Below are 60,948 nucleotides of genomic sequence, written 5' to 3' on the forward strand. Positions count from 1 at the left end.
GTGGATCAGAGGTGTTCTCAACGCCAGCTTTGGCCCTCCTTCCTGGGAGGACATTTTAATTACTACTGGAAATTTAATATGCAGGTAGATAGCCAGCAGCGAATGACTTGGAAAACAACGTAGCGATGTGCCAATCAACAGTATTATTACTGTTGTAATATTTGATAGTGCTATATATTTATGTTAATTTTTTAAATATTTAAGGTATTTTCAGCTTTTAATGTTTGTCCCTTAAGACTTCTACAAAAACGTTCACTCCGGACACATGTGTCTATGATCTTGAATTCTTTTCCTTATCTTTCTCAAAGGAAAAATAGTTTTATCAAATGCACTGCAAGAGGCCAGCAGGCTGGGTAGAATACCACCCCCGACGCACACCGTGTGTGTGTGTGTGTGTGTGTGTGTGTGTGTGTGTGTGTGTGTGTGTGTCTGTGTCTGTGTGTGAGTGTGTGTGTGTGTGTGTGTGTGTGTGTGTCTATGGTAGAACAGAGGAAAACATGGGTGCCTTCCTCTATTACATCCTGCTTCACTCCTGAGAGTGTTTCTGAGCCTGAAGTTAGCCAGTCTGGCCTGTCAGGGAGTTCCAGAAATCCACCTCTTTCTGCTTCCCAACACTGGGGTGACAGGCACGCATGCCCAGCTCATATGTGGGCGCTTGGGATTGAAACTCAAGTCCTTCTGTGTGCACAGCCTGTGCTCTCACTGCCGGGCTGTCTCCCCAGGTCCTCTCCCCAGGCCCTCTCCCCAGGACTTCTCCCCAGGTCCCAGGTCCTCTCCCCAGGTCCTGTCCCCAGGTCCTCTCCCCAGGTCCTCTCCTCAGGTCCTCTCCCCAGGTCCTCTCCCCAGGTCCTCTCCCCAGGCCCTCTCCCCAGGCCCTCTCCCCAGGCCCTCTCCCCAGGTTCCAGGCCCTCTCCCCTTGTGGAAAATAGCAACTTCCCAGTCAGTGGAGATGGTCACAGCCAGACTGACTTTGAACTTCCTCTACCTCTGTGAATCACCTTTTCCACTGAGCTACAACCCAGCCTGGGTTCCCCGGGGGGCAGTAAGTCTGTGGTACTCAAGATGCTGTCCATCTGTCCTAGTTAGCTTCAACTGTCAGTTTGACACAGCCTAGAGCGCTTGTCCAGATCAGATTGGCCAGTGGACAAGTCTATAGGGAATTGTCTTGTGTAGCCTCTTAACTGCCGGGCCGTCCCTCTAGACATCTGTTTCAATGAGTTCTCTTCCTTTCTTCCTTTTTCTTTTTCTTTTGTTCTCTTTCTTTCTTTCTTTTCTTCCTACCTTCCTTCCCTTCTTTCTTTTTTTGTTCTGTAGACCATGCTGGCTTTGCACTCATGGAGATCCATCTGCCTCTGCCTCCAGAGTTCTGGGATTAAAGGCGTGCGCCACCACTGCCTAGCTAATTGAGTAATGAGGTGTTTTGTTTTGTTAAGATTTAATTGTTTTTATGAGCATTGGTGTTTTGCCTGCATGTGTGTCTATGTGAGGGTGTCAGATCCCCTGGATCTTAGAGTTTTGAGCTGCCGTGTGGGTGCTAGGACTTGAACCCAGGTCCTCTGGAAGAGCACCCTGTACCCTTAGCCACTGAGTGGTCTCTCCAGCCCTCACTTAGCTTTCTATTGCTGTGATAAAACACTATGACTAGAACAACTTGGGAAGGACAGTTTCCCGGACCCAAAGCGGAGGTCATGCTGCCGACCGGCTTGCTCCCCAGGACTTGCTCAGCTGCCTTTTTCCACGTAACTCAGGACGACCTGCCCAGGGGCACTGCCCTCCTACATCAATTATCAGTCAAGAAAATGTCCCCACAAACTTGCCCACAGGCAGTCTGATGAGGCATTTTCTCAATTAGAGTTCCCGCTACCCAGATGACTCCAGCTTGTGTCAATTTGACAAAAACAAAACAAAACTGCCTACCAGCACACCCCTTGACTAGTCATTTTAAATCCGTGAGTTAATCACGGGCTAAATCTATTATACACAGTCATGGTGCCGGGGAGAGAACCCAGGGTCTTGTCCACACTGAGCACACACCCTGCCCCTGACCCACGACTACTCCTTCAGTTTACATTGTTAAAAAAGATTTGTAATTTTATGTGTGGGGGTGTTTTGCCTGCATGTGTCTGTGCACGGTGTGTGTGCTGGTGCCCATGGAGGACCGAAGAGGGCATCAGATCCCCTGGAACAGGAGTTACAGATGGCTTGAGCTGCCATAGGTGTTGACCATCAAACCTGGGTCTTCTGAAAGAGCAGCCAGCGTTCTTAACCACTGAACCATCTCTCTGGCCCAGGGTGGTTTGTTTTCCTTTCCCTCCCTCCCTCCTTCCTCCTTCCCTCTTCCCTTCCTCCTCCCTCCCTACCTCCCTCCTTCCTCCTTCCCTCCCCCTTCCTTCCTCCCCCTTTCTCCCTCCCTCTCCCCTTCCTCCCTCCCCCTCCCTCCCCCTTCCTCCCTCCCCCTTTCTCCCTCCCTCTCCCCTTTCTCTCTCCCTCCTTCCTCCCTCCTTTCCTCCTTTCTCCCCCCCTTTCTGCCGCCCCCCCTTCTCCCCCCTCTCTCTTTCTCTCTAGATGTGACTTCTCTGAGTAACCCATGTTGCCCTCATATGCATAGACACAGCTTGGTGACTATCTAGATACATTCTCCCTCTCCACGGATCAAAAGAAGCATTTCCGGTATCAGAATGCATTCATGAATTCCCTTTTTCAGAGGGTTATCATCTGTCACTCATCATTGATTCATTCTTTATTCATTTATTTATTTTGAAGTATGAGGGATGGAAGTCAGGGCCTCATACGTGCTAGGTAAGTGCTCTACCACTGAGGACCACCCCCAAACCACAGTCAAGTATCTGATGTTTAGGCTGTCCCAGATCTATCCAGTGTGGACCACCTTCAGACTGGTTCCCGGGTCTTGTGACGTGTCCTCGTCTTCCTTTGATCTTTCTTTTGCTTCCTGCCACTTCAAGTGGTCAGGATTTCTGATGATGTAATATGGGAACCAGATTTGGGATGATGTGTACACACAGGAGGCACAGATCTCCACAGCATCCCTCACCTGACACAGGCCTGTGAACGGGAGGGGCTCTGAAGCTGTAAGCAGGAGGAAACCCGGCAACAGCTGTAAGAAGTCAGCATGTGCTTGGCACACAGCCAGCCAGCCTGAGATGGGCACTGTTATGTTTTACAGGGTGTGACCGGTCCTGTGAGCCATTCTTGTGTGGTTAGAGCTGGAGTTCATTCTCAGGAATGTGCTGTTAACGAGTTAGCCAGAGGTTTCTGCCCCGGGTAGAGGGTGGGAATGGACAGACAGAACCAAACCTGGTCTCAGTGTGCTGAGAAGGAAGCAGAGGGGAAGTCCAGAGGGAGTGGGAGGCTGGACTTGATGTGGAGGACCTGCAGGGAGGAGGGAGGCTGGACTTGATGTGGAGGGAGGACCTGCAGGGAGGTGGGAGGCTGGACTTGATGTGGAGGGAGGACCTGCAGGGAGGAGGGAGGCAGCAGCAGTCATTCAGGCTGACTTCCTAAAGATGGAGAGAAGTTGCACACACAGCAGAGGAGCCCAGGTTTTCCTGGTTGTTGATTCTTTTTTTTTTTTTTTTTTTTGGTGATTCAAGACAAGGTTTCTCTGTACAGCTCTGGCTCCCCTGGAATTTGCTCTGTAGACCAGGCTGGCCTCGAACTCAGAGGCTGGCCTCGAACTCAAAGATCCACCTGCCTCTGCCCCCCCACTGCTGGAATGGAAGACAGCTTCAGTTGAGGCTCATATAAAAGACATAGAACCTACCACATGGGGCCTCCTTGTCTCAAGGGAGACCATGAATCTGCCATCAGAGAACCTTCAGATGGGGAGACACAGATCTTTTGGCCCATCTGATCCCCTGACCTTTTAGCCATTAGCCTTGCCCCCTCATTCCTCTCCCTGACCCCCTCCAAACCTGGTGGACCCTTTAGACTCCGGGCATGTCCCCAATCGATGCAGGAAGTCTTGTGACTTTGGAGCAAGGCTTCTGGGGGTTTCTTGGAATTGGGGGTGGTGAGAGTCTGCTTCAGAGTGGCCACCACTCTTTCCTCAGAAGCTATTTAGGGAGGTGACATCTTCCCTTGGCCTACCACAACCCTCTCAAAGATTCCCCACCTTGCTGCTCCCCCAGCCGCTCTAAGAGCTGAGGGAAACCACAGACCAGAAGCCGAACTTGCCTGCTCAGGAGAAGCTTGTGGTGGAGGGCTGGGGAATTAGGGTCCCTGCTCTACAGGCCCGAGTGGGCCCAGAGCCAGGTGGAGGTCGGAGGCTGTGATTGGCCCCTGCCCAGCAGGCTGTCTCTAAGAGGATCCTGAAGAGTAGGTCTCCTTTCCCTTGTACCTATTTGTAGCACGAATTGTTAGGAGGTCTTAATAATAAATCAAACCTGAAGCCAGGTATTAGGGTGAAGGCTGGAAGATCAGAGAAGCAGAACAAGCCACGGCCACCTCGCCTCACCGGTTCCTCAGCTGATCCTGTTTCCTCAGACTGGAAGCCTCTGAGTCCTCATCCAGATGGGTCTCAGCTGAACTGCTGCTCAAAAGCCTAAAAGCTTAACCAGCTCTAGTTCCTGGTCCTCACACCTTATATACCTTTCTGCTTCCTGCCATCACTTCCTGGGATTAAAGGTGTGCATCACCCTGCCTGGTTATTTCCAGTGTGGCTTTGAACTCACAGAAATCCGGATGGATCTCTGCCTCCAGAAGGCTAGGATTAAAGGTGTGTGTGCCACCATTTTCTGGCCTCTATGTCTGTCTAGTGGTTGTTCTGCTCTCTGACCCCAGATAAATTTATTAGGGTTCACGATATATTGAGGAACACAATATCACCACACCTATTACTTTTTTCAAACATTTATTTAGTGTGTAAGCATGTGAGGAATGTGTGTGCACACACATGCATTTGAGTGTGCCACAGAACTAGTAGAGAGGTCAGAGGACAATTTGAAGGAATTGGTTCTCGCCTTCTATCTTACAGTTCTGGGGATCGAACTCAGATCTTCAAGCTTGACTGCAAGCATCTTGTCAGCCTCTCTTGCACCCATTTGAAGATGTGGAAACCAAGCAAGTCATTTCAAGACACCCCAATGGCTCATTAAGGTCAGAGAGAGGCTAGAACCAGGATGTACCTGCTCTGTCTTGTTCCCTGTATCTACACCCCCAGTTGCCCCTCAACCGGGAATCCATGGAATTTATAATTTTCCAAAATGTTCCCAAGAACTTCATTCATGAAATTGGGTGCATCTCTGTCTCTTTCCTCCCGATCCACCCCTCCCCCTCTCTTATCCTTTTTTTGTAGTTTTGCTTTATTTTACGTGTATGAGTGTATGAGTTTTGTCTCACGGATGTCTGTGGACCATGGGCATACTTGGTGCCCATGGATGTCTGTAGGAGAAAATGCAGGTATAACCTAGTGGCCAGCCTACCTGGCACACTGCACCTCTAAATAAGAAGCATGGCACAGAACACTGAATTCTGAAGTAGCCTGAGTAGCTGGTAGCTGGCCTGTAGTCTCCAGGTCTGTCTGTCTGTCTGTCATCTGTCTCTCTCTCTCTCTTTGGTTTTTCTTTTTTCTTTTTGGATTTTCGAGACAGCGTTTCTCTGTGTAGCTTTGGTGGCTGTCCTGGAACTCACTCTGTAGACCAGGCTGGCCGCGAACTCACAGAGATCCGCCTACCTCTGCCTCCCAAGTGCTGGGATTAAAGGCATGCACCACCACTGCCCAGCTCTCTTTGGTTTTTCAAGATGGGGTTTCTCTGTATAGTTTTGGAGCCTGTTCTAGAACTTGCTTTGTAGACGAGGCTGGCCTTTGTGGTGATGTTATGTCCCCCAATATATTGTGCACCTTAATAAACTTACCTGGGGTCAGAGAACAGAACAGCCACAAAATTAAACATAGAGGTTAGGCAATGGTAGCACACATGCCTTTAATCCTAGCATTCCAGAGGCAGAGATCCATCCGGATCTCTGTGAGTTCAAGGCCACATTGGAAACAGTCAGGCACGGTGACACATGCCTTTAATCCCAGGGAGTGATGGCAGGAAGCAGAAAGGTATATAAGGTATGAGGACCAGGAACTAGAGCCTGGTTAAGCTTTTAGGCTTTTAGCAGCAGTTTAGGTGAGATCCATTCGGATGAGGACACAGAGGTTTCCAGTCTGAGGAAACAGAATCAGCTGAGGAATTGGCAAGGTGAGGTAGCTGTGGCTTGTTCTGTCTCTCTGATCTTCCAGAATTTACCCTAATACCTGGATTTGTTTTTGTTAATAAGACCTTTATTGAGATAGGGTATTTCAGCTCTCACATTTGCAGAAGGGCATGCAGCCTCTTACATCCTTCCCCTGGTCTACATAGTTCCAGGACAGCCAGAGCAACACAGTGAGACCCTGTCTTTTTCTGTTTTGTTTTGAGACAGAGTTTCTCTGTGTCACAGTCCTTGCTGAGACCCTGTCTTAAAAACGCAAAACAAAGTAGGACTGTGGTGGCTCAGGCCTTAATCCCAGCACTTGGGAGGCAGAGGCAGGTAGATCCCTGTGAGTTCAAGGCCAGCCTGATCTACAGAGCAAGTTCTAGCACAACCAAGGCTACAGAGAGAAACCTTGTCTCAACCCCCCCAAAAAAAAACCAAAACAAAACAGCACAAATAAATAAATGAATGAATAAATAAATAAATAAATAAATAAAACAAAAATTGAGAGACTTCCCCATAAAAACTGTGATCTTCCTATCTTCCAGAACAGTGAAGACTGGTCTCTAATTACGGTACAGCATGGCAGTTCCAAGATCGGCCCCTGCTCCATCGGCACTGTGCCTCAGTTCTGTGCCTCCCTGGTGCAGCCTTGACACCACCCAGACTGAATGCCAAGTGCTGTTTCATCTGTTTCTCCTGGGCTGCTTCACCACTCCTGGGCTTGAAGCTGTCTGCTGGACCCCCAGTCTTTGGCTGCTCAGCTGTAAAACGGGAACACTAATAGTTGTTACCGTCAACTCTTTGGGGGCTGTGGGGAGATGGCTCAGTGGATAAAGCACGTGTATGCCAGAGTGAGGGTCAGCGTTAGACCCCCGGTTAGGTAATCCCAACTCTGGGAAGGTGGAGATAGGGGATTCCCTGGAGTGAGCTGCCTAGTGAGACTAGCCATATCCAAAAGCTCTGGGTTTGATTGAGAAAACCTGCCTAAAGGAATAGAGAGCAATGAGGAAGACTCCCTCAGTGTCAGCCTCAGACCTCCATGTATGCATTTGCACCTGCACACATAAGTGTGAGCATGTGTATGCATATGCATGCACACCACATACATTCCTGTGCATGCACACCACACACATTCCTGTGCATGCACACCACACACATTCCTGTGCATGCACACCACACACATTCCTGTGCATGCAAAGGAATAGGAGGAGGAGGATTCGAATCCCAGCAATGCAGCTTTTTGTTTCCAACCCTTGGTTGAAGTGAGAGGCTTGGTGGGATGGCCTTGGGTGTCACTTGAAGACATGGTTGGACTTTTCCATACCCAGAAGGAATGGAAAGTCAGGGAGGCTACAGGGGAAGGATGTAAGAGACTGCATGCCCTTCTGCAAATGTGAGAGCTGAAATACCCTATCTCAAGATCTCTTCCTCACCCTGGAGTGTGAAGTCAGGGCCCACACAGGGCATCTGACAGACTGACAGCTGGGCTGTCCTAGGAGATAAGAAAGAAGGTGTCAGGCAGAGGGAGGAAGGTGTCAACCACAGAACTGGTGGGGAGCCCCAGGAGCCCAGTCCTTTTTTTTTTTTTTTTTTTTTTGGGGGGGGGTGTTCAAGACAGGGTTTCTCTGTGTAGTTTTGGTGCCTGTTCTAGAACTCACTCTGTAGCCCAGGCTGACCTTGAACTCACAGAGATCTGCCTGGCTCTGCCTCCCAAGTACTGGGATCAAAGGCGTGTGCCACCACCGCCCAGCATAGCCCAGTCCTTAGCATCTTGTCCTACATACCTGCTCTCCCTCTGGGCCAGCCACAGTGGCAGGTCCTCTCCTGACCTGGAGTGCCATCATAGAACCCCTCAGAAATATCCACATGGCACAGCTCTTGGAGCCATGTGCAGAGCCAGCTGGCCCGAGGCTACTCAGCCTCGCCTCTGGGTGTCTGCAGTTGTGGGACAAAGGGCTGTGAGGGGGGAGTGGGGGAGGGGGATTTGCCTGTGCTGCCATGGCATCCTTTTTTTTTAATGTGCAACTTTGCTTGGCTTTGCACCCCAAACCCACGCCCTGACAGCCATCATGTCCTGATAGCTACACCAGTGTTGACTCCACGGCACCCAGCACGCCCTCTGTTAGTAAGTCTGCAGACGCCAAGGTCTGGGCCTTCTTCCTGTGGGAGATTGTCCCAGGAAGTAGTCCAATGCCTGGTACCCCATTGGCAATCAAGAAAAATGTGAGTGAGGGCTGGGTTGGCAGGGTGCCGGCCTAGTATGGACGAAGCCCTGGCTTGGGTCCCCAGCACCACAGAAAACCAGGCCTAGCGACACAGGCCTGTAATCCCAGCAGTTGGGTCTCAGAGGCAGGAGGATCAGGAATTCAAGGTCATCCTGGGCTAATAGAGAATTGGAGCACAGCCTGGGCTACATGAGACCGTGTCTTAAAGTATGTGAATAGGTGAGTGGCAGGTTCTTGAGGGATACCAGATGCTAATTCCACAGCTCTGTCCATCTTCATTTTTATGGGTGTTTTATGGTTGTTCTTACCCTAGCAAATCTCCTTACAGAGCCTACGTGTTCCTTCTCCTACAGGACTTTTCAACCCTAACTTAGACTTTTATATATATAAAGGTTTATAACAAGTTTCTTTTAAAAATATTTAATTTTGAGCCGGGTGGTGGTGGTGCACGCCTTTAATCCCAGCACTTGGGAGGCAGAGCCAGGCGGATCTCTGTGAGTTCGAGGCCAGCCTGGGCTACCAAGTGAGTCCCAGGAAAGGTGCAAAGCTACACAGAGAAACCTTGTCTCGAAAAAAACCAAAAAAAAAAAAAAAAAAAAAATTAATTTTTATTTTTATGTGCATTGGTATTTTGCCTACATGTCTGTGTGAGGGTGCTGAATCCCCTAGAACTGGAGTTACAGACAGTTGTGAGCTGCCATGTGGATGTTGGGAATTGAACCTGGGTCCTCTGGAAGAGCAGCCAGTGCTCTTAACCACTGAGCCATCTCTCTAGCCCCATATAATAAGTTTTTTATGTGTTTGTATATACCCAAATTCATACATTGAAATGGTTACTACAGTCAAATAATAGCCATCAACTCAACATTAACAGTAATCACCTCATAGTGACCTTCTGTGTATGAGTATGGTAAATGAACCTAAAATAGCCAGGTGTGGTGGCCACATCTGTAATCCCAGCTCTTGGGAGGTAGAGGAAAGAGGACCAGCTTGTCTTACACAGTGAGTTGAAGGCCAGGGTTACTTGAACCTGTGTCTCAAAACAAACACACACATAAAAATGTACTTAAAATAGATAAAAAGATGCTGGTTCAATCTCAAACACCACACACAAGAAGTAGCTAAAATCTAATACTAATAGCTAATTCCCAGTATATTCCATTCATTTTCTCTTTCTTATCTTTTTTTTTTTTTTTTAAGATTTATTTATTTATTATGTATACAGTGTTCTGACTGCACACACCCCTGCAGGCCAGAAGAGGGCACCAGATCTCACTACAGATGGTTGTGAGCCACCATGTGGTTGCTGGGAATTGAACTCAGGACCTTTGGAAGAACAAGCAGTGCTCTTAACCTCTGAGCCATCTCTCCAGCCCTTCTCTTTCTTATCTTAAAAAAAAAATTTTTGGGGGATACAATGGATCTCACAGTGCTGGTCAGGACTTTCTAGGTAGACCAGGGTGGTCTTGAACCCACAGAGATCTGCCTGACGCTGCCTCTCCAGTGCTGGGATTAAAGGCGTGCACCAGCAGGCCCCGCTAAGATTTTGTGAAGTTTATGTGCATGTGTCTGTGCACATGTGTGCAGGCTCTTCTGAGACCAGAAGAGGGGATTGGGGCATTTGGCGGTGGAACTACAGGGGTTTCCAGCTGCTGGCTGTGGGTGCCAGAACTCAACTCTGGTCCTCTGCCAGAGCACCAAGTGCTCCTAACTGCTCGGCCATCTCTCCAGCCTCTCTCCTGCCTCAGCCTTCCTTTCCTCCTTCCCTCCTCCCCCACCCTTTCTTTTTTCATTTAGAGTTCCCAGGCTGGCCTAGAACTTGCGATCCTCCTGCCTCAACTTCTGGATCATACCACTAGGCCCTGCTCTCTCCAATATTCTTAGCCATCCTTCTCATTCCACCTCTAGGTATAACTACATCTTTGTACCCTTTGGCTCGCCTCGAACCCCTGCCAAAGCACACACCTTTAATCTCCAGCACTCGGGAGGCAAAGGCAGGTGGATCTCTGTGAGTTCGAGGTCAGCCTGGTCTACAGAGCGAGATCCAGGACAGGCTCCAAAGCCACAGAGAAACCCTGTCTCGAAAAACCAAAACCAAAATAATAATAATAATAATAATAATAATAATAATAACAATAACAATAACAACAACCAACAAACTCCTTTCCACCCTTTGTTCTGCCTTCAAATTTGGAGTTCTGTGATGCTGAGTGCATCACTTTCTCTTGGTGAGTGTCAGTTTTCTAGCCTGTAAAATGGGAACAATAGCATCCATCTTGAAGGGTCATGGTACTGATGGGGTGGGCAAAGCTTGTAGAAATCTCGTACCCAGTTGCTGGCACACGGTGAGGGCTGCCATGCCATGAGGTGCAGTGCCGGCATTGTGCAGCCTGGACTGGGACAGACTGCATTGCATGAGGGCAGTGGCCCCTAGCCAGGAAGGGGTTAATGAGCAAAGCCATAAAACAGAACTCAGGCTACCCAAGTGCATGCAGCCCTGCCCATCTGAACCCTCTAGGAAGATGTCTTAGGCCCCTGCCTTGCAAAAGACAAAGGGTGATGTAAAACACCAACAGCTACTCCCTTGTTCCAAGTGCTTGCTGGGGGCCAGGCCCATCCTAAAGGCTTTACACTGATTGTTTTGAGTAATCCTGGACAAAGCTCCATGAGGCAGAGATTGACAGATGAAGAAACAAGAAAGATTGGGGATTTACGAACGTGGAGTCATCCAGCTGGATGAAATCTAGCACAGCTGGATTAACAACTCCACATGTTGACTCTGGGGGCACTTCCAGCTTCATCTCCATGCCTACCAACAGGGAACGCCATACAGGAATCTTCATCTCCGTGCCCACCAACAGGGAATGCCATATCCACCAATAAGGAATGCCATACAGGAAGCTTCATCTCTATATCCACCAATAAGGAATGCCATACAGGAAGCTTCATCTTCATGTCCGCCAATAGGGGAAGGCCATACAGGAAACACACACACTTCTGCAAAGTCATACCATGAATGTGTGTGGGAGACTAGTGTGCTGGGGCACAGCGTGAACCAAGAGAGGCAGTAACAGTGCTGGAGAGAGAAAGAGCAGCCGACATGCATCACATAATTACACACACACACAGATTAAAATCAAAATTTAGGGGCTGGAGAGAAGGCTCATGGGTTAAGAGCACTTCCTGTTCCCAGCGCCCATGTTGGGTGCCTCACAACCAGCTGTCAATCCAGCTCCAGGAGGGTGCTTACTTGTTCGTATGCACATATCTGCACACATACACACACAGTTAAAAATAAGTCTTAAAACAAAATCAACAATGTCTATTCATCTGTTTACTGGTTCATTTGCCCCAATTTCCGTTTAGAAATTGCAAGTTTCAGCAATGGCTGGGCCTCTGTTAAAAATGTTAATAATAGCTGGGCATTGGTGGCGCATGCCTTTAATCCCAGCACTTGGGAGGCAGAGGCAGGCAAATAGATCTCTGTGAGTTCGAGGCCAGCCTGGGCTACCAAGTGAGCTCCAGGAAAGGTGCAAAGCTACACAGAGAAACCCTGTCTCGGAAAACCAAAAAAAAAAAAAAGTTAATAAAAGTTTTGTTGCACAGTAATCAAGAAAAAGGCAGGGCAGTGGTGGTACAGGCCTTTAACCTCAGTGCTCGGGAGGCGGAGGCAGGCGGATCTCTATGAGTTCGAGGACAGAGTTCCAGGACAGCCAGGGCTACACAGAGGACACCTGTCTCGAGAAACCAAACCAAATAAAAATAAAAACAAGGCAAGAAAAAGAAGGGGGTGGTGACAGTTGGGGCTGGAGAGATGGCGCAGAGGTTAAGTGCACTGCCTGCTCTTCCAGAGGTCCTGAGTTCAATTCCCCACATCTACATGGGATCTGATGCCTTCGTCTGACTTTCCGTGAACACGGCACACACAAGGTTCACAGGCATCCATGCAGGCAGAACACTATACACATAAAATAATATAAAAAATATTTAAAGGGTGGGGAGGTTAAATGGCTTGGGAGGTCTGACCTGGACCCTGTTCCTTCATCTTCTAGTCAGAGTGAGTGTCACTTGGATTCCTGGTTGTCACAGCTGCAGTGGGAGAGCCTTGTGCCTCACCCTGCACAGAGGTCAAGTACTGCAGCAGACAGACAAACAGAAGGCCAGCTGTGGAAGTGCATGGCTGCAGTCTCAGAATTTAGGGGGTGAAGGCAGGAGGATTATCAGGGTTCAGAGCCAGCCCAGACTATAGAGGGGGTTTGAGGCCACCTGAGCTCCATGAAACTCTGTCCCAAAACAACAGTAGCAACATACTGTATCAGTAGAGGCTGGGGACAGTCGCAGCCAAACTTCATACCCCAATCCTGGTGTGGTGAGCATAGTGCACGTGCCCCTAATACCATTGCTCGGGAAACAGAGGAAGGAAGATTGGAAGTTCAGGGCCAGCCTCGACTGTGGGAGACCCTGGTTTCCTTCTTTCTTTCTCTCTCTCTCTTTCTTTCTTTCATTTCATTTCATTTCATTTCATTTCATTTATTTTGTTTTTTGAGACAGGGTTTCTCTGTCCTGGAGCTCGCTCTGTAGACCAGGCTGGCCTCAAACTCAGTGATCTGCCTGCCTCTGCCTCCCATGCTGAGTGCTGGGATTAAAGGCATGCACCACCACTGCCTGACTGAAACCCTGTTTCAAAAAGAGAGAAAATCCGAACAAGAAGACCATGCCCTAGAACCAAAGGGCCCTTGGCAGCCCCTCTGAACCCTCTCTTTCTTTCCTGGAGGCCTATTTAAGGCAACTTCAAACGCATTACGTCTTCCTGTCTTCTCTCGCACCCCCGGGCGCTCAGACACAGGCTCTGCTGCCCGCCTGCCCAACCTCCTTCCTTCCCAGCCGGAGAGGGCTGCTGCAGGACAGGTGAAGAGCTCACATGGCCAGCTGGTGCCTTCCAGGCCGTGGTATTTGAGACCTGAGGCAGGGTTGGGAGAGGGAAAGAGCAGGGGCTTGTGGGGCTGGGACCCTGGGTTGAGGGTTTTGGAGTCTGAGGGGCATTTGGGGCTACTTAGGACGGGAGGGGTGAGGTGCCAGTCGCCTGGCTAAGTTGACCTCTGTGTTGTGTGGCCTCAGAAGAAGATGGCAGAGCAGCAGGGTGCTGACTGGCAGCCAGCCGAGCACTGGGATATCGTCTTGTCAGGCTAGGCAGGCGGCACCTGGGGCCTCTCCTTTCTAGGGCCTCACCGCTGCTGAGGGAGTTGACCCGAAACAACTAAGGTTCACAAGACTCTGGTGTTTCCCAGAAAAGCTCCCTGGGTGAGCCTGGATGGTAGGAGCCTCTGGTTGCTGTGGTCCTGATCTCTATGGAAAAGGCAGGCTCCTCGATTCTCGATAACCTCGAGGAATCCGGAATGTTCCCTCAGAACCCCCATAAGGACTTTGCTCTTCATTTAATATCCTTTCTGTACCTTCCAGGGAAGTGTCATTGGCTTCCAGATGTCAGGACTAAGACAGCTGTCACACATTAGCTAGGGACATATCTATTTCTCTTTACTATTTTTGGGACAAGGTCTCACATAGCCTTGACCACTCTGTGTAGCCATGGATGACCTTACAGTCCCGACCCTTCCCCTTCTACCTCCCGAGTGCTGGGATTACAGTGTTCTCCACTATGCCCAGCTTAGGTGTTGCTGGAGATTGAACCCAAGGCCTCACACAGGCGAGGCATGCACAAAGGACTCCATCTCTCGTCCTTTGCCCTTCATTTCTCATAGAGAGACACTGAGGCCAGGAAGAGAGTGACCCGCACACAGCCTCATCTCAGTGAGTGTGCCTCACAGCTCACCTGACCCACCCGTTCTCCCCATCTGGGAGTGGGAACATGAAGGGAAAACCAACTGCCCAGTTGGGTGGTTACCACAAGACTTCTGGGTGGTTCGGGATACTCCCTGTCCCCCAGCCTGGGCTTCCAGCTCTGGCAAGATGACCAGCTAGGATGGGACATGCCCTTCTCCCTGAGCATGTCTGCCAAATTAAGAGGAAGGGTGGAAGCCTGAATGGGCCAAGCCCTTACCTTTCTGCTCCAGGCAGAGACTCCAGAGTGGACATGCTCTAGGGCTCAGATTGTCCTATCGGCAAGAAGAGGGAAAGACCACACAGAACGTGTGGATGACCATGGCCTTGAACTTTCGTGGGGGCTCAGAACCATTCTGTGGCCTTTGCAGTCTTGGATGAGGATTTTCTGCCCAAGTTCATTCTGGTCCCATTCAGAGCAACACCACAGACGAACACCAGGGCAATCAGGAGTGGGGGTGTGGAGGGAGAACGGGACAAGTTATGTAGGGAAGAGGGGACAGTCTGAGGTCAATGAAAAAAGAAGCCCTTGGATAAGGAAACCTTTGGAGGAGGGAGGGGAGCCATTTGAATGAAAGATATGGGTATCCATGGCTTAGCTTCTTCCCTTTAGAAACCAAACTGGGGTGTCTGTGCAAGAGACTCCCAAGTCCTGGGCTATTAGGCCTTTTCCCTGCTTCCCAGGTCTTCTCGCCTGATACTTCTCAGCCACTTCCAGACGCAATGGCTACTCACGACCTGTCCTGGGCCAACTGGATGTGTCCCTTGCCACTGGTACCAGCTCAATCTTCCTTGCCGGCCTGCCCACGAGGCTCAGACCTGTATTCTTATGCCCTGCAGAAGACACTCCTGAGTATGACCCCACAGGATCTCAGAGAGGATGCCTCAAACATAAGTGAGTCTGGGGCCTGGGGCTGGACCTCAGAGCTCTGTGGGCGGGTTGAAGGGAACATGGGTTTTGGGATGGGGATGAGGACAGAGCCTCAGGCACACTTTCCTGCCACATTTGGTGTTGGGGTTCTGGCCAGAGTTGCCTGTGGCCTTTCAAGACGGCAGCGTAGCAGCTGGTATAGTCAGGTGGGGATAACTGTTGGCCTAGAATGTTTGGGCTAGAGCAGGCTTTAATTCTTTTTGCATTTATTTAGTTAGTTATGTGTACAGGCATGCGCAGAGGACAGCTTGCAGAAGTCAGGTCTCTCCTTCTACCTTATGGATCCTGGGAATCAAAATCATGTTGTCAGACTGGGTAGCAAATACCTGAGCCTTTCTGTCTACGTTCTTCAATATAAATGTTCATTTTTGCCGATTAATTTTTGCATGTGCATGTGTATGTGGTGTGTGTGTGCACATGTGTATGTAATTGTAAGATACATATCCGTGTAGAGGCCAGAGGAGGCTGTCCACAATCCTACTCTCTCTCTCTCTGCCTTAGTCTCTTGAGACAGACAGGGTCTCTCACTGAACCTGAAGGTAGGCTGGCCAGCAAACCCCAGTGATCCTGCACACAGCCATGAAGGGACTTTTATATTGGTGCTGGGATTTTTTGGGGCGTGGGGTGGGCAGAAGTTGGGCTGAGGATTTGAATTTAATTCTTCATCTTGTGCAGGAGGTACTCTCACTCACTGCTCAAGTCTTCTGTTTGCTTGCTTGTTTGTTTTTCAAGACAAGGTTTTTCTGTGTAGCTCTGGCTGTTCTAGAACTCACTGTGTAGACCAGGCTGGCCTCGAACTCCTGAGATCCGCCTGCCTCTGCCTCCTGAGCGCTGGACTAAAGGCATGGGCCATCACGCCCAGCTGAGCAAGTCTTTTAAGATGGATGACAGGAGCACTGGATGGGGCGCACAGCTGGGCCTGAGTTCTGCCTCTACCCTTTCTAGTTCCCCAGCTTTAGGCACATCCACGGGTTTGCTTGTCTATAGAGGCAGGATCTTTTTAGACCTGTTCCAGGTTTGTTGTATGGGAATACTCTGAGGCCGCCTGGAGGACAGGGACTGACCTGCTCTGTCTTTTATTTCTGGGACCCCAGCAGGACCCTAGCACAGAACACAGAGTGAAACAGCACCTTAAAACTGATATAGGGGAGCAGGAGAGATAGCTCAGTGGTTAAGAGCACTGGCTGTTCTTCCAGAGGACCCAGGTTCAAATCCCAGCACCACAAGGCAGTTTACAACTGTCTGTAACTCCAGTTCCAGGGGAACCAACATCTTCACACCAATGAGTATAAAATAAAGTTAAATAAATTATTTAAAAAAAAAAAAAACTGATTGAGGGAGGCCAAGCCGTGGTGGTGCATGCCTTTAATCCCAGCACTCGGGAGGCAGATGCAGGTGGATCTCTGTGAGTTCGAGGCCAGCCTGGTCTATAGAGTGAGATTCAGGACAGGCTCCAAAGCGAGACAGAGAAACCCTGTCTCGAAAAACCAAAAACAACAACAACAACAAAACCTGATTGAGGGAGCCAGGTTTGGTGGCACACACTTTTAATCCCAGCACTCAGGAGGCAGATGCAGGTGGATCTCTGATCTGGAGGCCAGCCTGGGCTACACAAGTCCCAGTAAAGTCAGGGTTACATATCAGAGAGATCCTGTTTCAAAAAAGAGTTTTTGATCGAGGATGTAAATGGGGGTCCAAGCGGATAATCAGATCCCCCTTTTGGTGTTATTCCCCCCACCCCGTGCTGGGGATAGAACCCAGAGTCTCCCACATGCTGGGTAAGCACTCTGCCGCTGAGCTATGACCCAAGCTCCAGGCCTAGTATTTGAATATTTATCATCCTAGCCTTAACCCCCCACTCCCCCCACTTCCCCCTACTCCCCCCCACACCCCCCCACCCCCGCACTGCCCAGCCCCGGCTGACCTGTCTTTTCCATGCCTGCTCCTGTTCTTACCCTACACGTTTTCACAGCTCACGGTCAGTCTTCAACTGTCTCCTCTACCCCATGTCCTCTCTTTCTTGTCCCCAGTCTTCCCAATGTGTCCTCCATCCCTTCCTCCTCTTCCTTTTCCTCATCTCCTGTCTTCTTCACTCATGTCCTCTCCCTTTTCCAGTCCTGTTCTCTTTATCTGGAGTAGTACTGCTCAAAGGACATTCGTGCAACAACGTGAATATTCCATACCCTGCTGGTCAATGCCTGGTGGCTTTTTTTCCCTCACTGTATCACCCAGGCTGACTTTGAACTCATGTTCCTCCTGCCTCCTCCTCATGAGTGCTGGGGTCACAGGTGTGTGCTACCAGGCCAGCTGGGGTCACAGGTGTGTGCTACCAGGCCAGCTGGGTTCACAGGTGTGTGCTACCAGGCCAGCTGGGGTCACAGGTGTGTGCTACCAGAGCAGCTGGGGTCACAGGTGTGTGCTACCAGACCAGCTGTGTTCACAGGTGTGTGCTACCAGGCCAGCTGGGGTCACAGGTGTGTGCTACCAGGCCAGCTGGGGTCACAGGTGTGTGCTACCAGGCCAGCTGGGGTCACAGGTGTGTGCTACCAGAGGGGGGGGGGAACACGACACACACACAGGTGTGTGCTATCAGACCAGGTGTGTGCTACCAGGCCAGCTGGGGTCACAGGTGTGTGCTACCAGAGGGGGGGGGAACACGACACACACACAGGTGTGTGCTATCAGACCAGGTGTGTGCTACCAGGCCAGCTGGGGTCACAGGTGTGTGCTACCAGAGCAGCGGGGGGGGGGGGGGGGGAATGGGGGGGGAACAGGTATGTGCTACCAGGCCAGCTGGGGTCACAGGTGTGTGCTACCAGGCCAGCTGGGGTCACAGGTGTGTGCTACCAGAGGGGGGGGGGAACACGACACACACACAGGTGTGTGCTATCAGACCAGGTGTGTGCTACCAGGCCAGCTGGGGTCACAGGTGTGTGCTACCAGAGCAGCGGGGGGGGGGGGGGGAATGGGGGGGGGACAGGTATGTGCTACCAGGCCAGCTGGGTTCACAGGTGTGTGCTACCAGAGCAGCTGGGGACACAGGTGTGTGTTACTGTGCACCTTACATGTGGCTAGTACTAATACAACTAAAAAACTAAATTTGTTTGTTTGGTTTTGTTTAATTTTTTTATTACATTAAACATTTTTTTTTTTTTTTTTTTTTTTTTTTTATTTAGTAGCGGAGCAAGGTGGCACACACCTTTAATTCTAGCACTCAGGAAGCAGAGACAGACAAATCTCTGTGAGTTCCAGGCCAGGCAAGGATGTACAGTGAGACTCTGTCTAAAAAAAAAAAAAAGTGTGTGTGTGTGTGTGTGTGTCTGTGTGTGTCTGTGTGTGTCTGTGTGTGTGTGTGTGTGTGTGTGTGTGTGTGTGTGTGTGTGTGTGTGTGTGTGTGTGTGTGTGTCTGTGTGTGTCTGTGTGTGTCTGTGTGTCTGTGTGTGTGTGTGTGTCTGTGTGTGTGTGTGTGTGTGTGTGTGTATACACCCGCGAATGCCATGGTGCACATGTGGAGGTCAGAGGGCAGCCTGCAGGGTCAGTTCTCTCCTTCTACCCTGTGGGTTTCGGAGCTTGAACTCAGGTCTTCAGGCTTGGGTGCACCTTTTCCTGCTGAGCCATTTTGGGGTCCCTATTATTTTTTATTTTTTTTTGTTTGCTTTTATTGACACAGGGTCCCATGTAGCCCAGGCTAGCCTCATACTTACTATGCAGCCAAGGATGACTTTGAATTCCTGATTCTCCTGGCTGGATATCCTAAGTTCTGTTATAATGGGCATGTACCACCATGCCCAACAAAGAACTGAATATTTTACTAAATTACTTTAATGCAAATTTAGTTACGTGTTCAGCAGCTGCCCCTTGCTATCCTTGTGTGACCTCCTCTTGACCTGTGGCACCCAAATTTATGTATTTAACGTGGGACCTCTCCCTTAAACTTCGGTTCATCTGTCTGCACACCTGACCTCTCCTCCCCATGTCCAGTGGGCTGTGCACCTGACCCTTCTCCCGGATGTCTAGTAACCTGCTTACAGTTTTTTCCCCCTTAAATTGTCAGGTGTTCCCTGCACCCTGGTAGCTTTTATTACAGGCTTAGTAGCGGAGGGGAAACTGAGTCTCAGAGGCAGAGGGAAGTGCCCAGCCAAAGTTGCCTCATCATCTTGCAGGTTCTTTCCCAACTCTGAGCCGGGCAGGCTTAAGAGGGGACAGATGTTCAGTCCAGACTGCAGGGGACCTGATCATCTTCCCTTTCTGATTCAGAGCACCAGCCACCAGGCCTGCACGAAGACTCTGTGGACAACGAGAAACTCACAACCAAGGACTCGGTGAACAGAGAAGAGATGGAAAGCCAGCCAGAAAGAGACTTCTGCCTGCCCCTCCCTCCTCACACCAGCTCCTCCCCAGATGTCAGGCTGGACAGGAAGAGTCCCAGTCCCTTGACCTTCTGGCCCTGGCTCTCTCCCACTGTCGTCTCCAAGGAACTCCCTCTCCACATCTACCCAGTCTTCCCTGGGTACCCACTTCTCCTGCCTCCCCCTTACCTACTCACTTATGGGGCCCTACCCTCTGTCCAGGGTCCGCAACTCCTCATGCTGTCCCCAGACACCTCATACCCCACCATGGCCACATCCCGCTTGCTTATGACAGCCAATGGTGCTGGGCCCCATATCACCCAGGAGAAGCCCCCGCTTCTCAACTCAGGGGCTTCCCGGAGTGCTGGACACACCCTGCACTCCCAGGTCCGGAGTCAGAGCTTTAGAGAGGCCTCCACCTTCTCCCCAGGACAGGCTGGTGTGGTAGCTCCGGCAAAGCGGCCAGGCTCCCAGGCTGGCGTCCCAGCCCTGCCTTACCCTCTGAAGAAAGAGAATGGTAAAATCCTCTATGAGTGCAACGTGTGTGGCAAGAACTTTGGGCAGCTCTCCAACCTGAAGGTATCAGCGCTCTGGGTCCTGCTATCCCCTCCAATCTTCTAACGAGTCTCCTGCCTTTCCCCTTGCTTCTAGAATCAAGTCCTAAAACCCGGAAGTGACTCCCGGGCATCTCCTAGGGCCAAGTGGCCTTGAGGCTCACCCAGGTGGAAAGACAGGACAAGCTGGGTTTGGTGGTGCATTATACTTTTGGTTCTGTCATTCAGGGGGCTGAGGCCGGAGGATGACAGCAGAAGTCCAAGGCCAGTTTGGGCTAATGAGACTCCACCTGTCTTAGGGTTCCGTCGCTGTGAAGAGACACATGACCACAGCGACTCTTATAATGGAAAGCATTTAACTGCGGCTGGCCCACAGCTCAGTGGTTTAGTCCATTATTCGGAAGCACGGTGACATGCAGGCAGACATAGTACTGGAGAGGGAGCTGAAAGTTCTGGATCTGGATCCTCAGGTAGCAGGAAGAGACAGTGAGCCACTGTCTAGGCTTGAACTTGTGAGACCTCCAAGCCTGCCCCCAATGATACAAGTCCTCCAACAAAACCACACCCACTCCAGCAAGGCCACGTCTCCTAATAGTGCCACTCTTCATGAGCCTATGGGGCCGTTTCCTTTTTCTTTTCTTTGTTTGTTTGTTTTGTTTTTTGAGACAGGGTTTCTCTGTGTAGCCCTGGCTGTCCTGGAACTCACTCTGTAGACCAGGCTGGCCTTGAACTCAGAAATCCACCTGCCTCTGCCTCTCAAGTCCTGGTATGAGTCACCACAGCCAGGGCTGTTTTCACTCAAACTGCCACACCATCTAAAGATAAAAATAAAAAAAAGCCAGGTGTGGTGGCTTTTAACCCTAGCACCTAGGAGGCCGAGGCAAGCAGATCTCAGTGGGTTGGAGGCCAGCTTGGTCTACATATCAAGTTCCAGGACAGCCAGGGTTACATAGGGAGGTCCTTCTCAAGAAATAAAGGGTGAGTGTGTGCACATCAAAGTCTCCTCCATCCTGAGAGATTGTCTGTGAGAGCACTTTATTTAAGTTAGAACGGGACATCGAGGCCCCTAGCAGACAGGAATTCAAGGTAACCACAATTGAGTAGTGGGTTTGAGCTTATATTTCAGTCTCTTGTCATCAACTGTTAAGTTCTTTCCCAGACAGCATCCTCTGTGGGTCCCCAGCTGAGCCTCTTTCTTACTTCTGAAGATCAAAAAGGGGGAATGGGTAGGTTTTGGAGACTCGAGACCACAGTCTTACAAACAACCTTTTTCAAGTGGGATCCCACAAATCAGGCCTGATGCTGTAGGTGTGATCATGTACATCATGCAGCAGGGGATGGCCGTGGGGGCCCTCACTGTTAGCCAAGACCACAAGCTATGTGCAGGTTACAGCTACCGGGGAAACAGCTGGATCCTCCAAGCCTTAACAAACCTCAAACCGCTCGGAGAGCTAACAAAACCTGCAGATTCCCCGGCTCCAGCCTCAGCTGGTCTAGACTCCGCATTTTTAAAAATTTATTTATTTTATGTGCATTGGTGTTTTGCCACGGGTGTCAGGTTCCCTGGAACTGGAATTACAGACAGTTGTGAGCTGCCATGTGGGTGCTGGGAATTGAACCTGGGTCCTCTGGAAGAGCAGTTGGTGCTCTTAACCACTGAGCCATCTCTCCAGCCCATAGACTGCATTTTTAGTATGCTCCCAAGGTCATACCGAAGCTGCTGGTCTATGAATTGTACTTTAAGTAGCTATTCTAGGGGGTATCTGGTGTACCCCTTATCTATCCTCCTGAATCTCTGCTACAGGGCAGACCAAATAATGAGAGTGTCCTGGGTATTGGTAGTGTCTGGGGGAGGTGATAGAAAGGCCTGGATGCCAGCAAAGGATCCCGCCGAGGGTGTGGGCGGAGATTTGGAGTGGACTCTGAGCCCTGTTAGACGGTCTGTTTCTTCTAGGTCCACCTGCGTGTACACAGTGGGGAGCGTCCATTTCAGTGTGCCCTGTGTCAGAAGAGGTTCACCCAGCTGGCCCACCTGCAGAAGCATCACCTGGTACACACCGGGGAGCGGCCCCACCAGTGCCGGGTGAGACCCTTTTACCCCTCACAGGCACACTTGCAGCTGGGTGAGGAGTTCTAGGTCCCTGGGGGGATAGCACCTGGGCCGCCTCTGTTTCCCAATCCCGAGTAAGTAAGATGGAGAGGAGAGGATAGAGAGCGTGTGTGTGTGTGTGTGTGTGTGTGTGTGTGTGTGTGCGCGCGTGTGCGTCTGTCTGTGTGTGTACTTGAGCACGGGGCGGGCCACTGGAATGTGTGGTGTTGGAGGAGAAAATACAGCGGCCCGTCTGTGCATGGAGAATACTGAAGTTGAAGATCTTGGAGCATGCACACCCTTGCCGGCCTCCCTGGGCTGTTGAAGGAGCCATAGCACATGCAAAGAATCCAAACAGGCAAACAATTGGCTCAGTGCAGCTGCTTGAGCCTGCCCTCATTCTTGGGGAGAGCAGAGGCAGGGGGACTCTTCCTTTCACAGGGGCAGAAATGAGAGCAGTGTGGTGGTTCTGAGTCTAAGCGACAAAGTCAGACCGCTTTTCAAATCCCAGCTTCTCCTCCCAACTCGTGTGGCCGTTGGCTAGAGGCTTCCTTCCTCTGAGCCTCTGCTCTCTCCCCGGTGTTCAGTCTAGTCAGGCTTCTTGGGAAGACTATGCACGGTCAGTTCCTGGCTTGACCAGCTCCCCAGTAAATGCTGACCACACCCACTGACGCTGCAGCCCCTGGCATCAGGGTCCGAAGTGACTAACCTTATTTGGTCCTCCCTAACTAATGAGGTTAGGAATCAGTGCCTATCTAGTACTGACAGAGAAAGAAAGAAACTCAGAGGGAACAAAAGGAGAATGCCGGCCTCAGCCTGCCAGGCTCTAACGTGCCCTGCCGTGGGTCCCAGGGAGAAACAGTCAGAAAAGCTTCTGATCTGCGTTGACAGGGATGTGGGGTAGGGGAGGTGTGTCCAGGATGGGTGGGCTGGGGAGGGAGGCCCTGGGCCGGCTGCAGGGCAGGGATGACGTGGGTGCCCATCGCTGTCAGATATGCCGCAGACGCTTCAGCAGCTCCAGCAACCTCAAGAGCCACCTCCGCCACCACTCGGGGGCCCAGCCGTTGCTGTGGAACATCTGTTCCGGTCGCTTCACCCCGCATGTCCATCTGAAGCTGCAGCACCATGGGCAGCAAGCTCCTGGGCCCCTGGCCCACACCCACCTGCCCCTCGCCTCTCTCACCTGCCTTGCCCAGTGGCACCAAGGAGCACTAGATCTTGTGGAAGCATCGTCAGAGAAGATGGGCTGGGATGTGGACAAGGTCAAGGAGTCCCCGGTGTCCCGGGGAAGGCAAGGGCAGCCGGCCTGAGCAGTGGTGCAAGGGTTTCTCTGGGAACGGAGTGTTGGCAATTAAAAGATTCTCTCGGTGCTGAGTCAAGCCCCGCTGAGCATCTCTGGTGGAGGGGAATGTCTGCATGCACCTGGCCAGATCCCATCCCTCACCTGGGAGCAGGGCAGGGCACACAGCCCATATGGGGTGGGTACGTGCAGCCATCTTCCTCAGGCTGGGTTTGGGTTCCACTCCCTGTCTGTGACCTGTCTGGGACTGAGCTCTTCATCTCAACTCACCAATGGACAGAGCTGCCTTTCAGGACTGGATGAAGGCAGTGCCCTCAGAGGCAGGAGGACTCGCAGCCATTAGATTATTATCAACCACTTAATTGCCAGGTCTGATGGACAAAGAGCCCCTGGAAGTCACCAGAGAATGGAGCAAGAATTGACTTGTGTGCAGCCCAAGCACGGAACACGCTGCCCTCCTTCCTGAATACCTCACCCAACACCTTTCCCATTGTCCCTGGGTCCTGCCTGCCACTTTCTAACTCAGCTCCTACTCAGCCAAGGTAGAGAGGTCAGCTGGTATTACCTGCCATCTCCACGGGATGAGGGTGAGAAAAGACACAGATCTTCCTGTCCTCTTGTGACCCAGAATCATGGTGTCCCCTGTGTACCGGGACCAGAGGGCAATGGGGTCTCCAGCCAGTTAGGACTACACTACAGACAGGGAAGAACCGGCAAAAGAGTTGGGTAACAACTCATTCGATGGCCCATCTCCAGGGGATCCCCTTAGATGTGCAAAGTGTTCCCTTCCTCCACGCGTGAGCCAGGCGGCATAAGGTGGGAAAGCGAACTGCCGGGGAGGATCAGGTTCGAGCCACCATAAAGGAAGGCTGTGAAGAATGACTCATTTTTAGCCACCGTGAGGTTCCTTTGGCCGACTTGCGGCAGAGGGCGCCAGTCTCGCCTCCGTTGGTTTCGTGTGGCTTCCTCATCTCCATAAGGAGAGACAATCCTACTCCACGTAGGTGGCTCCAAGACAAGACAGAACCCTCCTAGGGAGTCCCTCAAGCGATGGCAAGGTGGGCTTCGGCCGCGCCGGCAACGAAGGTTCGAGTTCCGCTCACCTTTGTCACACCTTTGGGGAGCGGGGATGCCAAGCCCTCGGGCGAGGCCCCTCCTAATTAGCAGGAGTCACCCGCTTCCTGTCCGTGCTCCGCTCCAGTGCAGTAGCAACTCCCAGACCTTCCTAGGCTCGGTCCCGCTCCCCGGCCCCAACGGGTCCCATTCATTCTCCTTTCGTCTTTGCTCAGGTCTAGCTCCCCGAGTGCTCACACAAATCCACCTCCGACATCCCCAGGGGCGTGAAGTTGCAGGGCGGACGGAACAGAGAGCAGGAGCTCGGGAGGGGGTGGTCTGTGTGGGAGTGATCTGGACTGAGACCTGGGGTGAGCATGATCCTCTGAAGGTGCATCTGCAGGCCCAGGGCACGGACGACGTATGGATCAGGTCCCCGCCCGCGGCCCGTGTGAGCGAGCGAGGCTGCTGTTTGCTCAGGGGGACGGGCCGGAGGAGGCGCTTCTCTGCCTGGACAGCGGATCCCAGTGGCACCTGCAGCCAAGCGCCCCGCCGCCGGCTCAAGCCCCAGACCTCGATCTCGCCATGAGAGAGCCGCGCAGGGGCTTCGGTGCTCGCCTCGCCCAGCTCTTGACTGGACTAGGGGGCCGAAGGGAGCGCAGGGGCAAGATCTCAAAGGAGGCCAGACTCCCGGATAGGTGAGGGGAGATGGAGAGAGGCTGGGTGGGGCGTCCCTGGCCTAGGGATATGCGTTTGGGATTAGTGTGTATAAAAATTTAACGGGAGTTCAAATCAGCACGCGAGTATCTTAGAGCACAGAAATATACGTGAGAATGTGCCATGATTTGGGTCTGTGAACTGTGGAATTTCTCCGTGGACTTTTTATTTTTCGTTTTAGAAGATAAGGTATCCTCATGTAATGAATTGTGTATAGAGCAGCTCTGGCCTCGAACTTGTGACAATCCCCCGCCCAATCTCCCAAGTGCTGGGATTTACAAATATGCTCCATTACATTGGACTGTCCTGTGCCTTTTTTGTTTTTATTTTTTGAAAAACTTAAAGCAACTTTGAGAACTTCCTGTCAGGCAAGCTGCTGCTTATCAACGATTTTCTACCCTGTTACCTCTTCCTGCTGCCTGCTGTGGCCATCTGCTGTGGACTTTGATTCTCACGTCACAGGCCAATGTTTCTCTGGCCTTTGTGGTCCTTTGTGGTGAGTCCGACAGGTTCTGGAGCTGGCGCTGCCCTCAGACACCACACATGGTCTTCCCGGTCATCCCGGAACCTGGAGATGGCTCTAGGCTGTACCCACAATGAACCTTTATATGCATGCCCCTTGCTTCCTGCTTTCCCTGAATGCTCTGAAGCAACCCTCCCGGCAGTCCTGTGAGGCGTGGATCCCCTGTGACTCAGATTCAGAAGTAGAGTTTCAGAGACGTGAAGTCACCCACCTAAAGTCACACAGTTGGGAAGAGGTGAAGCCTTGACAGGTCCCTTAGCTGGCTGACTTCTGAACTCACTTCTCCAAAAGCTCTGTTGCTACGGAGATGGCCAGATGGGAAAGCCACGATGGTAGGCTGCTACCCATAGTTGCCTGCTGGCTGAGTAACATGAGTGAGTTCCTTCGCCTCTCTGAGCCCTTCGTGGTGGGTTGTCTGAGTGCAGAGCAGCCTGCCCTGTGGATGGCTGAGCCTGATGGCTCCCAGGGGACAGTGAAGATCCCAGAGGCCCCTGCAGCTCACAGGCCCTGCGTGAGCAGAGCGTGTGGGTGTGCTGATAGCACTGGGTGTTGGGTGTTTATATGTCTATGCAGTTACTGGGCAATTTGTCTAGATCTTATCATGACGCAGCTGTCTTTGGGCCCTGGCCCAGGAGGGGTGAGGGCGTGGTGGGGGCAGAGGGGAGGGGTCTGTAGTGCTTTCTCATCCTACAGAAGGGAGGGGCCAGATACCCTGAGTGTGCCCTGGGGTGTCTACACCCTGCCTGCGCTCTGCCCACCCCCACCTGGGAGACACACCCTGCCCTTACCCTGTCTGGCAGAAACCTGCCCTATAGGCCCGATAGGTTCTCCCCACCCCTCCACACTCAGAGAGGAGGCTGGCTTGGGGTGCGGTGAGTCAGGAGTGCGGAGGGCAGGAGAGGGAAGTCAGGGCCAGCGTGATGATACATGCATGCTGGGTATTCACTTGGACCCCATTCTTACCAGCCGTGGGAATGGGACCCTGAACTGAGGCACAGGCCTCTGATCCCTGCTGATTACTCAGGAGAGGGGCCGACCGTTTGGTAACACACTTCTAAATCTTTCTCCCACTCATGCAATATCTAATCAAGCTTTGAGTAGGGTAGTCATGGCAACCTTATTCTAAGGCTCTCTAGCTGTGTACTCTGGAATAAGTGACTGACTCTCTGGGCCTGTTTTTCTTATCTGAAGTACAGAGACACCTGATAGTTTTCTGAGACCTAGCAAATAGGCACAGACCCTAGGGTTGAGCCTGGCACCCAGAGGGTCCTGGTAAACAGGAAACACTAAAGTCATCAAGGCACTGTTCTCTTGTCGGGTGAGTGTGTGTGTGCATGCGAGTGTGTGTCTGTGTATGTGTGTCTGTGTCTGTGTGTATGAGAGTGTGTGTGTCTGTGTATGAGAGTGTGTGTCTCTGTGTGTATGGAGTGTATGTGTCTGTTTCTGTATGTGTGAGTATGTGCTGTGTATGAGAATGTGTCTGTGTATGTGAAACTGTGTGTGTGTGAAAGTGTGTATGAGTGTGAGTCTGTGTGCCATGTGTGTGAGTGTGTGAATGTGTCTATGAGAGTGCGTGTATGTGTCTGTGTATCTGTGTGAGCGTGTGTGTGTGTGTGTGTGTGTGTATGAGTGTGTGTGAGAGAGAGCGAGAGAGCGTGTGTGTGTGTGTGTGTGTGTGTGTGTGTGTGTGTGTGTTGGGGAAGCGATGAGGAAGCAGAGGAAGCAGTTGGTAGGCCTTCTCCAAAGGTCTGAGTGGCTCATCCTGCAGAGTTGTAGGCCCTGGATTAGGTGGGCAAAGGGCTGCTAGCCTCGGTCGGTATGACAGCAGGATTCTGCTGATTCTTTGCCCCTGTGCTTCCTCCCCAGGCCCTGGGGTGGCCAGAGCTGCCCTGACCTTGCTCAGGATCAGGGCAGCAACCACGATGTCAGCCTCAAGGTAGGATACCACAAAGTGCGGGAGGGGGTGGGGGCAGGAGCTCTGGGGGGCTGGGCCGGAGGTGGAACCCAGACTTGTGGGCTCTCCCTCTGCTTCCACTGCCTCGTGTGGCCCTGGAGATCTGTCCCCTCCTCTGCCAAAAGACACAATAACGCCTCCATCAGAGGAGGAATTCAGTAATAGATGCAGAAGGTCACCGCAGGGTCTGGGTGTCAAAAACGTGTGCATTCGGTGCTGGCGAGCCGGCTCTGCGGTTAAGAGCATTTGCTGCTCCTCCAGAAGGCCTTACCTCAGTTCCCAGAACCCGTGCCTGTGACATTAGCTTCAAAGAATCCAACACCCATCTTCTAGACTCCGTGGACACCTGCACGTATCTACACGCAGACACATGCGTGTACACATAATTTAAAAATAAAATCAATATCCAATGAGTAAAAGGATGAAATGTTTAAAAAAAAAATAAATGTGTGCTCTGGGGTGCTGGGGGAGGCATGTAGCTACAGGGCTTGATTTCAGGGCGTCCTGCTCCTCCAGTGCCCTTGACCTTCATTCCTCTAGGCCTTCTCTTCTTCGCTTCCTGCCCTAACCCTAAAGATGTGATACGAGGCCTGTGGCTTAATCTTTTGGATGGTTTCCCTCTCTGCAGTGGGGACCTGAGCCATGAGTAGGACAGTGACGGGTTCTCCCTTTGGAGAACAGACACCCACCTCCTCTAGAGGTCCTTTGCTCCTCTTTGTATAACTGGGTGCTCCTGCGGATTATCTTGAACCATCTGTGTAACACCTCAGGAGTCGGGTACGGCTATGATCACATCCGGTTTACATACCGACATATCAGAAAGTGAAGATGTGAGTGGTCTACCTCTGCTAGCAAGTGGTGGAGCCGGAATCCACGCCCAGGTTGCCTCCATGATCATTCTTGTCTCTGGGTGTCTAGCCCTGGGGAATGAGAGGCCATATCTGTTTCATAAATGAGTAATTTAAAGATGATGGAATCAAGCTGGACAGTGGCGGTGCATGCTTTTAATTCCAGCCCTTGGGAAGCAGAGGCAAGCAGATCTCCGTGTTAAGTCTAGCCTGGTCTACATAGTGAGGACAGCCAGGGCTACATAGTGAGACTCTGTCTTGAAACAAACAAGGATGAAGGAGTCAAAGGCCCCTGCTAGGTGGGATTTTGCCCTTGATTTGGTTCTCCCAATGCCAAGGACACAAGTCCGTCCTTGAAAACTGGTGGTGTGAGGCCAGTGTCCATTTTGGTCTGGGTTCTTACCCTCTTCCCCCTTGTTCCCACAGCCAGGCAGTATCCCAGGGAAGACAAAAGACAGGCCAGGGGTTGCCCCCTTTTGGCACTGGGATGGGGGCTCTCCCTTGCTTCCCTCATGCCCTGTGTGTATCTCTATGCCCACATGCGTCCTCCCGGGCATACTGTGGGAACTTGGGACTGGGAGGATTTAAGGAAAGTGGCTGCAGGCCTTTTGGTGGCTGGGAGCAGGCAGAGGCTGTATGCAGCTGCGCCAGCTGTGCCCACACATTCCCTAATCCCTAGATTAGGGCCAGAGGCTGGGGACTCGGAGAGATCAGCAACAGGGCTGTGAGGAAGCTGCCGGAAGGGCAGGTATAGCTGGGTCCACTGCTGTCCCTTAGCCATAGGGGCAGAGTGTGGTGCCCGAGAGTAAGGAGGCCTCACCTCCCTGCTGCGTGACTGTCTCCTCCGGGCCTCAGTTTCCCCCAGTGTAAGATAGGAGAACAAGGGCTTGGCCAGGGTCCTGCCCCATTTTCTAGCTCTGAGAATCCTACTCAGTTTCCTGTGGGTCAAGGAGGTTGGCCCAGAATATCCAGAGGTACCTAGATTCCAGAGGGGAGATGCCGTCACTACGTCCCTCACTATGTCCCTGCCCTGCTTCCCACCAGGTCCAAACCCAAAGCCACTCAGAATGGGACCTTCAGGCCAGGAGCCATGGTGGTTTCTGGAGTCAGAAGCGACAACACATCTCAGGAAGACGAAGTGAACCCCTGGGGAGGCTGCAGAGGCCAGCTGTGGGCAGTGCCTGTGACTTGGCCAGCTGTGGCTCGATAGAGCTCGAGCGTCCCGCATCAGCAGGCTCTGCTGAAGCCATTGGTGGTCCCAGCCATACCTCCTGCCTGGAGCCCGCTCCTCCTTGTTTGAAACAGGACTCTCCAGGCTATACCAGCCAGCACCCCCAACACAGTACCTCAGAGGTTCTGCTGAGGCCAGAGCCACCCAACAACCTGGAAGACGCACCCCTACTGCCCCGCCCCGTGTCCTTGCTCACAGAAACAGGGGCAAAGGGCAAGCCTGCCACCCCAGGGCCAGCCCAGCCAGAGCCAGAGACCTTGTGTACTCGTCCCTGTGTCAAAAGGACCCGCTACCACATCACTGTCACCCTGCAGGGGTGCGGGCAGACACCTGGGAAGGAAGGGAAGGAACCGGCCAGACCAGCTCCCCACCCCTGTGGCCCTGAGGAATCCAGGGGCTGGCAGGAGCCTCCCCAGGAACTCCGCCCTATCACTGGGTGTCCAATCAACCCGCTTGAGGAGCCACAGCAGAGTGTCCCACAGCATCAGGGAAGCGGGGCCCAGCCGGAGCTCAGAGTGGGCTGGGAAGCTGGATCCCCACACAGCAGGTGAGTAAAGGTTGGAGCCCGAGGGACTTGATGGTGGGAGGGGTCGTCTGGTGTGGCAGCTCCCGCTTGGGTCTCTGTCTTGTTCCCGGGCTTCTCAGGTGTGAGGTTCCCATTCATTTGGTGCCCTGAGTGTGAGCCAACTCTGTGTCCACTCCCTGATTCTATCCTTCTCTCTCCCAGGCTGCCCCCTAAAACCCAACACTGCTTTCCTCCCCTGCTGTCCATTAGGAGGGGAAATCTCATCACGGGGAGGATGGGCTAGTCAGGGTGATCTTCCTTTCATCAACTGCTGTCACTCCTGGGTTCTTTGCAAGAGATCACAGACCCGGCCTGGGAATGGGCTCCCAGCCAAGGTGCTGGGCGCTCAGGCACAGGTTACTTAACCTCTCTGGGTCTTGCTTTGTTGAATGCCTATGGTAGTCAGAGATGAGGAAGAAGGAGGTGGCTAAGGGAACATGCTTTGAACTCCATTGAGCTGGGCTGCTAAAATAGCAGGGATGCTTATTAATTACACGCCATTGGCAGTGGTAATTATCCCACCTGGCTCTGCTGCAGCCACAGGAAGAGGCGCCAAGACTCCCAAGCTTAGGTTTTTATTTGTGTTGAAGTGAGTCTCCTAATCAGCCTAGTAGGCTCAGAGCGGGGATCGGTGAGTTCCTCAAAACTCACCGAGGAGGAAGGACATGGGACCTCACTAGGGAAGAGTCCCAGGCCACCAAAGGTCTCTGGGAAGCTCCTACTGGTGGTGGCAGCAGTAGCTGTCATCAATGGTTGGTCTTTTTAAGCATAATTTTGTTTAATCCACGAAATAGAGGCTGACCTTTCCATCACCCCCAGATAATTAGAGCAGGAAACTGGGGCTCAGCCAGGAAAAGTCACTCGCCTAAAGCCAACTGGACAGTCAAACCCAGGTTTGTCCATGCCCTAGAAGACTTCCCTGTCTGTCCGTCCGTCCCTGTCCCTGTCCCCATCCCGTGTCCCCATCCCCGTCCCTCCCCCCCGCCCCCCGCCCCGGCAAAGTGGCCTCTGTGGCTATGCAGAGCTCGGCGTGGCCTGTGGTTGCTGTGTGGAACATAGTGTGGATCTGATGGTGCCCCTAACAGAGGCAAAGGCACGGAGACCCAGGTCCCCCTGGGTAGGAGTTTGTGTGCCTGGTTCTGTGCCTAGGGAGGAGGACATGGATGGTTCAGACTGGCCCTGAGGGCTGCCAGGGTACCCCAGCATGGGAAGACAGCCTGTAAAAGGATGGGGGGTGGTGGTGAGAGAGAGGCAGGGTGGGCTGGGGAACACAGGGCTCTGGTTGGTTGGGGTCTAGGTGAATAAAGACTGGAGCTGGAATCTAGGACCGACTTAGAGACGAAGGAGGGTGATCCCCAAAGACATTATCCTTCTGTACCCACTTTCCGCTGGAGGGTTCTCAACTACTCTGGGGGAAGGGGCAGAGAGCGGCCAGGCGACATGTGGGAATGTGTAAGCTGTGCGTGTACCAAGTGTGCATCCCTGACCAAGGGCAGTGGAGAGAACGCTTGTTGTGGCTGTGGGCACGTGCTGGGGATATGTGCACATGTGTGTTATGGTGTCTGTGTGTTTCCTGGTGGAGCATGCGGCTTGCATGCTTGTTGTGCCTAAGGGTGTCTCTGTGTGCTTGGGTCTCTTGGTGTGTGCCCTTGTGTGTGGTGGTGCGTGTTCCTGGCTGTGTTCGTCTGGGTGGGTGTCTGTGTACTTTTGTGCTGTGTGATGCGGTGGGTCTTCGGCTCTGTGCATACCTGTCTGATGCAGCATGTGTTTGGCAGCATGTGGGCCTGTGGACTGGTTTGGCCTAGTTTGGGGGTGACTCACAGGCAAGCAGAGAGAATCCCAGGACTTGTTGGGTTAGATGAGATTTTTTCCCACACTCCCCCCCCCCACTCCCTCCTCAGCCTCTCCCTTCCCATCCCCACACACCTTGTTTAGAGGTCATAGGTCACCTTGCTAGCAAATCCACTTGTGGACTCAGGCCCTTGAGAAGAGAGGGCTCTGGGAACGGGCTCTTCTGTTTGTGAGGGAGGTAGCTGGGTTACTGGGGTGTGTCTCCAGACAAAGACAAAAATGGGGAGCACATTCCAACACACGTGAAAAACATTCTAGCCATCATGACTGTCCAGGGATGGGACAGGTGAACGATCAGGAGGTGACCTCCCTGTCCCTAGAAGTATGCAGGCAGAAGCTGTGACCACATGCTTAAGGAATGAATGGCCATCGGGGGGTGTTGTCTCAGGGTTGGGCTGGGCTGAGAAAGGCATGGGGCTGATTGCTGGGAGGTCATCAATAGACTCTGAGCTGACTGCAGCTGACTTCTCTTGAGCTGTTCCTGTGACTTTACCGAGCCCATGGGACTTTCCAAACAGCTGATCGTTTAGCTGTGGACTACTGGGATATCACCGTCCTAAGAAAGCTAGCTTTGGGTGAGTCTGCCCAGTACTTGGCCTTTGCCTCAAATAATTAGCCCCAAATGAATGAATAAGTAAATGGATGAGTTATAACTCAAGCTTTGCCATTTGCCATCAGCGACAAGGGATGGCCGGGGGCAATGAAGGTAGCGGCTGCCCTCAGAAATGGAGAGGGACGCCCTGTGAGGAGAGACTTTGGCAGCTGAGTGAGGGACTAAGCTCTGTAGGGGAATCTCGGCAGAGAGGACAACTCTTCAGCGAGGGTTGTGTGTGGGGTCGGGTTGGGCTTTTGTGAGGAGCTGAGTTCCAGCCTTGGGTGCCTGGGTGCACCAGTTTTCAACACAGTCTGGCTGGAGAAATCTTGGGGGCCATCCAAGCCTCCCCATCACCATTCACAGGCTGTTAGGGGCCCCATGGGCTCTATCCTAGACGCTGTGGTAGCCACCAGTGGTCCTGGAATTGAGTCAGGCATCTCTGGGCCTCTGAGGCTTTCATCTTGGCCCCTCATAAAACCTGAGTCACTGCTGGGGCCACAGGGCAGGTCAAAGTTCTGGTTTCTTCCAGTTTCTCAGGAAGGAGGGAGGTAGAGATGGGGGAAGAGAATTAGGGCAGTGGACCTATTTCTCACTCAGAGTATAGCCTTCCTGGGGCTGGCTCATGGAGAAGAGGTACAGGCGGGAAGATGGGGTGGCCCAGGTTAGGTGAGCAGACAGACCTCTTTGGACTCTTCAAGCCTAAAAAACGGCCTTGCCATGTCGTGCTTGGAGATAAGTGGTTAAGGGTGGGTTGCCCCTTAAGGTCTGATGAGGGCTCTTTTAAAGGTGAATCCCAGGGCTGGGATGTGCCTCAGTTGGTAGAGTTTTTGCCTAGCAGGTATGAAACCCTAGGTCGCATTCCAGCTCTGTGAAAACCAGAGTAGTGGTGCATGCCTATAATCCTACCACTCAGAGGAGGTCGAGGCAAGAGAACCACAAGGTCAAGGCCATGGCTCGGGAGATTGTTAAGTGGACAAAGGTGGTCCTGCTGTCAAGCCTGACAACCTGACCAGTCTCCTCAGTCCACGTAGTCCAAGGAGAGACCCGACTCCCACAGGTGGTCTTCTGACCTCCTCCTGTACATCATGGGATACCTACACACAACACGAGAGAGAACGAGTGTGAGCGCGCGTACACACACACACACACACACACACACACACACACACACGCACGCACGCACACACACACGCACATGCACACGCACACACACACTCATTTACTGAATGCAACTTAGGAAAAAATTAAGTTCAAGATGCTCTTTGGCGACCAACATAAGGAGTTCAAAGCCAGACTGGTCTACATGAGGCCCTGTCTCAAACAAACAAACATAACCTCAAAGTGAACCCCAGTCAGCCATGATAGTACAAGCATATAATTCCAGCACTTGCTTGGGAAGCTGAGAAGAAGGATAAGTATGAGTTGGAGGCCACCACAGGCTTCATAACTCCTACCAGGCCCACCAGAGTTACATAGCAAGATACTATCTCAAAATATTAAAAAGGAAGCCGGGCGGTGGTGGCGCACGCCTTTAATCCCAGCACTCGGGAGGCAGAGCCAGGCGGATCTCTGTGAGTTCGAGGCCAGCCTGGGCTACCAAGTGAGTTCCAGGAAAGGCGCAAAGCTACGCAGAGAAACCCTGTCTCGAAAAACAAAACAAAACAAAACAAAACAAAACAAAAAAAATATTAAAAAGGGCCAGATGCGGTGGCGCACGCCTTTAATCTAAGCGCTTGGGAGGCAGAGGTGGATGGATCTCTATGAGTTCCACAGAGGCCAGACTGGTCTACATAGTAAGTTCCAGGACAACCAGGGCTACATAGTGAGACTCACCCTAAAAGAATAAAAACAGGGGGCTGGAGAGATGGCTCAGCAGTTAAGAGCACTGACTGTTCTTCCAGAGGTCCTGAGTTCAATTCCCAGCACCCATATGGCAGCTCATAACTGCCTATAACTATGATTCCAGGGGATCCCACACCCTCATGCAGACATGGATGTGGACAAAACACCAATGCACATAAAATAAAAATAAAGTGTTAAAAAAAGAATAAAAACAAACAAATAAATATTAAAAATTTTAGAGTAACCACCAAACCAGAGATTTGGTTTACCAGATAAATATGTAAACCTATATATACATATGGGGAGTTTGGAGTGTGGCTAAGTTCTTAGGATTGGGGTGCAAGTCTCCATTGCTAAGGTGTGACTCTTGTTCAGAGTCATTTGAACCTTTTAAGTCTCATTGGCAAAATAGAAATGTTTGTTTCCAATTTAGTAATGATTTATTCTTTTTAAAAAATACTTTATTTTTATTTCATGTGCATTGGTGTTTTGCCTGCATGTATATCTGTGTGAGGATGCTGGATCCCCTGGAACTGGAGTTACAGACAGTTGTGAGCTGCCATGTGGGTGCTGGGAATTGAACTCAGGTCCTCTGTAAGAGCAGCCCGTGCTCTTAACCCCTGAGCCATCTCTCCAGCCTCTATGATTTATTCTTTTTAAAGATTTATTATTTTAATTATGTGTATGTGTGTATCTGTGTGTGGGTATCTGCAGGTGCCCTGGAGGCCAGAGGCACTGAATCTCCCAGAGCTGGAGTTACGGGTGGTTGTGAGCATCCACATGGGTACCGTGAACTGGATTTGAGTCTTCCGCAAGCGTGGCATTCACTCTTAACTGCTGAGTCGTATCTCCAGCCCACACTTTATTCTTCATGATGTCCGGTGTCCCAGATTCAGGCTCAGTAGGACAACAGATAGCAAGCATTCAGCCAGGTGCCCCAGAGGGTCCCTCAATGTGTGCCTGCAGCTGTAGCTACCAAAACAGGAATCCCAGAACCCAGAGTTCAGCTTGGCAGCTGTTATTCACTGCCTCCGTTAGTAAAGGGGGTAACAGAGTCTCGGGGAGATGAGGGAGGGGCGTAGCAAGAGGGCCGAGAATACGACTCAGCCATAGTGTTTGCCTAGCATGCATGAAGTCCTGGGTTTGATCCCAGCACTACAAAACAAACAGAAATAAGATCCAGGAGTCTGGAGGGTTGGCTCATCCGTTAAGAACACTTGCTGCCCTTGAAGAGACCTGGGGTTCGGTTCCCATGTGGTGCTTCACAACCATCTGTAACTCTAATTCCAGGAGATCCAAAGCCCTCTTCTGACTTCCGTGGGCTCTATCTGCCCAGGAGGAAGGAATGGCTTCAGGGGAGAGAAATCTGAGGCCAAGTGCATTGTAAGGCCCGGGGTACGTGCAGGGTCTTCTGAGACCCATGGAAGTGGCGATGGCTTGTCGTCCGTCTGACCACTTCTCATGTGACTCACATGCACACCTGCCAGTGTATAGTCACAGACCTTCAAAGGGACCCTGGGAAGTTCAGAGCCGGCGTTAGCTTACAAAGCTAGTTTATGTTCTGTCTCTCCTACTTGATCCTGGCAAGCCCTGTGAAGTACGAATTTAGTCCTCCGGGCCTGAAGTTGAAGAAAGCTTGAAGGAACAGAGACAGAACAAGGTTTGGGAAGGGTTCTGTTTCCTGTTTCCCAGCCTTCCTCTATAAGCCAGTGGGCCAGGACTTTCATCCTCTCTTCTCTCACCTTCTGGGCTCAGGCCCGAGCTTCGCCTTTTGGGGACCTGGACAGAGGCCATCACTTGGAAGTGATTGAGATGAGCAGCTAAGAGGCTCTGAGCGGAGAGTCTCACATCCATTTTACAGATAAGGAAACAAAGCCCCAAAGTCATGTGACTTGCCTGAGGCTACTCAGCCAGGTCCGGGCCTGGTAGTTGCTCTGCGCTTTTGGGGATCCTGCCTTCGACTCCGTGGTGCTCATCTTTCTCCCTTTTTATGGTGCACAGGGAGCCAGGCCACAGTGTGACAAGCACATCTCAGGTTTTGCTGGGGCCCAACATGGAAGAGACGGCTGGGACCCCGGCTGGAGCTGAGGCCCGAGTGGTAAGTGCCACACTGACCTGGCACCAACGGCCTCCTGTCCAGGAAGAGACCAGACACCGTTTTCACAAAGTATCCCTGGTGTCGGGTGCCCGGACGGAAGCCTCACGGGAGGACGTATTTGAGCACAGCTTCCGGAGAGAAATCAATGGTTTTGCTAAGAAGGAAGAGGAGACTATAAATTGCCAGGGTCCTGGGGAGGAGCCCGGATCCGTGAACTTTCAGAGCCACGGGCCCATTTTTTCCAAGAAATATATTCCACCCCCCAAGGAGAAAAGGCCAATGGTGAGGCTGCAGGAGGCTGTGGATTGGGGTGATGGAGGCGCCCAGGCTCCCAGGACTGAACCACCAGGCATGGGATCCATGGCTAGGACTGAGTTATTGGTGCCCTTGCCGGGGCCACGGGAGCCGAGTCCCCATCCCGGTGTGGGTGTCGCAAGCGGGGGTCCCAGGAACCGTGAGGAGTGGCGGGTGACGCGCACAGTGAGGACCACCACCACTACTGTGGTGGGAGGGCAAGTGGACCGCCGAGTGAGCAGCTCTGTGAGTGTGGGGCCGTCGGTGTCCGGGGAGGCCCTGACAAGGGGCCGCAATGTGACCCGAACGGTGCGGGCAGTGGTGGTGAGCCCGAAAGCCGAGGGCTCACCCAGCCGCAGCCAGGCCCTGGAACTGCTGAGCAACCTGGTACCAGCCGAGCGCAGCCCTCCTGCCAGCCGAATCCCGAGGCTCACGGGGCTTACTTCGCGGAGCTCAGCCCTGGGTGGCGCGGTGGGGACGCCCCTGGGACAGCTGCTTGAGACGAGCGCGGCTGAGCTGAAGAACAACATAACCTTGGCCCCGGTCGCCGATCACCCCACTCAGAACCAGAATGTCCCTGTCGCCCACCCAGTCCAAGACCAAGGCGGTGTCTCGGATACCAGGGCTGGGGAGTTTTCGAGACTGCAGGGAGCCTCCAGTCCTGTCCTGCTCCCCAACCAGACTTCTCAGAACCATATACCAGCACCCTCTTCTCCCAAGCCCCAGGCCCGTGCCTCCTCCCTGGTCCATCCTCCAGAGCAGCCGTTGGTACCCACACACCTCAAAGCCCAGCCCACACCTCGTGTCCTGCCCCCTGTGGAGGAGAAGGTTGCCGGTCTCCCCACGGCCCCTGTTCTGCCCGGGGTGAAGGGCAGGGTTACAATACTGGAACAGCCTCCTAGCCCATCCTCTGTGAGGAGGAAAGCTGTCCCTAGCCCACAAGGCCTTTCTGCTCCGGCTTCACCAAAGAGGAAGTTTGTTCAGGACCCTGAAAATGTGCCTGTTTCTGTTCTTACTCAGAAAGAGGTACTTCCGGGCCCTAGTGTTCCTGCCCACTCCCATACCCCAAAAGAGCTTGTGCAGGCCTTTGGTGCTTCTGCTACCTCATCCTCCGGGCCAGCCAAGGTTGTCCAGGGTCTAGAAGAAGGTCCCTTCGTCAAGAAGGAGGATGACCAGGATCCTCAGGATAGCCCTTCCCATCCCCTTCCTCGGAAAGAGACTGTTGAAGGCCCCGCTGCCCCTAGTCCCCTGACCCCCAAACAAGATGAGATTGTCCAGGATTCTCAAGGGGACTCTTTCTCATCACCTACCCCAAACCAAAGTTTCCAGAGCCCTGCCGTGCCCCTTGCTCCATCCTCTTCAGAGGTCAATGTGTCCCTCAGTCTAGAAGGCTCTCCTGCCCCAACAAAGCCAGTTGGAGCAGAGGCCAGCATGGAGTCCCAGCTCACCCCAGATTCCGCTGAGGGGAATGCGACCTCAGAAGCATCCAGGGAGGAGGAAGAAGCAGCCCTGACCGCTGACCTGGAGGTTTTCCTGGACACACTGCGGAGCATGGAGCCCCCTGAGATCCTCCGAACTCACCGATTGCCCCGAGCTCCTCGCTCGTCCTACCTGGCCATGTATGCCACTCTGCCCGCCATTGAGGAGGATCAGCTGGGGCCATCCATTCCAAGACCCAGTCCCCAGGAGGGACCTGCAGTGGAGGAGGAGGAGGAGGAGCTGGAGAACCCCTATCTGAGCGATGATGAGAAGCTCCAGCGCAGGCAGGAGAAGGCAGGGCCCAGCCCCTCTCCAGATCCCCACCCCCCCAAGCCTGCCAAGGTCTCCTGCTCTCCTCTGGAGATGATGAAGAAGCACATAGCAGGTCAAGGCTCCGAACCTCAGCCCAGCAACCGGCCGACTTCGCGCCTGGGAGGCAGCCTTCTCTTTGGCAATCTGGTATCAGCCAACAAGGACACCCCTGCGCGGGAACCACTAGGGTCAAAATTATCTGCTCTGCCACCCCATGGAGCACCAGGGGTCAGGAAGGTGCCTGGACAGTTGCCCCTGCTCTGCAGTGGAAGGCCACCACCAGAGATTCCAGCACCTACCCAGCCCCCGGAAGGGTGGGTGAGTGAGACCGTGGAGGGGCCTGGGAGGTACCCGACTTCCCCTTGAGTGGTTGAAGAGAGTGGTGTTGGGAGGCCGGGTCCCAGGAGGCAGAAGGCTTGGGTCTGAGTTTAGTTGAACCCAGCAATGCACATCACTGGGGCCTTGGTATCCATGATAGGATAGTAGGGGTGTATAGATTCCAAAGGCTCGCTGGTTTTCACTGCCTGGAAGCTGGGGGAGGAACGTCTCCCAGCTCCTAGGACAGGGTGATGAGGCCCTGGGAGCTGGGAGCAATGGTGGTAATCTCTGTGGGCTGTGTCCTGGGGGTGGAGGCCAGGAGCAGGACCTGGGGTTCTCAGAAGAGCAGTGTAGAGGAAGCGGTGACCCCGGAGGATTTCGAACGCCCTCTCTGTTCCAGAGCCCAGCACTGAAGACCCAAGGCAAGCTGAACACCAGGCCTGGGAAGGTAGGAGAATGGGGGCAAATGGAGGCTGGCAGGGGGCAGTGCCCGGGGACAGGGCCTGAGGACTCCCGCTGTGTTTTCCCAGGTGACTCTCTTCTCAGAGCCTGGCTGCCAGGGCAGAAGCTGGGAGGTCTGGGGGGACACCGCAGACGCATCAGGCTGGGCCCCTGTGGCCTCCGTAAGGGTGGTGCGAGGCTGGTAAGTGGGTGCCCAGGGAGGGGGGCCCTGGCTGTGAACCTGGGGGTGAGGAAGGTGGTGAGGCCTGTAGGAGCCCCACCAGAGACTGGGTACAGCCCCCTACCCTGTGACCCTTGGCTCTCTGGGCCCACAGCTGGATCCTATACGAACAGCCGGAGTTCCAAGGCCAGAAGCTTGTTCTACCTGAAGGAGATGTGGAACTCAGAGCCCTGGTATCCACTTGGAGTACCCCAGGCATCGGCTCCCTGAGGAGGGCTGTGCGGGTGAGTGGTCAGGTCCTGAAGTAGGCACCTGGGGGTGATGGGGCAGAGGTCAGAAGGGGGTCAGTATCTCCAAGTCCCTGGCCTTGGAGGCACTGAGAGAAAAAGACATTTGGGGGTGTGTAGGCAGATGGGTAGGAGGGGGCTGTGCCCCTGGGTAAGCGAGCTGGGGAAGTGTGAGCTAACGCTAAATCAGAATTAGGTCAGAGGAGCAGAAATGGGCCAGAGTCACCCACCACTCTGGGCAGCGTGCCATGGAGCTTATTTATTCACTTGTTTACAGACATTTCCTTCTCTCGTGTTTTTAATTAAAAGTTTTATTAACTTATTTGTGTGTTTGTGTGTGAGAGAGTGTGCATGCAGGCACCCACATGCCTCAGCATGAACGAATGCAGAATCAAAGGACAGCTTGAGAAGGTCAGTTCTCTCCTTCCTCCATGTGGGTCCTGGAGTTTGAACCCCCCGACCATCAGGCTTGGAAAGAGGCACCTTTACATGCTGAGCCATCCTGCCAGCCCCACAGACATCTCTCTTATCCTCACTATGTGCCAGGCTCTGTACCAGGCAACTGGGTAGGGGTTTCCCACCAAGATTCACAGTCAGACTCGGAGAGCCTGGGAAAGCAATAGACTAGACTGGGGACTTAGGAATCTCTACCACAGTGGTTCTCAGCCCTCCTAACGCTGCTACGACCCTTTAACACAGTTCCTCATGCTGTGGTGACCCCCAACCACAAAATTACGTTTGCTGCTACTTCATAACTGTGATTTTGCTGCTGTTATGAATCTTAATGTAAATAACTGATATGCAGGATAGCTGATATATGACCCCTGTGAAAGGGTCGTTTACTTCTCCCAATGGGGTTGTGACCCACAGGTTGAGAACCATTGCTCTTCCAGCTTCCAGGAAGAAAAATAATGATGAGATTAGAAGGAGTGTGATTTCTGGCCTAGAGATGGCTCTTTTTTTTTTTTTTTTTTTTTTTTTTTTTGGTTTTGTTTTTTTTGAGACCAGGTCTTAGATAAAATAGGTTAGTCTCAAATTCACAATCCTCCTGCCTCAACCTCCCAAGTGCAGGGGGTGACAGCTGTATGCCACCACACTCGTCATTTTTGAGACATAGGTGTATGATCTGAAAAGCCAACATAACTTGGTGTTTTTTTTTTTTTGTTTTGTTTTGGTTTTGGTTTTGGTTTTTCGAGACAGGGTTTCTCTGTGTAGCTTTGCGCCTTTCCTGGAACTCGCTTTGGAGACCAGGCTGGGCTCGAACTCACAGAGATCAGCCTGCCTCTGCCTCCCGAGTGCTGGGATTAAAGGCGTGCGCCACCACCGCCCATCAACTTGGTGTTTGTAAAGCAGAAAGGACGGTATTGTTTTCATAGCACAACTTTATAAACTACTGATGCTGAATTTGACAAAATGATATTGACCCCTGGAGAGAGGCAGAGCAATGTTAGAAACAAGGCCCATCAGACCCTTGGTGGTGTGTGTGTGGGAGTGGGTTTTGTTTTGTTTTGTTTGAGACAGGATCTCACACTGAGCCCAGACTTAGCTAGAATTTACTATGTAGCCTCGGCTGGCCATGTCTTTGCAACAGACCTTCTGCCCCAGCCTCCCACTGCTGTGCTTACAGGCCTACAGGCATGAGCCAACACGCCTGGGGACTTTTTTTTTTTAAGACAATGTCTGATGTTAGCCTAGGCTAGCCTCAAACTCACCATGTAGCAGAGGCTGATCTTGAACTCCTGGTCCTCCTGCCTTCACCTCCCAAGTGCTGGGGTCCCAGGTATGCGCCGCTGCACCCAGCTAGACCCCAGAGCTGCTGTTCTCTCTCTGGTAAGGGTGATGAGGTCCTAAAGCTCAGGACCTAGTACTAGGTTGAGAGCTGGGAGCCAGGGGCGGCAGTGGTCAGAGGCTCTCCAGACGCGCACATGTTGGTGGGCACACTCACGGTAAATCCAGCCCTGTGTAGGAGGGCAAGAGACACAGGAGACAAACAGGCGCTCCAAGGTGACACAGTACTGGGACCAGATGATTCATCCAGCACTGAGTTGGCACCTACTGTGTGCCAGGCACGTGGGAGGTGCTGGGTTGCAATACTAAACAAAAACCACCCTTCTCTGTTCTCGGCTGTCTGGCTTACAGGCTGCGTGATCCTGGGCATGTTGGCTTGACTTCGCTGGGCTTCACCTTCCTGTCTGTTTCCATATGGAGAACCTCCTTTGAGGGACTAAACGGTCCCATTTAGGGAGAATATGGCCTTAGCACAATGCAGATGATTTATCATCTGATGAATGAGTGAGCAAATGAAAATGGTCCCAGTGAGGAAGAAAGACCCAGAATGCAAAGAAACCTGCCACCTCAGGATGAGACGGCCAAGGCTAGGCTGGCTATGGAGTGGGAGGAGCGGGCGGGGAATGTAGCTCATTTGGTAGGGTGCTTGCCAAGCAACTGTGAGTCCTGGTTTGGATTCCCTGCCACCACGTACAACCAGGCAGAGTGCCACATGCCTGTAATCTCAGCACCCAGGAGGTCAAGGCAGGGGAATAAGTCGAAGGTTGGGGCTGATGAGATGACTCAGTGACTTGTCACCAGGCCTGACAACCTGAGTTTGACCTCCTGGACCCACCTGGTGAAAGGAGAGAACCAATGCCTGCAAGTTGTCCTCTGACCTCCACACACATGCTGTGGTGTGCTTGCGCCCTCTTCCCCCCACAAACAAATAAATCTAATTTAAAAATAAAGAGGTTAAGGTCAACATCAGCTACATTTTGAGTTCAAGGCTAGCCTGGACTACATGAAACATTGCATAAAAAAAAAAAAAGCCACCCTGGAGCATGGGGTGTGGTAGAGACCTTGCCTAGCACCTGCAAGGGTGTGGATTCTAGACATAGCACCCACAGGAACAGTAACAAAAAGCCAGTCTGGACAGAGGTCAGTACTGTACATCAAGGCGGAGTCAGGAAGTGGCTACCCATCTTGCCCCCTCCAGCAAGTGGGAAGTTGGCCACTCAGAGAGGGGATGACCTTGACACTGTGCAGATTCTGGGAACTTTAGTTTTGGGTTCCAGAAGTCCAACAAGGTATCATTGAGAACTTTGGTCTGGGGTTAGTTTTGCTGGCCTGGTAGAGGACACTCTTCTGGTTTCTGAGAACACAACCAGCTGGGCTTTTCCAAAAGCCCCGGGGGCCCCACCAGGCTGGAGGACCAGGGAAGCCAGAAGCTCAGAGAAGCTTACAGTTTTCGCTTAAATGTCCCTTCTCCCTCTGCAGGACTACTGCACCCCGGGGATCAGCCTGTTCTCTGAGGAGGGCCTCAAGGGCAAGCAAGTGATGCTGACTGGAGACTTGAAAGACTCTCAAGGACTAGAGAGACCCCTACAGGTGGCATCTGCCACCGTCACTGCAGGATTGTGAGTCTTCTGGAATCCCTTGACATTCACTGTGCCACATGCTGGGGACACAGGGCAGACAAGATAGACAGTCCTCCACAAAAGCATTCAGTCTGAGGCCGGGGTTCAGGGGCACAGGCCTTAAATCCCAGCACTTGGAAGACAGTGACAGGCAGATCTCTATGAGTTTTAGGCTGGCCAAGCCTACACAGTGAGACTCTGTTTCAAACAGAGAAACAAAAAGCTCACTCTTCTGGTGGGGACAGGCAGGTTAACAGCCAGCAATAGCACCTAGAATGTTCTGGAATGGGGAGGGGGCCACAGGGTTGCAGGAACATGCCTCTCAAACCAGCTGAAGAGGTGGAGGTGGAGAGCTGGGTGTGCTCAAAGAAGCCTTCCTGGAGGAGGTGGTGCCTCAGTTGGGACGAGCTAGCTGAGAAGCTAAACTACAGGAGAATAGGAATTTGTATGTTCTGTTGACCTGATCTGGCACTCTCAGAGTGGTATGGTCTCAGTGTGTATGTTTTAGTCAGTTCTGCAATCCTGGTGGTAGAAACAGGGGTCGACCCTTAAGTACTTGTGTACGATATGATTGGAGAAGGAGTCCATCTGGAAGAGGGAACAGCATGGGAGAAGTCAGTAGTTAAAGCTACAGCTTCAAAAGTTTAGGTTCATGCTTGGGAAGTGGAGGCAGGAGGATTGCTGGGATTTCAAGGCCACCTTGGACTGTGTCTCCAAAAAAAAAAAAAAAAAAAAAAAAAGACTTGGCCTGGGACTAGGAGTTATTCAGTGGTAGAGTGGTACTTTCAGCAAGTATGAGGTCCAGGGTCCCATCCCCAGAATCAGATTACAAAAAATCCAGCCTGGCCAGTATAACCAGTGAAGGGAAAGACAGGAGCCACCAAGGAAGGAAGACCGTGGGCCCATGTGTAGCTTGGGGTTTGAACTACTAGGGGTGTGTAAGGAAGAACTCTGACTGCCTTGTGTACGTGGAGAAGGCCAGCCACAGGAAGGGAGACCAAGGACAGGCTGTTCTAGAATGGAGAGAGGACTGTGATGTCTTCTCTAGTATTCTTGTGCAAGCCTCTTCCCTCAAAAGCCCGTCCTCCCCTCTAAACCTGCCCTTCCATTCCAAGTCTGTGTCCCAAGGAGTTCAGTGGCTTCTCTGTCCCCCCCAGGTGGCTGCTATACCCCAAACCATTCTTTGAAGACACTCCCTATATCCTAGAGCCTGGAGAGTACCCTACCTTGGAGGCCTGGGGCACATCAGGCCCCACTGTGGGTTCACTAAAGTCCATGAGATTGGTAAGGAGTGGGGGACACCCACAAGCCTCTCTGTCCATAGTCCCATATGGGGCGGCCCTGCATCTGTGGGCAGGAGAAGGGGGAATAACCATAGGTCAGTTCCTTGGAGACTCAGTGCCCCAGAGCTCCTATTAGGAACTGGACTAGAGGAGGAGGAGGACGAGCCCAAGGTGTGGGGCAGGGGAGGAGATGGGCTTGCAGATTTGAGGAGTCTAAGGATCCAGAAAATCCTAGGTTTCCAGCCTCGTCTGTGTTTAAGCACTTCTGGGCTAGTATTTCAATCATGTCTCCTTTGCAGGGCTGCCCAAGCGTGGAGAAGCCAGGCGAGCCCAAGGTAAGGGGACAGGGTATTTGTATTTGTAAAGGGTATTTGGTATGTCTGAGGGGTAGTCACTGTAGCCTGGACAAGAGATAAGGGCACTGTGGGGCAGAAGCTGGGCCTGGAGGGGGGGGGGAGGCCACTAGACGCTGGCCTTGGTGAGTCAGGTCAGAGGCAGACCAGCCACGGTGCTCAAAAAGAGGGTGGGGGCTTCAGGCTGGTGTTGAGTAGGGATGTTCCTAGAAGGCCGGTCTCTCTGTGTCTGATCTGTCACCCTGACACCCCTTTCATCCAGGCTGTGGTATATGAGGCCCCAGGTTTTCAGGGGCAGAGCTGGGAAGTAAGCGGAGACATCTACAACCTTCAGCAGCCAGAGGACAGCCAGAGTCCCCAGCTGACCTCGGTGGGGTCCCTGCGAATTCTTGGGGGCTGGTGAGGACTTAAGAGATTTTTTTTTTCTATCTGCCCTGGCCCTACAGGCTTTTCCTTGAGGGTGGAGAGTGACTTAGGCTGTCTGGTGTACGGTGGACTATCTTATTCATGGGTGTCTTGCTCATCTTTCCCTTTCCCCCAGCTGGGTAGGGTACGAGAAAGAGGGATTCCGGGGCCACCAGTACCTGCTGGAAGAGGGCGAATATGCTGACTGGTCACAATGGGGAGGCTACGATGAGTTCCTGACCTCCCTGCGGGTCATCCGGACGGTGAGCAGGAGCAATTGGCTATCTTGCTATCTGGCAACACCCCAACTTCCCCAGCACAATCTAAGGGAAGAATTTGCACCTCTCTGCCCGTTCTTCCTGGCAGGGTTCCCCCATCCACCCCCAGAGGTAGTCTCTCTCCCTCTGAAGGCTCTTCCCCAGAACACACCTGCCCCTCACACCTAATCCCCAGGGTGGGCTGCTGCCTTGAGGTCTGGGCACTCTCACGGGTTGGCCATCAGAGTACGGGAGAAACCTGACTGTCTCTGGGGGCCCAGGACTTCGGAGACCCGGCCGTGGTGCTGTTTGAGGACATGGACTTCCAGGGGCACTGCGTGGAGGTGAGTTCCGCTTTGCCAGACGTGGAGCTAGCTCAGCACGGACCCAGCACGCAAGCCATCCACGTGCTCAGCGGCGTGTGAGTAATCCCCGCCCCAGGCGCAGGGCGGGGCCAGGAGCAGTGCCGACCCCGCCCTCGCCGACCCAAGCCCCGCCCTCCCTGCAGGTGGGTGGCCTATGAGCAGGTGGGCTTCTCCGGCGAGCAGTACATCCTGGAGAAGGGTGTGTACCGCAACTGCGACGACTGGGGCTCCGGCAGCTGCGCCCTTGGCTCCCTCCAGCCCGTTGTGCAGGTGGGTGCCGGGACGATGGGTGTGTCGCCTCGGGGGCGGGGCCAAGACGGGGGCGGGGCCAGGCTGGCAAGCCCGGGCGGCTTGGCAAGGCTGGACGGAGGACGGGCGCGGCCAGGAGGGGAGGGGATAGGAGGGTGGGCGTGGTACTGACGGCCCAGACGGGAGGGCTTAGGCCGATGTAGTCACCTGTTGGACTGGCCTCGGCGGAGGAAGAGGCTAGCCGTGTCACTCACAGGTGGCCAGGTGAGGAGGGCGTGAGCTCTTGGGGGCGGGGCATCTAGGAGGGGTGGAGCTTGTAGCGGCAGGCCGGCTGTATAGCCGCAACGGTTTTGAAGCTCAGGGAGGGGCGTAGGCTCGAGGCTGGCCTCCTCCTCCGGTCACAGCGTTAATCTCTCCCTTCAGGTTGGGGAGAGCGATCTTCACTTTGTCTCGAAGGTAAGGAGGGGATCTGGTGGGATCTTGACAGCCTTCGCGGCAAAGCTCTCTTTCTTCCCTTGGCCGTTCCCTCTACCCCACTCCTCACCTTTCGCTCTCACCTCTTTATCTCTCTGTCTCCAGATCCAGCTTTTCTCAGGCCCCAACTTTCTGGGCGACCATATTTCCTTTGAGGATGACCAGGCCTCTCTGCCCGCTTCCTTCCGTCCGCAGTCGTGCCGGGTCCATGGTGGCAGGTGAGCAGGAGGTGGGGTTGGAGCACGGAAGCTGGGAGAGGCCAGGGACAGGGAGGCGGGCAGGGGGAGGGCGAGGACACACCTTTCCGATGATTTTCTTCCTTAACATCAGCTGATTAACGGTTATGTCCTGAGTCATTCAACTTTAAAACAAATAGAATAACATTTTAATACGGAATGTAACTCTGGAGATACTAGATAGTATAAAGAACCCCAAGTGAGCAAAGGGCACATGCCGGTAATCTCAGCATTTGGGAGGTAGAGGCAGGAAGATCAGTTTAAGCTAACCTTAGCTCAGGTACATAAGGGGTTCAAGGCCAGCCTGGGCTGCACGAGACCCTGTCTTAAACAACAACAAACATTTTTGTTCCATTTACAACTGCACTTTAAAGGAATCCGAGGCTGGTGGGATAGCTCAGTGAGTAAAGCAATTGCAGTGCAGGTGTGATTGCCTGAATTCAATCCCAGGATCCCATGGTGGAAGGAAGATTCAAATTCTGAAAACCCTCTGACCTTCACATGAGTACAGTGGCATGTGCATGTCCAAACATATTACACACACACACACACACACACACACACACACACTTTAAAAAAAAAACTGACCCCTTCTAAACTTTCTGAAACTTTCAGGGCTGGAGAGGTGACTCATTGGTTAAGAGCACTTGCTGTTTTTGCAGAGGACCCAGGTTTGATTCCCAGCACCCTCGTCAGGTGGCTCACAACCACCTGTAACTCTAGTTCCAGGAGATCTGAAGCCTCTGACCTCCTCAGGCACCTACACTCACATGCATATAACCCCACCACCATCACCACCACCACCCACACACCCATATACAGATAATTAAAAACAGGGGCTGGAGAGATGGCTCACAAGGTTAAGAGCACTTGTTGCTACTGGAGAGATCCTGGGTTCTGTTCCTAGCACACCCTTGGTGGCTTATGACCATCTGTGACTCCAGTTCTAGGGGATCCAATGGCCTCTTCTGACCTCTGAGATCACCAGGCATATACATGGTGGCTGTCTTAGTTAGGGTTTTTATTGCTGTGAAGAGACACCATGACCATAGCAAGTCTTATAAAGGAAAACATTTTTTAATTGGGGCTGTCTTACAGTTCAGAGGTTTAGTCCATTATCATCATGGCAGGAAGCATGGTAGCACACAGGCAGACATGATTCTGGAGAGGTAGCCAAGAGTTCTACATCTGGATTGGCAGTCAGCAGGAAGAGACAGTGAGCCTCTAGGCCTAGACTGAGCTTCTGAAACCTCAAAGCCTGTCTCCTCAGTGACACACTTCCTCCAACAAGGCCACACCTCCAATAATGCATTATAATCTGCATGCTAAGTTTTTCAAAATTATTATGTTCTTATTGCTCCCCAGAATGGAGCCACTGAGAGCTGTGGGGGTTCCCTGTGGTTCTTTTTGTCTTTGGGACCTTCTCATACATCTGCATAGTTCGTAGTAGTCAGAAAACTACCTTTTAAAGACATCTGAAGCCCATACAGTAGGATGCCCCTTTAATCCCCGGGATATAGAGATGGAGGAGACTGAATCATGCGTGTTAAGCCAGCCTGGGCTCCCAGACCTGATTTCAAAAAAGCAAACACCAGCAGACAAAGCTGAGCATGGTGACATGTGACTTTAATCCCAGCACCTGGAGAGCGGAAGCAAGCTCAGGGTCACCCCTGCCTGTGTTGTGAGTTTGGGGCCAGCCTGGAACATGTGGGGAAAAGAAAGTCTGAAAGAAGTGTGAAATAATCTTTTTAAAAAAGATTTATTTTTATTTTGTGTGTTTGAATATTTTCCCTGCCTGTATGTTAAGGTATGTGTATCATGTGCATGCAATGTCTGTGGAGACCAAAAGAGGGCATCAGATGCCCTGGAGCTGGAGTTCCAGGCAGTTGTGAGCCACCAGGTGGGTGCTGACAACCAATCCTAGGTCCTCTGCAAAAGCAGCCAGTGCTTTCAGCCTCTGAGCCATCTCTCTGGCCCCTGAAATAGTCACTTTTGTCTGTGATGATGTCACAAGCCTGGTATATAGTTAGATTAATTTAACATGTTTTTAATCTTTAGGAACACTTTCTGTATTTGTTTGCCAGGGTAAAGGTTGGTCCCAGGGCCTCACATATACTAGACAAGCATCCTACCAGTGAGCTACATACCCGAGTCCTAATTCTCTGTTGTTTCTATAGTCTTTTTAAGATTATAAATTTATGCAAATAAGCAGGCATGGTAGTGCACACCTTTAATTCCAGCTCTCAAGGAGGCACAGCCACTGAGTTGGAGGCCAGCCTGATCTACAGAGTGAGTTAGTTACAGGACAGCCAGAGCTACATAGTAAGACCCTGTCCCAATAAATAAATTAATTAATTAATGCAAATAAGCTGAATAGTTTTATCTGACGAGCTATAATTCAGGATGCGCAGGAATGCAGGAGGAAGAAAGCCTGGAAACAGAGGGTGCCAACTGGTTTGGGGCTAATGGCCAAGGCCCTGAGGTCAGAAGACAAATTTCAGGCTTCAGGACTCAAGGCTTTCAGACTGCATGAATCTGTCTAGCTGAAGACATGGCGGGGAGAGGTGTCTCGCAGCCTGGCCTCACTTTGGAGAACACACGCAGACACCACAGTAGGCAGGAAGTTTTTTTGTTTGTTTGGTTTGGTTTGGTTTTTTGAGACAAGGTTTCTCTGTGTAGCCCTGGCTGTCCTGTGAACTCACTCTGTAGACCAGGCTGGCCTCAAACTCAGAGATCCGCCTGCCTCTGCCTCCCGAGTGCTAGATTAAAGACCTGTGCCACCGTGCCTGGCTGAACCAATTTTTAATGACATAACTGTTTCCCTGGTTCCCGTTGTAGCTCAGGTTCATCTAACAGGATGTCATAAACTCTGTGCCTTCAAAAGAGGAAAATAATCGTTTTTGTGGTTCTTTTTTCTCTCTGCCTCCTCCCTTACTACAGAGACCAGGGCTCTGGTCTCTTCCTGTTCTTGAGTCTGGTGCCTTAGACCCCTTGGCCATCCCAACAGCCCTCTTCCTGTTCTTAAAAGGACACTCATCTCATCCTGGGGCCCAACTTCCCAACCTCTTCTAAACCTAGGTACCTCCCGAAGGCCACATATGGAGAACAGAGGTTGGCCCTCTCCCTCCACCATACAGGTTCCAGAAATTGAAGTCAGGTGTCCAGCTTACCCACTGAGCCATCTCGCTGAGCCTTACTTTTTGTTTTGAGACAGGGTCTTACTCAGTTGCCTAGACTAGTCTTGAACTCATGTAGTAGCCCAGGTTGTTCTCGAACCTGTGTGATCCTCCTCACTCAGCCTCCCGAGTAGCCACAGTCCCAGTGTTAGCCAGTCCCGACTGATGGACCCTTGGGCCCTCCCACCCCGTCCCTGCTTTGCTATAGCAGTGCTGAATGGATAGACTTTTTGCGTGTGTTACTTCTTGTTTGAAGGGCGGCATCGGAAGAGACTCCTAGATGGCGCATTGGCAGATTGATTGCCTGCAAAGCCTTGTGGGATACCGCCAGATTCCCCTCCAAAGGGCAGTTGAGCTCTGTTGGGTCCTTGTTTGTTTTTGTTAAGGCGAGGTCACCCTGTAGCCCTGGCTGGCCCAGAACTTGCTATGTAGACCAGCTTCTAGCTCACAGAGATCGGCCTGCCTCTGCCTCCCGAGCGCCTGCCTCCTTCTCTTTATTCTTTCTTTCTTCCCCTCTTTTCCCTTTGCAGTCCTTTCTCTCGACCTCAGTCCCTGCTGCTGTAATGTCTGTCCACCCAGGACCACTCCTGGATTGGAGGAACGCCGGCAAGTCCACATGCACTTGGACCCTCAGGGTACCCGGCAGGTATAAGGTAAACTAGGTTCTGGTATCACCTCCCCTCTCTGTTCCCTTGCAGCTGGGTCCTGTTTGAGGAGAAGAACTTTGAGGCCGACCAGCACATTGTGTCGGAGGGAGAGTTCCCCACTCTCACGGCCATGGGCTGCCTGGCCTCCACGGTCCTGGGCTCTCTCCGGAAGGTTCCCTTGGTGAGTTCCTTATCCCTGCAATGGCTTCCAGACTCTCAGGGTGACCTTGATTCTGAGGCTCCTAAGCCAGCTCAACTGACCAGCTGTTTACTGAACATCCTCTGAAATAGTCCGGAAACACCAAACTTAATTCGATACGAGACCTAAAGGTGACAGTGGTGTGTCCGGATCAGAGGCAGTGCTGGGATGGGAGAGGCTGACACTCAGAGTGTCTGAGAGGCACGGCCAGCTTTTGCCCAGCTGATGGCCCATTCAGAGATGGTTGCCAGGGTCAACTGGGAAGCTGGCTTTGCAGCGGAGAGGCAGGAGGGGCAAGGCAGGGGGAGGCTGCCTCAGTGACCCGTAATAGAGGTAATATGCTGTTCCTGGGAGGAGGCTGACGGAAGCCACATGCACACTGTGATGGTGGGAGTGTCTGTGGAGGTCAGGAGAGGGCCTGGTGGTGCTGACAGTTGCTGGTGACCCTTTTCAAAGCTTTGTAAGGCTCGTTGTCATTATTTTTGATGTGGAAACTAAGTCCCAGAGCCGGTCTGCTTTGCTCCAGGTTCCACAGCTGGGAACAGACAGAGCAGGCTGCCTGGCTGTACAGCTTGAGTCCCTCCCACCACATACACTGGGCTCTGAGGACAGTTAAGTTAGACCTGGGTCTGGAGCCCAGATCTGGGCCTTCAAGTCATCGGTCTTACCTTCTCCAGCCTCAGTGCCATCTCTGCTAAACAGAGATCATGGTAGCACCTGCCTCTTAGGGTTGTTGAGGGGCTGGAATGAGATTAGAAAAAGTGTTCTACCAAGGATCTGGCCTGCAGTGAGCCACAATTAAAGGAGGCTGGTTATTAATTGATGTGATCATTAGTTATCGTCATTGAGATGATCTCAACAAGAGATGATGTCAAATGAGCCCCCAGTTTTCCAGCCCAGCCGTTAGTTCTTAGGAGTGCCGGCACAGTGATGCACACCCGGAACCCCAGGACTCAGGGAGCTAAGGCCTATGCTAACACACTGAGTTCCAGAGTAGTCTGAACCATTTAGTGAGATCCCTGCTCAAAAATACAATAAAATAATACATGCAAGAAATGTTTCGAAGGGAGGATTTGGGGTTGAGCGGGTGCCGGTCTCTCACGTGCTGGGACTGAAAATCTGGGGACCTTGCCGATAGTAATATCGTCAGGAGCTAGGAGACCTGCAGATCTGGGGTGCAGGGGTTGGGATTGTAGGACAGAGCCTGAGCTGGTGGGTTTCATGGCCTCATTTCTCCTTCTCTTGGCCCCAGCACTTTTCAGAGCCTTCCCTGTCCCTCTTCGGCCTGGAGTGCTTCGAGGGCAAGGAGATCGAGCTGACTTCGGAGGTTCGAAGCCTTCAGGCTGAGGGCTTCAATAACCATGTGCTGTCTGTGCGCGTCAAGGGTGGCGTGTGAGTGGGGGGGGCGGGCGTGTGGGTGGGGGTGGCAGGGCTCCTAGCTCGGTTGGGTGGACGGTGGGCTGGGGACCCCACTCCAGGCCAGGAAGGAGGGAGAGCAGTGTGGACTGAGGGCCTCTGGCTCTCAGGGCTTGGTTGGATGCTGGGTCCCAAAAACCCCAAATCTACTTATTAGCCTCTTCCTCCCACTGCGGGCCCTCTTCCTAGTGTGAGGGAAGAGGAAGCAGTGCTTCTAACACCTGTGCCTTGTCTGTCTGTCTGTGTTCCTCTGTGTCTGGCATCGGCTGGGTGCAGCTGGGTAGTGTGTGAGCACAGTGACTTCCGGGGACGACAGTGGCTAGTGGGCAGCTGCGAGATCACCAACTGGCTGACCTACAGCGGCACCCAGAGGGTGGGCTCCCTCTACCCCATCAAGCAGGTAGGCAGCAGTCAGCGTGAGTGCCTCTGGGGTGCCTGTCCCCATGTACCTCTGGGGTGCCTGTCCCCATGTACCTCTGTGTGTTTCAAAGCTTGACATTTGTGTCTTTCTGTCATGGTTTGTCCTTAGCTTCTTCGTACATCGTCATCTCAGTAGATTCCTCTAAATCAGCTTGAAAACGAAACAATTTTGTCCTTGTCCTCAAGGACCATACGATATACATACAATAGGCTGATTGACCCAGAATTGAAAATCATCTCATGTACCACTTACCAGTAGTCAGCACATTTGGCTTTGGGAAGCATGAAGCCTGCCTGTGAGGGTGTGTCTGTACCTGCTTGACAAGAAGTTGACTTCATTTCTGCACACATGTATTTCTAGGATATGGCTGTGGCCTGTGTGTCTGTGTGTGTGTATGCACATATACATGTGCCCATCTAAGAGTATGTCATTTGAGGTCATGTTTCTAAGTATTTGTATGTTTTTGTGTGTATGGGCATGGGTGTGTGCGTGTGCGTGTGCGTGCGTGCGTGCGTGCGTGCGTGTGTGTGTGTGTGTGTGTGTATGTGTGTATGTGTGTGTGTGCCTGCTCATGCCTCTGCCTGAGAGCCTTCTGAGCATATACATCCATGTACGAGGGCATGTGTTTAGTCTGACACTTATGACAGCAATTCTGGAAGAAATCCTAGCAAAAATCTCTGACTTGGGGGGAAATAAAGGCCCAGGGAAGTAGACAAGGAGTTGATTTGCAGTCTTGGGCAAGCACTGTCCCTCCAGGGATCTTGGTTTCCGTGTGTGTGTGTGTGTGTGTGTGTGTGTGTGTGTGTGTGTGTGTGTGTGTGTGTGTGGTGTGTGTGTGTGTGTATTCTTACAATCAGTTGTACCTGGAGCAAGCATAGGTACTTGGCACTGGGCAGACCTGATAGGATCTGTGTGTCAGTTATGATGTATGAATGTGATGACTGCATGGACCTGTGGAATTGCTTGTGCCTTCTGTAAACTGTGCCTCCTTGTGGCCTGCAAGTATATCCGCAAGGGTCCCTAGGTACATGTGTAGTTGTCTGTAGTCACAGAACTATGCACATGTGTTACACATGTGCCCTCAGTATGGGTGTGTAAAAAAAAGTATGACTTAGAAGCAGGGTCGAGATAAGTTTGGAGGCAAGGAGGGTTTGGGGGTGTGGGTCTCCTAGGGGGTCCAGGGTTGGGGGTGGTGGGCATCCATCCCTGGCTGCAGTCTCTCAGCCTCTCTTCACCATCAGCGCCGAGCCTATTTCCGCCTCTGGAATGCAGCGCTAGGGGGATTCCTGGCAGTGCCTGACCACGTAGAAGACATGAAAGCAGGCCGCGTGGTGGTCTCTGAGCCCCGAGCCGGGGGCAGCTGCGTCTGGTACTATGAAGATGGACTGCTGAAGAACCAGGTATGATTCCGGAACTGGGTCTGCTCAGCTCCAGGTCTGCCAACCTACTTTGGGAAGTGGAAGGCCGATTCGATCCCAGATGCGTGGAGGAAGCAGAGAATAGGACTCTTTTCTTTTTCTCATGCAAACTGGAGAAATGGCACACAGTGCAAAGCACTTGTTTTTGTGAGGACCTGGCTTCAGTTCCCAGCACAAAAATGATGCTTCATAGCCATCACTAACTCCGTTTCTTCTGATATCTGTGGGCACCAGGTGTATGTGTAGTACACAGATATACATTCATTAAAAAAAAAAAAAAACTCATAAAATAAATCTAAAAAGGGATAAAGAGACTTGTCTAGGGCCACAGTTGAAATAGCCAGCATTCAAAACCAGCTTATGAGCTGGGCATGGCAGTGCACACCTTTAATCCCAGAATTCAGGAGGCAGACACAGTTGGATAACTATGAGTTCAAGGCCAGCCTGGACTATATAGTAAACTCCAGGCCAGCCAGGGCTGCAGAGTGAGACCCTGTCCCAACGACAAAACAAACAACAAAAATCCAGTGTATGAAGGATTGCTTGAGCATGGGAGATTTCCTGTGGGGAATGCAGTATCTAATGATCTTCTGGGGCCTCAGATGGCCCCCACTATGAGCCTACAGGTGATTGGACCTCCTAGTCCAGGCTCCAAAGTAGTGCTATGGGCCGAGAGCCGCCTACCACGCCAAACTTGGAGCATCAGTGAATTGGGTCACATCTGCAGCCAGATGTTTGAAGGCCAGATCCTGGATGTGAAGGGTAATGTAGTCTATGTGTGTGGGAGGGGGCGCCCAAGGGGACTGGGGAACATTGCTGTCTCCAGTACCCTAACCACCTCTCAATCTCCCCCTCAGGTGGCCGAGGTTATGACCGGGACCATGTGGTGCTTTGGGAACCTACCAAGGACAGGCCTTCCCAGATCTGGACTGTTCACGTACTTTGAACATCAGTTTCCTTCACTGCAGTTTCCTGCTGGAGACTTTTGCTGGGATGAGACATTTTTTATAGATTGTTGCTGTAACATAAGCTGTTTTCTATCATGCCACCGCCGCCGCGTCATCTCTCTCTGCACCTTGCCAAGGAGGAAGATGGCCCCCCCCACCCCCACCCCCGTTGCCTTTCTGGCCCCTCCTCAGGCTGGTTTCCCTCCTTGTACAGCCTGACCTCGTCACCAGAGGGAGCTCCGGAACCAGACTAACTGGTGTGTCACCCAGTCCGGCCTCCCCGGCTGTGGGGGCGGAGCACAGCCATCATCCGAGCCCCGTCTGCCCATCTCAGTGCGGGATTCTGATGGGTGCTCAGGGCGCAGAGGTGGAAGGCAGAGTTAGCCAGGCCAGACAGAGGAGGCAGAGCAAAGCATTCTAGGATTACAGATATGTCCAAGGGTGAAAACTTCAGTGTTCAGTGTGTGAGGGGACATGGCAAGAGAGATGGGGGGGGGGTCGGCACCCCAAGAAGCCTTGTCCTTGGGCTCCTCCCTGCTTCTTCCTACTCAAATCTCAAAGCCTGAAGGTTTGGCCTTCGTCAGAAAAGCCAGGAGAAGGGGCTGGGTCCCTAGCTAGGTGGCAGGTCAGGTTATCAGACCTAGAGCTGCAGTCACTTTCTAGCCTTCCGTTGGCACAGGTTCCTGGGAAGACACAGAAGCAGGAGCCCTGGAGACCAGTCTGGGCTTCCTTCTCGCTTTTCAGCCCCAAACTCCAGCCCCAGGCCCAGCAGGGGAGAGTGGTTAGAGGAGCTGTTTGTCCTTCCTGCCTCCTCTGGCTGTGGGTGTGGGGGGTGACTCCTGCCTCCTCATCCTCTGTCCCTGTGATATGTGGACAGGTGACTCATGAGATGCTCTTCCGTGAACCTTCCCAGATACGGGGGTGCTTCTGGGTCTACAATGCTCCAGCTGGGAACGTTGAGAGAGACAGAGCCAAACGATCTATGCTGTCCCCGCATCTGTCATTATGAAGACACCAAGGCCATGGGGTGGGAGACTGTCTGAACCTGAGGTGTCGAGGGCCTGAGAAGTGTGTGTGTGTGGGGGGGGGGGTACTGGGTTCATCCCTCCCAAATACTCAGGCACAAGTGAAACAAATACAACTAAAGGTGGTGGTGAGGGTGACAGTTTCCTGTCCTTGTCCCTGCAAGGTGACTCTAAGGGAGGAACCTGGGCGAGTGCCTTGGTAGCGCCTTCCCTGCCAATGACCAATGAATGACCTAATGCTGCTGCACACATGACTCCTGGGATCAGGAGTGACCAGTGACCACATGTGGGGCCCCACCTAAGCATAAGTAAAACTTTATTGAGCCCCAGCTGGGTGTTACTTGGCCCCTTCCATTAGTACCTCCCCATTTTGGCCATTGGCCATCAATTTCAACTTCCTGGGATCTCTGGTGTCAACCCTTTCCAAGGACCGGGTTGGGGGAGCTCTGGCCACTGACGGTGGTAGCTCTTGGAGGAGCACAGGGCTGTAGAAGCGCCATCATCCCCTCAGCCGAGGTAGAAGAGACACATGAAAGTGTTGGCGAAAAGGAAGAAGCTGCAGGCACCCACGTTGATGAGTGGTGGGGCCCCACCCTTTGCGGGTTTCGCTGGGAGTTTGATGGTGATGCCGGCGGCAGGGGTCACAGGCTTCGACTGGGTATCATTCTGCCCCAAGACTCCTGTTTGTATCTGCAAGAGAATTGTGGGGCTCAGGAGGCTTTGAACCTCATGGAAAGAACTCATCCCCCTTAGTGCCTTTCCCCAACTCTAGGCCTCCAGAAAGCTTCTGTCATAGGCCCTGTTGGCATGTCTGGCTTCCTGCCTCACCCTAGGCAGTGATGAAGCCATCTCTGCCTCTGTCATTCTCCTCCTATCCCCACAGAAATGTCCTGTCATGTTTCAGGCCACCAGGTCCTCCAGCACAGAGAGAAGCAGAAACCCATCCTTGACCTTAGCCCGAGGAAGGGGTTCCCCTGCCAGAGACATGGGGGTGCTTCTGGGTCTGTGGTACTCCAGTTTGTCTCCGGTCAAGAAGAGTCCATCATAGCCTGGAGTGTCACATGAGACAGGGCTGGATGAAAAGGGCACTGGCAGAATGACCAGATGTGACAAGTTGTCCTTGATGCTTGATCGGGCAGCAACTGAAGTTGCTCTTGATGGGAATCAAACTAGTTTTGGTGCCAATCAAACTGCCCTTGATGCTTGATCGAGATGTTCTTGATCAAGAACTTGATGGCTCCATTTCCTGTATTAATCAGGTCCCTCTGGGCACACAGGTGCCTTGAAGTCTGCCTCCCAGAGTGCTTTAGAGACTGACTGAGAGATTTCTGTCTCTGTATTCCCACACTCGAAGGCTTCTCCTTAGCAGGGCCAGGGACCCCCTGCCTCCTGTGGTAGTCTCTCAGCCACCTCCTCACCCCTGCTAGAAGGACTGTTCCTGCAGCTCCCCTCAACAGGGCTTCCTCTCCATGCTCCATGACCCAGAATTGCACAGAACCCCTTGAGTGCCTCCATGTAGCTGACACCCTGTGAGGTTTCCCCACATGGGACCATGGGCTTTCCCGAGGGCAGTCTGTGGTCGCTAAGAAGAGTGGAAGGCCAGGTATACAGGCCCTCCTGGTGTCCCAGGTGGTCTCTTGGTGACCATCTACCTCTGTCCCGGTGGTAGACTAGCTCCCCCGGGATCTTGCATTCCCTCCCTGACCCTAGCCCAGCCCATCAGTGTTGGAGGCAGGGGTCTAAGGAATGTCCTTACCTGAACTGCCACCAGGAGACTGATGGTGAAGACGACGAGGAAGCCGTTCATTCTGGATCTTCCTGGGCTCTGGTAGCAGCTTTGAGAGGTGAGCTCAGGGCTGTCTGCAGGCCTCTTTGAGTCTGGATGCTTTTGAACTAGGAGGCAGAGGAGATAGGGAGGGTGAGGGGAGGAGAGAAGGAGGGCCTGGGGGCGGGGAAGGGAGCTACCTTCTTTCAAGTGTGGGTGGATGGAACTAGCCTCAAGCTTTCAAGACTTGGTAGATGGATTTTGACTTCTCAAAAGCCCAGGCAGGAGATGAGGGTGACAGAGGGCAGTGCACAGTGTTGCCTGGGCCTGGAACCACGTCCCGGCCACGGAAGTCCGCTTTCATTGTTTGACAACTAGACCTCAGTCTTTAACAAGGGAGGGAGGGGGAGGAGAGGCTGGAGGATCAAATGCAGTGATAATCCTTACTTTTATTTTTGTTTTTTTTTATTTTTTTGAGGCAGGGTTTCTTTGTGTAGCCCTGGCTGTCCTGGAACTCGCGCTGTAGACCAGGCTGTCCTCGAACTCACAGAGATCTCCTACCTCTGCCTCCCAAGTGCTGGGATTAGGCGTGGACCACCACCACACCAGTGATAATCCTTAATTTTATTATATATTTTGAGACATGGTCTCTATCACTCTGGGTGGGTTTAAATTCAGGATCCTCTTGTCTCAGCCTCCTAAGTGCCGAAATTACAGACCTGTATCACCCTGCTGGCTAGTAACTTATTTTAAAAAGAGCCGACAAGGGGCTGGAGAAATGGTTAAGAGCCCTGGCTGCTCTTCTAGAGAACCTGGGTTCAATTCCCAGCACCTACATGGCAGCTCACAACTGTCTGTAACTCCAGTTCCAGAAGATCCAACAGTCTCACACAGACACACATAGGCAAAACATCAATGTACATAAAATAAAAATAAATCACTAAGAAACAAAAAGAGACAACAAGTCTGCCTCTGCTTCCTGAGTGCTGGGATCAAAGGAGAGTGCCACACTATTTATTTTAAAGAGTACTAGCCAGGCATGTGGAAGCACGCCTTTAATCACAGACCTTGAGAGGCAAAGGCAGGTGGATCTCTATGAGTTCAAGGCTAGCCTAGTCTACATAGTGATTTCCAAGACAGCCTGAACTACATAGTAAGATCCAGTCTCAAATCAACAAAAACCCTTGTGTAGTAATAATACCCAACACTAGAAACTGTTATATAAATGGTAGAAAGATTGAGTTCCTGTAATATCAGGACTCAGGGAGGTAGAAGCAGGAAGAGGGATCAAAGGCAGCCACAGATAGATAGTGACTTTGAGGCCAGCCTGCACTACCTGGGCCTGTCTAGAAACAGACAAACGAACTAAGAGAGTGGGGTGGATACTGCCATCAGTTCTGTGACAGCTCAGGGTCACTTAGATTCAGGACAGGGTGTCGAGAATGGGTTAATTTTAAGTCAGGCCTTATTCCCTCTGGGCCTCAGGCTCTTCATTTCAAGTTGATTGTTTTTCAATAAATATTTGAAAAAATAAATTTAAAAAATGTGTGTGTGTGGGCTGGGCAGTGTTGGTGCACATCTTTAATCCCAGCACTTGGGAAGCAGAGGCAGGTGGATCTCTGAGTTTGAATCCAGTCTGGTCTACAGATCTAGTTCCAGGACAGCCAGGGCTAGAAACCCTGTCTCAAAAAAAAAAAAAAAAAAAAAAAAAAAAGTGTGTGTTTCATTTGCATGTACATATGTGCACCATGTACATGCGTGGTGCCTGGGAAGGCCAGAAGAAGACATCAGATGCCCGAGAACTGGAGTTATAGCTGGCTGTATATAGGTAATGGGAACTGAACCCAGGTCCTTTGCAAGAGCAGCCAGTGCTCTTAACTGTTAAGCCATCTCTCCAGCCCCTTCCTGAAGTCTCTTAGGCCCTGGTGTTTTGGGATTTGGGTGAAGAAAGGAGCTGAGTTATTCATGGCACTCTGGGATGGATGAGTGGGCATGGCCATGAGGACAAGCAGGCACACACAGGACGAGGCAGTACTGTGGGAGAGTCCCCCAGACTGTTTGGGTAGTGCCCTAACTTATTTAAAACAACAACAATAACTGTGGTCTCAGTGATACTGGGAAATAATTATTCCCATTTGGCTGATGAAAAAAAATGACTTGTCCAAGTTCACAACCAATGTATCATTTGAACTTGAGTTCAGGTCTGTCTGATGCCTAAGCCATGTATGGAACTTCCAGGGCTGTTCTCGAGTACACTTTTTTGTCATTTTGTTTGCCCTTTAATGTGATGCTGAAGCCCTCACAGTTTATAGGCAGGTAGTGCCCAGTCCCTGATTAACTCTTGACTCCCTATCCCGATTCCCCGGCTCACAGCCCAGCTCCTGCCTCACCCATTCTCTCTGGCTTAGTCTATTTGGTGTTGTATTTGCATGCCACAGGGTAAAGGGGATTCCCCTGGTCTTTTCTTATATGGGTCAGGGCCTTTGTCACAATCCTAGGTAAAACCTGAGTGGCTTTAGGGACCTTGATCTCCTGTGATAAAGCTGAGAAGAATAAAAAAGTGAGAATCCAGCTTAAGGGAGAAAGACAGGAAGTGGAGGTGGGGTGTGACAGTCACCCCTCCCATAGATCTCCTTCTTTGCTCTTTTACCCTCAGTCCTGAAGGTTCTCAGCTGCTCTCCCAGGGAGAGGTGACTCTTGGGATGCCTGGGAGCCAAGGAAGCAGCAGGTACGCAGCAGCAGGAAATGAGAGGCCCTTGCTGAAGCCCAAGAGTGTCCTGCTGAAAACTGGCCACCGCCTGGACAATTTTCTCCTCACATTTGAAA

At 52.2% G+C, this 60,948-nt stretch overlaps 3 protein-coding genes across 6 annotated transcripts; 2 read left to right on the forward strand and 1 right to left on the reverse strand.

Moving 5' to 3' along the window:
• Positions 1-13,262: 13,262 nt before the first annotated feature.
• On the forward strand, positions 13,263-24,194 carry Znf683 (zinc finger protein 683). Its single transcript, XM_028888218.2, has 5 exons — positions 13,263-13,337; positions 14,952-15,162; positions 19,456-20,126; positions 22,056-22,184; positions 23,183-24,194. Exons 2-5 carry the CDS (start codon positions 14,991-14,993, stop codon positions 23,498-23,500), a joined length of 1,290 nt encoding a protein of 429 aa, XP_028744051.1. The 5' UTR covers positions 13,263-13,337; positions 14,952-14,990; the 3' UTR covers positions 23,501-24,194.
• A 671-nt stretch (positions 24,195-24,865) lies between these two features.
• Positions 24,866-55,430, forward strand: Crybg2 (crystallin beta-gamma domain containing 2). 4 transcript variants are annotated; one of them, XM_028888226.2, is made up of 22 exons: positions 24,866-25,241; positions 27,650-27,719; positions 29,630-30,363; positions 36,671-39,170; positions 39,571-39,618; positions 39,701-39,813; positions 39,947-40,076; positions 43,347-43,486; positions 44,644-44,770; positions 45,069-45,104; positions 45,385-45,521; positions 45,664-45,790; positions 46,066-46,205; positions 46,293-46,419; positions 46,822-46,854; positions 46,978-47,090; positions 50,983-51,112; positions 52,383-52,522; positions 52,823-52,946; positions 54,209-54,367; positions 54,988-55,147; positions 55,243-55,430. In XM_028888226.2, the coding sequence occupies exons 1-22, from the start codon at positions 24,967-24,969 to the stop codon at positions 55,329-55,331; spliced, it is 5,652 nt and encodes a 1,883-aa protein (XP_028744059.2). In that variant the 5' UTR covers positions 24,866-24,966; the 3' UTR covers positions 55,332-55,430. The 4 variants fall into 4 exon arrangements, with proteins under 4 accessions (XP_028744059.2, XP_037058942.1, XP_037058943.1 ...); XM_037203049.1 differs by lacking the exons at positions 24,866-25,241; positions 27,650-27,719; positions 29,630-30,363 and adding an exon at positions 32,684-32,807; XM_037203047.1 differs by lacking the exons at positions 54,209-54,367; positions 54,988-55,147; positions 55,243-55,430 and having other exon boundaries at positions 52,383-52,457; positions 52,823-52,934.
• Positions 55,431-56,656: 1,226 nt separating this feature from the next.
• Positions 56,657-58,401, reverse strand: LOC114706008 (CAMPATH-1 antigen-like). Its single transcript, XM_028888222.2, has 3 exons — positions 58,323-58,401; positions 58,114-58,250; positions 56,657-57,047 (listed from the first exon to the last, which is right to left on the reverse strand). Exons 2-3 carry the CDS (start codon positions 58,162-58,164, stop codon positions 56,865-56,867), a joined length of 234 nt encoding a protein of 77 aa, XP_028744055.1. The 5' UTR covers positions 58,165-58,250; positions 58,323-58,401; the 3' UTR covers positions 56,657-56,864.
• Positions 58,402-60,948: the final 2,547 nt, after the last annotated feature.

Source organism: Peromyscus leucopus, chromosome 2 (genome assembly GCF_004664715.2).
Source record: "Peromyscus leucopus breed LL Stock chromosome 2, UCI_PerLeu_2.1, whole genome shotgun sequence".
Taxonomy (NCBI): domain Eukaryota; kingdom Metazoa; phylum Chordata; class Mammalia; order Rodentia; family Cricetidae; genus Peromyscus; species Peromyscus leucopus.

What these genes read in the sequence shown, in the direction of transcription:
- Znf683 (XM_028888218.2), top strand. Translation starts at nt 14,991, where the DNA reads ATGGCTACTCACGACCTGTCCTGGGCCAACTGGATGTGTCCCTTGCCA. An exon ending in AGAGGATGCCTCAAACATAA is followed by an intron (nt 15,163 to 19,455) that starts GTGAGTCTGGGG and finishes TTTCTGATTCAG; the next exon opens with AGCACCAGCCACCAGGCCTG. An exon ending in AGCGGCCCCACCAGTGCCGG is followed by an intron (nt 22,185 to 23,182) that starts GTGAGACCCTTT and finishes CATCGCTGTCAG; the next exon opens with ATATGCCGCAGACGCTTCAG.
- Crybg2 (XM_028888226.2), top strand. Translation starts at nt 24,967, where the DNA reads ATGGATCAGGTCCCCGCCCGCGGCCCGTGTGAGCGAGCGAGGCTGCTG. An exon ending in CTGCGAATTCTTGGGGGCTG is followed by an intron (nt 45,522 to 45,663) that starts GTGAGGACTTAA and finishes CCTTTCCCCCAG; the next exon opens with CTGGGTAGGGTACGAGAAAG. An exon ending in CCCTCCAGCCCGTTGTGCAG is followed by an intron (nt 46,420 to 46,821) that starts GTGGGTGCCGGG and finishes CTCTCCCTTCAG; the next exon opens with GTTGGGGAGAGCGATCTTCA.
- LOC114706008 (XM_028888222.2), bottom strand. Translation starts at nt 58,164, where the DNA reads ATGAACGGCTTCCTCGTCGTCTTCACCATCAGTCTCCTGGTGGCAGTT. An exon ending in GTCTCCTGGTGGCAGTTCAG is followed by an intron (nt 57,048 to 58,113) that starts GTAAGGACATTC and finishes ATTCTCTTGCAG; the next exon opens with ATACAAACAGGAGTCTTGGG.